General features: G+C 48.5%; 4 protein-coding genes across 12 annotated transcripts in view; 3 read left to right on the forward strand and 1 right to left on the reverse strand.

Moving 5' to 3' along the window:
• The window catches only part of Plcd3 (phospholipase C delta 3), a 23747-nt gene extending 13219 nt beyond the window's left edge, over positions 1–10528 (reverse strand). The window contains exon 1 of the mRNA XM_042671175.1: positions 10341–10528. Within this exon, the coding sequence (XP_042527109.1) occupies positions 10341–10491 (151 nt within the window). The 5' untranslated portion in view covers positions 10492–10528. The remainder of the gene's footprint in view (positions 1–10340) is intronic.
• A 1536-nt stretch (positions 10529–12064) lies between these two features.
• On the forward strand, positions 12065–23907 carry Acbd4 (acyl-CoA binding domain containing 4). 5 transcript variants are annotated; one of them, XM_042671236.1, is made up of 11 exons: positions 12065–12159; positions 12256–12331; positions 12438–12568; positions 12784–12904; positions 12983–13067; positions 13338–13458; positions 13642–13716; positions 13994–14064; positions 14183–14273; positions 15146–15285; positions 23526–23907. In XM_042671236.1, the coding sequence occupies exons 3-11, from the start codon at positions 12487–12489 to the stop codon at positions 23529–23531; spliced, it is 792 nt and encodes a 263-aa protein (XP_042527170.1). In that variant the 5' UTR covers positions 12065–12159; positions 12256–12331; positions 12438–12486; the 3' UTR covers positions 23532–23907. The 5 variants fall into 5 exon arrangements, with proteins under 5 accessions (XP_042527170.1, XP_042527135.1, XP_042527160.1 ...); XM_042671201.1 differs by lacking the exon at positions 23526–23907 and adding an exon at positions 19712–20455; XM_042671226.1 differs by lacking the exon at positions 23526–23907 and adding an exon at positions 19715–20455.
• Positions 23908–25401: 1494 nt separating this feature from the next.
• Positions 25402–27574, forward strand: Hexim1 (HEXIM P-TEFb complex subunit 1). The gene is made up of 2 exons (XM_042671188.1): positions 25402–25466; positions 26102–27574. The coding sequence occupies exon 2, from the start codon at positions 26136–26138 to the stop codon at positions 27201–27203; it is 1068 nt and encodes a 355-aa protein (XP_042527122.1). The 5' UTR covers positions 25402–25466; positions 26102–26135; the 3' UTR covers positions 27204–27574.
• An 8578-nt stretch (positions 27575–36152) lies between these two features.
• On the forward strand, positions 36153–46668 carry Hexim2 (HEXIM P-TEFb complex subunit 2). 5 transcript variants are annotated; one of them, XM_042673800.1, is made up of 3 exons: positions 36153–37587; positions 38951–39046; positions 45585–46668. In XM_042673800.1, the coding sequence occupies exons 2-3, from the start codon at positions 38984–38986 to the stop codon at positions 46377–46379; spliced, it is 858 nt and encodes a 285-aa protein (XP_042529734.1). In that variant the 5' UTR covers positions 36153–37587; positions 38951–38983; the 3' UTR covers positions 46380–46668. The 5 variants fall into 5 exon arrangements, with proteins under 5 accessions (XP_042529734.1, XP_042529732.1, XP_042529731.1 ...); XM_042673798.1 differs by lacking the exon at positions 36153–37587 and adding an exon at positions 38240–38358 and having other exon boundaries at positions 38922–39046; XM_042673797.1 differs by lacking the exon at positions 36153–37587 and adding an exon at positions 38240–38358.
• The last annotated feature ends 22424 nt before the right edge of the window (positions 46669–69092 follow it).

The raw sequence follows: 69092 nt of genomic DNA on the forward strand, positions 1-69092 counted from the left end.
CCCAGTTATATGGCGCTGGTGACACTACAAGACTGCTCTGAGCCATGTGCTGTCCATCCATAACATAGAGACCTCTGCAGTAAAATCCACAATTAAATAGCAATCCTAAACAATCTGCAGAAGTTTGGTGGGTTTTGGAACCAACCCCTGGTTAAAGCCTAATCTGAACACCTCACAGGAGTCTACACCAAAATGCCCCGAGCTGAGATATTAGGAATGGTGGGAACTAGGTACACTGCACCAGAGCCCACACCCTTCCCGAGAGGCCAGCCAGGAGTGGACGAGAGGCCAGCCAGGGGTGGACGGGGCCTGGAGTTTCCATGAGACAGGAATCTGGATCGGATATGAAGCCTCTACATTTTTTAATGTTGGCAACTAAGTCAAATTACAAAAACAAAAACCCAAAACCACTGGGGCCAAATGAAACTTAATAATGTCTCGCAGGGCTGGGAAGGTGGCTCAGTGGTAGAGTGCTTGCCTTGCATGCTAGAGGCCCTGGGTTCGATTCCTCAGCACCACATAAGCAAAAAGAAAAAAGCCGGAAGTGGCGCTATGGCTCAAGTGGTAGAGCGCTAGCCTTGAGCTGAAGAGCTGAGGGGCAGCGCCCAGGCCCAGAGTTCAGGCCCCACGACTAGACCCCCTCCAAAAAAACAAAAAACACCAATGTCTCTCTTCCTTTTGTGTGTGTGTGTGTATGCCCATACGTGCGTGTGCATGCGCACACCTATAGTAGGGCTTGAACTCAAGGGCCTCTTAGTCTCTTTTGACTTTTTTTGTTGTTGTTGGTCGTAGGGCTTGAAAGCTGGGTTTAGATGTTGTCCCTCAGCTCTTCAGCTCAAGGCTAGCACTCTACCACTTGAGCCACAGCGCCACTTCCGGTTTTCTAGTGGTTAATTGGAGATAAGAGTCTCACAGACGTTCCTGCCCAGCTGGCTTTGAACCGAGATCCTCAGATCTCAGCCTCCTGAGTAGCTAGGATTACAGGCGTGAGCCACCGGCAACCAGCCCCCCTTCTGTTTCTAGTAGCTGAGTTCCAAGCAGAGTTCCACCTCTTCTAAGAAAGCCTTCCTTGATTTCTTCTCAAATGGGAGTTCTCCCTCACTGATCACCAACTGTACTTTTTCTTTCAATAATAATAATTTTAAAAAAGCCAGGTATTAGTGGCTCACGTTTATATTCCTAGCTACTCAGGTGGATGAGATCTGGAGGATCATGGTTCAAAGTCAGTCCAGGAAGAAAAAGTCTGTGCGACTATCTCCAGAATAGCCAGCAAAAAGCTGGGCTGGAGGCATGGCTGCAAAATGTAAGCAAACCAGCCAAACAAGTGAACAGCCCTAAGTTCAAACCCAGTATGGCAACAAAGACCAAGTCAGGTATGACGGTACCCATTTGTAGTCTTAGCACTTAGGAGGCTGAGGCAGGAGGATCTGAGTTTAAGGTCAGTTTGGACTACATAGAAAGACCCTTCTCAAACAAACAACCCCGCAAAGCCAAACCAAAATACCACCATCATCAGACCAAAATATCACAAATGTGTGTGTGTGTATGTGTGTGAGAGAGAGAGAGAGAGAGAGACAGAGAAAGAGACAGAGAAAGAGAGAGAGTGTACTGAGGCTTGAACTCAGAGCCTAGATGCTGTCCCTTAGTGCTGGCACTTTACCACTTGAGCCACAGCTCCATTTCTGGCTTTTTACTGGCTAATTGCAGATAAGATACTCCCAGACTTTCCTGCCATGGCCAGTTTTGAACTACAATCCTCAAATCTCAGCCTCCTGATGAACTAGGATTACGTCCTAGTGCCTACCTCTCTCAGACTTTAATAAGCCGGAGGGCAGACAGGAGTGCTCCTGTCTGCTTGGCTTCAGTGTTTTTATGGAAGGACAGGCAGGCAGACAGACAGACAGACCAGGCTAAGTGAATCTGCCCAGGCTGGCCCTGCCTCATCTTTTCTGGGTAAGGTCTTTTAGGGTCAGGGTTTCTCAGCTCTGGCTGGCATTGGAATGATGAGATGTTCAGCCAGCAGGTGTGGGGTGGAGCCTGCTTATTCATATTTTAATTCTTTACCTTATGGTTTGATGGAGAATCAGGGTCTCAGGAGGAAAGGAGATCTGCCTTCTTTAGGTGGCTATGGTTTCCTGTGGACCCTAACAGCTCTAAAGGGGCTTCCAGAGTCTAGGCTGTGGCATTCTGTTTTACAGTGCTCCCAGCCAGAAAGGGGAGGTAAAACCCTCTTTCCAGACAAAAAGCCAGGTCAGGGGACTTGCCAGACTTCCCTTAGTCCCCTGTCACCTTCCGGCCACAGCCAGACAGTCTCTGAATTCTCTCCTGAGAAACAACACGGCAGTGTGGGGGCAGGACAGTGGGGGAAGTGGCAGTGCTACCATACCAGGCCCCACCCCTTCATCCCACTCTGCCGCTGAGGTCACCCTCCACCAACCCAGCAGTCCTCTGATGCTGAGCCTCTGGGGGTGTGGAGAGAGCTGGCCAATGACTAAGGCAGGAAATGGAGGTGAGTCACAGTGGGCCTGCTTTGTCCACTGATTCTGCAAACAGACAACCATGAGACAAGCAGTCCCCAGGGCTTCCTCATTGGAGGGGTCCCTGCTCCTGGGCTCCTATCATCCTCCCCACAATGCTAAAGTCTATTAGGGGAGGGGTGACATTTCAAGATGCCCACCCAAGTGGCACTGACCCTTGAATGAATGCAGAACCAGGCCAGGCCAGGGGCTACGGCCTGGGAGAGTGCTTCTAAACCATGGCCAGAGCCAGACTCATGCCAGTACTAGTGGCTGTGTCTGTACTACTAGTACTACTACTGGGTACTTGGGAGGCTGAGATCTGAGGATCAAGGTTTAAAGGTTTGGAGACTCTTATCTTCAATTAACCAGGAAAAAGCTGCAATGGAGTTGTGGCTCAAGAGGGAGCGCACTACTAGCCTTGAGCAAAAATGCTAAGGGACTGTGCCCTGGCCCTAGCTCTCAAACACACACATATATACAAAACTATATAAGTAAACAAACAAACCACGGCTGGAGAAAGGCCCAGGATCAGACAGGAAAGGCTCGGAGGGCCAACAGAGATGAAAGGCCAGGTCAGAAGAAGGCTCAGACCCAGAGCAGGGATTCTGGGAGGGCCCTGGCTCTCCACCCAGCCCCTTAGGACACAAGTCCACACCCCCAGATGTGGCCTCTAGCTCATTCCTACAGGCTCTGAACAGGTGCACAGGCCTCTCACATCTGTTTTCCTATCTCAGCCAGGGCCAGTCTCTACTGAGTGGGTGGGGGAATAACCATGAAGTGACAGAAGGAAAAAAGGGGGTAGAGCCAGAAGATGGGAAGAACCTTAGTCTCCATCACAGGTGAATCGTTAAGGAAAATGTGACACCTAGATCTTTCAAAGGAAATGAAACCTGACACATGTCACAACATAGGCAAACCCTGAAAAGCTGATGCTAAGTGAAAGAATCCAGATCCAAGGTACTGTCTGAGTCTACTAATTTGAGTCCCCCAGAACAGGCTCATTCAGAGACAGAAAGATTAGAGGTTACCAGGATCTGGCAGAGGGAGGAATGGGGAGTTACTGCTTAGTAATTACAGAGTTGCTTTTTACTTTTTTCTTTCGTTCTTTTTTTGTTTTTGGGGGTACTGGGGTTTAAACTTAAGGCCCTTGTGCTCATTCAGCTTGTTTAATTAGCTGATCTCTTGAGCCATACCTCCAGCCTTACTGATGGTTATTTTGGAAATGGAGTCCAGCAAAATTTTTGCCCACACTGGCCTCAAACTGCAATCCTACAGATCTCAGTCTCTTAAGTAGCTAGGATTGCTGGCATAAGCCCCTGGTGCCCAACTCAGTGGTTATGCAATTTCTGTTTGGGACTTGGATAAAGCTTTGGAAGTAGGTAACGGTGATGGTAGCACAAGAGTGTGAATATAACTAGTGTCAGTGTGTTAGCCACTTAGAAATAGGTTGGTGGATCTTTCCTTCTCTCTTTTTCCTTCTCAGTGCTAGGGATTGAACTCAGGGCTTCGTGTATCCTAGGCAGCATGCTACCACTGAGCCATATCTCCAGCCTTAGAATGGCCAAGTTTATATATACTTCACCTCAATTTCTCTTTTTCTTTTTTTGGTGGAGAGTGGTCCTCGGGCTTGAACTCAGGGCCTGGGACTATCCCTGAACTTGTTTTGCTGAAGGCTAGTGCTCTACCACTTGAACCACAGGGCCACTTCCAGCTTTCTCTGTGTAGTTTATGAGAGATAAGAGTCTCATGGACTTTCCTGCTGGGGCTAGCTTCTAATCTTGATCCTCAGATCTCAGCCTCCTGACCAGCTAAGATTACAGGCATGAGCTACCAGTGCCCAGCTCACTTATACTTTAAGTGGATAAATTATATAGCATGTGGAATTATCATCTCAATAAACATAAGAGGTATGGAGCTACCTCTGTCACCAGGTGGGTCAATGGTGGATGAAGCTTTCTGAGTCTAAGCTCAAAGGGCAAAGAGTAAAGCATGCAGCACTGAATCCTGGGTCTGGCCTGTCATGGGTACTCAAAATGACAGAAGAGCAGAGGCAGGGCTCTGCCCCGGCATTTCAGCACTTCTGCAGTTTTCTGCTCTGTCCTCCCTGCCAAGCCTGAGGCACCTCTGCCCTATTTAGCACTGTCATCTGGGGCTCACATACCTCTGTTGAGCTCACTGCCTATCTTGGGCCTAGAGTTTTTGAATGCCCACACCAGGGCAGTTTGGGGGTGTTCAATCTGGACTTGCGCATGGGTGGCCACAGCCAAAGGCAGGAGCCTGCCCCATGCCTGAGCTGGCAGGGGTCCCTGAATCCCACCCTGGCATAGATGTGCCATTGAAGCTGGGTTGGAGTAAGCTATGCATGCTGTAAACACCACCAGTGGCCTCCTGCAAGGCTGGATACAGGGTCATGTGGGGGGCAGAGGCCAGCAGGTTATGGGGAGGGGTTCATGTTGTCAGGCTTGGGTGTGTTACCAGCGAGTGGTATGCACAGGGCAGGATGTGTAAGGAGGGGTGGGACTCTAGCCAGGGTGTCTTGCAGAGCAGGGTGTGTGTGGGGCAGGGTGTGTACAGGGCAGGTGTGTGCAGGGCAGTGTGTGTGTGTGCTTGTGGGGTGTGGGGATGGGCAGGAGGAAGGCCTGCAGCTTGCAAAAGCAAACAGGCAGTGTGAGCCCAGTGCCGCTCAGGAAGGGCATGCAGGCTGGTGCAGGAATGTGAGACATGCAGCTCACAGCGTTTCCTGGTGGCTGGCAGAGAACACCTAATGGCTGAGGTCCCCAGCACCTTCCAACCCAAATCCCTTGGCCCGCAGCAGCCCCAGTGGGAAGGCACTGAGCATGGTTCCCCCATCCCAGCAGCCTGCCACACCAAGGCTGGAGGTGGGCATTCCTCAAAAAATCAACAAAGGCAGGAAGGGCAGGCAGGGCGGTCCCAGGAGGTCTGTGAACCAGGAAGGCAAGGGTGCAGCACCTTCCCTATTTGGCTAGGACAGGCACAAAAGGTCTGGCCGGGACAGGGATGGGTGGAGAGGTAAGGCTAGAGGGGAGTACAGGGCGTGGCAGGGCCGGCCTTGGCCATACCCTGAGCGGCCCTGCACAGCCCTCCCCACTGCTCCAGCCAGGCCCCTGCTAGAGTGAGATCCTCTGAAGATACCCCCCTCCACACTGCCAGCCTCACTCACCCTTCAGGAGCTGTCCCTTGCCAGCCATCAGGAGAGACCCGTTGTCCACAGGGCATTTGGTGGTATGTGCAGACCAGAAGGGAGAGGGGTGGGGACAAGATTATGATTACTCAGCCCTCTGCCTATTGGGGGGATTAGGGGTCTGGGCGGAGCATCAGGGCACAGAGCTGGGGAGATGGGATGGCTGGATGAAACCCAGGGTGCTAGTTACCTGTGAATTTCAGACAAATAGCAAACACTTTTGGGTTCTGTTGCATTGGGCTGGGGGTGTGGCTCAGTGGCAGAGTACTAGTCTAGCCCTAGGCTGCTCCGGATCACTACAAAAATGGGAGGAGGAGAGCTGGGCATCAGTGGCTCACATCTATAATCCTAGAAACTTGGGAGGCTGAGGTCTAAGGCTCAAAGGTTCAAAGCAAAGCCAAACAAGGAAGTTTGTGAGACGCTTATCTCCAATTAACCACCAAAAAGCCAAAAGTAGAGGTGTGGCTCAAGTGGTGGAGTACTAGTCTTGAGCAAAAAAGCTCAAGGACAGACTCTGAGTTCAAAACCAGCACATACAGGTACACACACACACACACACACACACACACACACACACACACACACACAGAAAGATATAGACAGAAAGACAGAGAAAAATATGTTCCAAACTATCTGTTTTTCATCTGAGAGTCAGATGTAGCTGGCATCTTCTACGTTAGACAAGGGATACATACCCTTGAATGCTGGCTGTGCTACCATAGGGTGGCAGAGAAGAGCAGCATGCCCTTCCTACACAAGTCTTTCCTTTCTTGTATTAGGAGTCTGGACTTGGGTTTACACTGCCAAGGATCAAATCTCTGTCTCTGAGCCTTGGGCAAGTTATCCAGCATCCTCAGCCTCAGTTTCCTCATTTATAAAAAGATACTCATGGTAAAGCCTACCACTAGAGGTTGGGAACTTTCCAGGAGATAATACACAAAGAGTACTTAGGACAGTACTATACTGGTGTTAATTAGAACTCGTTAAATCTTGCAACAAACAGCACCGTTGATCTGGGTGTGGTGGTGAACACCTGTAATCTCAGCACTTGGGAGGCTGAAGCAGGAGACCAGCCTGGGCAAGACTTAGTCTAAAAATCAAGAAAAGCTGGAAACTGTTGGCTCATGCCTGTAATCCTAGCTACTCAGGAGGCTGAGATTTGAGGATTGAAGTTCAAAACCAGCCCAGGCAGGAAAATTTATGAAGCTCTTATTTCCAATTAACCACCAAAAGGCTGGAAGTGGAGGTGTGTCCTTCAAGTACTAGCTTTCAGTGGAAAAGGCCTGAGTTTAAGCCCAATACTGCTACGACAAAACTACCATAAAACCAAAAGGCGACGGAAAAGAAGAGTGGAGAAAGAGAGGTTAGGGAAGAGAGGGAGGGAGGGAGGAAAGGAAGGAAAAAAGTGCACAATAAAATCAGGGCTGAGGCAAGGCGCTGGTGGCTCAGGCCTGTAATCCTAGCTACTCAGGAAGCTGAGATCTGAGGATCATGGTCCAAAGCTAGCCTAGGCAGGAAAGTCCATGGGACTCTTAATCTCCAATTAACCACCAGAAAAATGGAAATGGTGCTGTGGCTCAAAGTGGTAGAGTGCTAGCCTTAAGCAAAAGAGCTCAGTGACAGTGCCTAGGCCCAGTTTGGTTTGAACGCAAAGCCTCACACTTGCTAGGCAGGTACTCTACCACCAAGCCACATCTCCAGTCCCCAAATGCTTCCTCAATCCTTCCATCATATGCCAAGCCTGGGTGCAGGTTTCACCCCTCTGTGTCCAGTTTCTCTAGTCACTGGGGATACACGTTTCCCCTTGGGGTACCTGAAGTCTAAGCAGGATGAGGACTAAGTCAAGATAGGGACAACATTGTTCCTGATACCCTCTAATGTTTCTTGCCACGTCAGTGGTCTGGCCTAGGACTGCACGGTTGGCTCTCATTCAGTGAGGTCTCCCCAATATCCCTCCTTGGCCTGCTTCCCTTATGTGGCACTAAAGGCCTAGTTCTTCCCTAGGGTCCTTCTGAGCCTCTCCTTGCCCCAGTTCCTTGACCTGATCTGAAATAAGATTTGTTCTCTCTTTGCCCAAGAGGTGTGGTGCTGGCAGAGGCGGGGTTTGGAGATGAGGAGTCTCTGGGGAGGAGCAGAGGCTCTGCAGGGAGCTGACACTACGTGGGTGGGAACCCCAGGAGCCCCGGGTTTTGTCCCCACCCTGACCCTGGCTCAGCATAACTTGGGAGAGGGGCATTGTCCACAGACTCATGCCTCTCTCAGTGGTCACTCAGCAGTCACTCAGCAGGACAGGCTAGTGACAGATAACATTCCAATACCCACATAGTTCCCGATAGTGTCACCCTGGCGAGGTGCCCTGCGCTCCTGGGCAGTCTTATTCAGTGGAAGGGTGCTTGCTGAGTCGGGTGCTGCAGTAATTACGTGTCTGGAAGTCTCAGCCTACTATGTGGGGTGCCTGAGGGCAAGACTGGAATTCTTGTCTGTGGCCTCCGAGGATGGGGCTCAGCAAGAAGGCATGGGAGAGACAGCCTCGTGCCTGAGCCTCGGGTCCCAGCCTCAGCTCAGTCTTCAGCAGCATCCTTCACCCAGTAGGGGCTGAGTCCCAGATCTACTTCTGCTCCACAGAGCCACAGCCTGCTCAGCGCGGGTCACCTGTCCATGTGCCCCCCTCCCCAAACCACACTGTGTCTAAGCCCAGAGAAAGACCCCCATTACAGAGCCAGTTCAGTTTATCTCCTAGAGGCTTCTGGAACTTACCTCCCTTATACCAGCCCAAATGTGAGCCCCCACCACCCCTTATCCTAACTCCTGTGGATGCCCATAACTCACAACCACAGTCACATTATTGTTGCCACAGATCTTTCTGGGGGCCCTGCTGTCCTCCAAATGAAGTCTATAATTCCATGGGGGAGGAGGGCTGAGGATCTAGCCCTCACCTGCTCATTTTTGGTCCACTCCAGGATCCCTCCAGTTCTGGGGTGCAGCAGGGCCCCCAGCATTTCACTTAACCCCCTCCCAGGTCTTGTTCCATGGATCCATTGTCTGACTTACACACACACACACGCATGCACGCACGCACGCACGCACACACAGCACACAGGCATTCACACAGGGCAGCCACAGGCTTGATTGAATGGAGGTCAAACCAGAGATCTCATCTTAGGTTTCTGTAAACAGCACAGGGCTCAGAACAGTCAGTGTGAAGCAAACTCAAGGGGAACACATAACAGGAAGGGGCAGCGGGTCGGGGAAGGCAAGGCTAGCAATGGGAACACTGAATTCTGGCTCAAAATGTGCAGTTCTGCTGGACACCCATAGCTCACACCTGTAATCCTAAATTACCCTGGAGGCTGAGCTCTGAGGATCATGGTTTAAAGGCAAACTGGTCAGGAAAGTCCCTGAGACTCATTAACCACCAAAAAGTTGGAAATGGGGCTTTGGCTCAGGTAGTAGAGCACTTGCTTTGAGCAGAAAAGCTCAGGGAAAGAGACCCAGTCCTGAGTTCAACACATAGATTGCTTCAGGTGTACAGCTCTTTACAACCTTTTTGGTCTTTTGTGGGGCTTGAACTCTGGGCCTGGGCTCTGGTCCCTCAGCTCTTCAGCTCAAAGCAGGCGCTCTACCACCTGAGCCACAGTGCCACTTCTGGTTTTCTGGTGGTTAACTGGAGATAAGAGTCTTACAGACTTTCATTCCCCAGGGTGGCTTTGAACGGTCATCCTCAGATCTCAGCCTCCTAAGTAGCTAGGATTACAGGTGTGAGCCACCAGTGCCTGGCTAGCTCTTTACATCTTGAGTCCCACTTTGCCCAGACTCTGAGAGTCCAGTGGAGCCCAGCCCGAGCATCCTTTGTTCACTGTGTGGTCATAGACAAATTCCTGGACTCTCTGAGTTGGTTTCATCATCTGTCAAATGGGGATTATGTCACTCACTTCCCAGAGAGGTGAGGAGGATGACATGCCCTCACTTGTCAGGTACAGCCCCCCGATGCTCAGAGACTTCTGGTTAATGTCCAATATCCAGTACATTCCTTCACTTTCCAGTACATTCCAGAATATTCCTTACTCTACTCCTGAGCTGGGGACCTAGAGTTTCTGACAGTGTTCCCTCTAGTTAGGCCAGGCCCACCAGCGCCTTGTTGTGGCAGCTGCGGGGGACCCCCAAGGTTGAAGGGCTCCCTAGAGAGGCCAGCCTCCTCCATGGAGGCCAGCCGCAAACAGCTCATCCCTCCCGTGAGCCGCTGGGAACCCAGGTGCCCTGGAGTACCCACACACCCTCCTAGACGCTGCTGGGAGGGGGGTGAGGGATACCCCAAAACTTTCCTGCTTTTCTCTGCCTGACCCCCTCCCCTCCGGCGACCCCAAACATACCCCCCCCCCCGGCCCAAATCCCAGCTCCAGCACGCCGCATGGGCGCCTCCTAGTGGGGAGCAATGGACACTGGGCACCTCGGGTGACCCCAGGTAGGACTTCCACTGGGGGTAGTGCTGGCATTCCCAACACAGTGCCCCAACCCGAGGAGCTGGGAAGCCGACGGTTGGCCGGAACGCCGAGCCCCTCCCGGGCCGGGCCCCTGGGGCCAGCCGGCGCCCACCCCGGACCGCCCCGCGCCTCACTGACCCATCTTCTTCAGGGCCCGCGGGCCGGGCCTCCTGGTGCCGCCGTCCGGGGACGCGGGCGAGGGCTGGCGCAGGGGGGATGCGGCGAACGGGGCCGGCACCGGGGGCTCCTCGGGCGGGCAGCGGCACCTCCTCCAGCCGCCGCACAGCATGGCTCGGCGGGGGCCGGGACCGGACCCTGGGTCCGCGCGCGGGCACGCGGGGACGGGGCGGCGGGGACTCGGCTCGCGCCCGGCCCCGGCTGGGTGCGCGGTCCGGAGCCGAGAAACTTAGCGGCGCCGGGCGAGTCGGGAGAAGGAGGCGTCGGGAGGAGGGAGAGGGCGGGCCAGGGTGGAAGGAGGGGCGGGGCGAGGGCGGGGCGAGGCGAGCGGGCGGGGCGGGGGACCCCAGGCCTGGAGCTGTGAGGACCCCCTCCCCGAGTCTCCGCGTTCGCCCCCGATCGTGAGTTCGCCCTCCACTTTCCCGAGCAATCTTCCGATCCCCGCCCCATCGGTGGTCAGAGACCCCGGCGGGGGGGGGGGGGGCGGGCGGCGACTCCCAAAGGGGCGTACACCCTCCACGTACACACTCCCTTTTTCTGAGACCCTCCGTGTGGACGCAGACCCCCACTCCACCTTCCTCTGTTCGGCACCATCAAGAGCTAGACAGGGGTCGGGTCTGGGTGGCGCGTCTTGGGCTAAAGGTCTTCGGGCCCGGAGAACCCACAAAAACCAAAAGCGAGGGGGAGGGGGGCACGGAGGCTTTGGCAGTGACGTCACTGGATTGACCTCCCCGATCCAGGCGAGTTCCCGCCCCTTAGTGGTGGAAGCCCCTTAGCTGACTGTTCTGGAGAATGAGGTGACACTAAATCTGGAGTCCCAGAAATCAGTTTTGGGGTTCTAAGCGTGGATTGGTTGGTACCCCCAGTTTCACGGTCCCGGGACGGCCACCGCGCTCTGTGTAGGGTGTCCGTGACGTCAGCCTGTGCTGGCGGCTGGGTCCAACGTGCCCCTGGGGGCCGAAGGGCGGATGTCCAGGTGGCCGCGAGCTTTCGCAGCAGGTACCCTTGGGTCCGGATGGAGAGCCTGGCACACCCTGCCCCTCGGCGGCTGCCAGTCGCGGCGGTTCCCGCACGGAAAGCGGATTCTCCTGGTCTAGGATTGTGGACGACTTGCCCTGATCTACCCTATCCTCAGCTATCCCCACCCACAGACTCTGCCTGGGTCCCCACCCACTCTGAGATCCTGATTTTTTTCCCCTGGGTAAAAGCCAGCCTCCTCTATGATTTTGATTCTTCAATTCCATCCTCCAAGAATAACCTTTCCTCTCTATTCTCCTGCCTCATATGCTTTCCCAAACTCGACTTCGATGTCCTGCCTTCAGAATTCCAGGTCCCTGATCCTGACTTTTAATTTTCTGTTCCTATCGCGCCCAAGAATCCGAAGAGCTGAGTTGGCGGGAGGGCGGGGGGGGGGCTCAGAACCGCCGCCAAGGATCGGCTGATCGGCTCTGGTGAGTATCCACCAGGGGGCGCGAGAACTCCGCGGACACTCACTATGTCCACTCGAGGGCGCTGCCACCTTCCTCTGACGCTGGGGGGAGGGAGGGGAATACGATTAGCATCTCCTGATTGGGTGAGGTACCGCGAGTCTATTTGCATAATCTTGAAAGGGACACTCTGAGTGGTGAGGATATAGAAACCGAATGTGAAACGGTACCTCTGATTGGCTCAAAATTTCCCTTTAGTGCGGCTTTCCCTTCCCTGCCACACTGGACCCTGAGGTCAATCGGAAGCCACCGACCAATAAGTGGTGAGCGAGGACCCAGATGGGTGCAGCGGGGTAAGTGTCCGGGCGAGTGCCGGGGTGCTGGGGGGCACGCTGGGAAGCCGCCGGCCCCGCCCTGACTCCGCCTCGCTTGTATGTTCTCCTGTCCAGGAGCTGAGACGGGGTCTGGCGCTGCGACCCTCACTACCTGCCCCTTGACACCCTGGCCCCACTCACCTGTCTTAAGGTAGGAAAAGGAGTCCCCATGGCTGCAGCTTCTGGCCACCTCGGGGCCAGATCTCACAGTTTAGTTTTGCACCTCTGGGTGACATACCGCCGGGTATAACCCTCAGGTCTGTTTTTGGAGTCGCTCCGAAGTAGGGCTCCAAGGCCCAGAGCAGCATGGGGACTGAGGATGAAGAGCCCGACTGCCACAAGCAGTTCCGCGCTGCTGTCAGCGTCATTCAGAACCTGCCTAAGAATGGTGAGACTGCATTTGGGGGTTCAGGATGCCGGGGGGGGGTCACACTTTGAGGAGCAAGTGGCCCTTTCATCATGGCAGTGCTTGCTGACAAGTCCCTGCCAGGGTTGTGGGACTTCCCCATCTGTGCTCTCTTCAAGAATGGTTCCCCCTCACCTCCATCTTCTTGGGGCTGGGTGGGCCATGCTGTGTGCTCCACTTCTCAATCCTCTGCCCAGGCTCTTACCGCCCCTCCTATGAAGAGATGCTGAGATTCTACAGCTACTACAAGCAAGCGACCACGGGGCCCTGCCTAGTGCCCCGGCCTGGTTTCTGGGACCCCATTGGACGATACAAGTGGTGAGCATCCTATCTGTTGAGCAAACTACTTCAGCTCTCACCGAGCCTGCTCACAACCCTCTGCCCTCCATCCCCCAGGGATGCCTGGAACAGCCTGGGCAAGATGAGCAGGGAGGAGGCCATGTCTGCCTACATCACTGAGATGAAGCTGGTGGCACAGAAGGTAGAGAGAGGGCTGCCATTCTCGGTCTCTAAGTTTCCAACCAGGTGGCCTGCCCCTCCGACTTCCAGTGCTGACCTCCATTTTTCCTATTCATTGGTAGTCCTCTGGGAATCACCACCATCCCATTGTCTTCCACCCTTGCTTGCCTGATCCTGACTGGGTACAAGGTGGATATGTGTGATGGGGCAGAAGCCCAGCCCAAGAAGGTGGGGTTGGGGTGATGGGAGAGTCTGATTCCACCCTATAAGAAAATTAACTCCTCCCACACAGGTGATTGACACTGTGCCCCTAAGTGAGGTGGGTGAGGATGCATTTGCTTACTTTGAGCCCCTGTACCAGGTGATCCCTGACATGCCAAAGCCCCCAGAAACCTTCCTGAGAAGAGAAACAGGTAAGATCCCAGTGAACTAGGTTGGGAGGACTGTTATGTTGGGGGTGCCGGAGATAGGAGGCATCAGATAATCCCCCTGGACATTATCAGGCCTTGTCCATGGTGAATGGAGATGAGGGATTTTATCTCACTGAAGATGCCAAACACTTCCCTGCCCCACCTCTGAATGATGTGTCTTGACAGGCTGGAAAGACCAGGTACAGAATAGAGAAGATGGGCCTCGATGCCACTCCAGGGACCCAGCATTCTCCCATGGAGGTTTGTGCTTGAGCAGGAAGGAGAGACTCAGCCTGGTGGGGGGCATCTCCAGGAGGGGAAGGGAGGAGTCTGGGTGCCCTTCAGGCCTCATCCCCAGGGAAGCTGAGAGTTCCTGTGCTCCCAAGGCCAAGTAGGCCCGGAGTCTGTTGCAGAGCCTCACTCTTGCCCTGGCAGGAGTTCTAGCATCTCCTGAACAGGTGTTGCCACCCACCTGTATACTCTTCCCCTCTCTCCAATAGCTCTCTCTTGGCAGTAACCCTTCCTCTCCTCTTCCCAGAGGCCCAGCCACCCAGAGACCTGGACTTGGAGGTTTTCTGTGATTCCCTGGAGCAGCTGGAGTCTGAGCTAGTGAGACCCACCCCCACCACCTTCCCTTCCTTTCCCTTCTCTTCCCTTCCCTTCCCTACCCTACCCTATCCTGCCTTACTCACTCCAGCCCCACCCTGGGACCTGGGACTCATCTCAGCAGGTTTGGGCTGAGCATAGGGGAGCAGCTGGAGGAGAGCCTGAAACCAGAACCAGTCCCGAGTCCCCCAGTGAATCCCCCAGTGAGAAAGGTGAGCTCCTGTTGATCTTTCCCTTCACCCTCCCTGTGGTCCTAGCACCCCCTGGACTTTCCTTGGTTGTCCTCCTAGGCAAAGGTAAAAGTCCATCTCAGGCACTAGAGAGTGGCCTCTATCTGGCTAGACACCTGACTGAATGGGCGAAGTCCCTGCCCTTAGCTCTTCTCCTGTTTCCTAATTGTGGTGTGTGTGTGTGTGTGTGTGTGTGTGTGTGTGTGTGTGTGTGTGTGTGTGTGTGTGTGTGTGTGTGTGTGTGTGTGTGTGTGTGTGTGCGCGCGCGCCACTCCTGAGGCTTGAACTCAGAGCCTGAGTACTGTCCCTGAGCATTTCAAGGCTACTACTCTACTTGAGCCACGGTGCCACTTCTGGCTTTTTTTTTTTTTTGTCGGTCGTGGGGCTTGAACTCTGGGCCTGGGCGCTGTCCCTTAGCTCTTCAGCTCAAGGCGAGCGCTCTACCACTTGAGCTACAGCGCCACTTCCGGTTTTCTGGTGGTTTATTGGAGATAGGAGTCTCACAGTCTTTCCTGCCCGGACTGGCTTTGAACTGTGATTCTCAGATCTCAGCCTCCTGAGTAGCTAGGATTACAGGCGTGAGCCACCAGCACCCGGCTTGGCTTTTTTTTGTTTTTTTGGGGTTTTTTGTTTTTTTGTGGTTACTTGGAGGCAAGAGTCTCATGGACTTTCCTGCTGGGGATGGTTTTAAACTGTGCTCCTCAGATATCAGCTTTCTGAGTAGCTAGAATGACATGAGTAAGCCACTCCATCCAAGGATGGAGCTGTGTGCTAGACTACCTTACTTGTGTCCCTCTGGCCAGTAACTGAACTGCTTCCTGAGTGCTTTTCCTTGTGTCTCTAATGCTCCACAGAGATGTTGAGGGGCAGTCTGCTAGGGCCCCAGGAGTTGGACAAATGGCTGATGGGGACAGTTCGGGCATTGCAGGAGAGCATGCAGGATGTCCAGGGGAGACTTCAGAGTCTAGAGAGCAAGCCCCGGCCCCCTAAGCAGGTGAGATCTCCCCCACCCCACCCCACATAACCATCACTTGAAACTTGAGGCCAGATTATGGGCAAAACTTTGGGTCATTACTCTGGACTCCTGGTCCAGCCATGTTTGTCCTTGTCCCATACCTTTACCTACCTTCCCATAGCTGTGTAGAGAGAATGGTGTGGCCTTTGCTGCAGGTTAGGAGGTCTTTCTTCTAGGAGAGTAAGAAAAGTCTGCCAAGAAAGGAGACCCTTCCCTGCTGGCTCTTCTTTGTCCAAGAGAAGCCCCAGTAAGAGGCCAATCCCACGAGGCAGAAAGGCCATGAAGTGTGTCTGCCCTTTGCAATGGGCTGGGGTCCCTGTTGCCCCTCAACCAGAACTCCCATCCCTTGATTTAGCATTGACCCCTCTCCCCTCAAACAGTTACCCCTTCATCTCTCATCTTGTTTCACCCCAGCTCCTACAGAATAATTAACAGTTGTCAGGCTGGGAATGTGGCTTAGTGGTAGAGTGCTTAGTCGAGTGCTCACCTAGCATGCATGAAGCCCTGAGTTCGATTCCTCAGTACCACATAAACAGAAAAAGCTGGAAGTGGCACTGTGGCTTAAGTGGTAGAGTGCTAGCCTTGAGCAAAAGAAGCTCAGGGACAGTGCCCAGGCCCTGAGCTCAAGCCCCAAGACTGGCCAAAAAAAAAAAAAGAAAAATCAGTTGTCATTGTTAGGCCTCAGCTGTATACCAAACATTTACTTGCATATTCTTATTGGTTCTGCACAGTGACCCTATGACAGGTTTTCTTTTTCTTTCCTCTCCCCTTGGCAGATGGGGAAACGGAGGTTCTGAAAGGCTGCCTGAGGGCACACAGATTGGGGAAGGTCACTGGGCTGCCATGGCCTAAGACAATGCTAGGTGCTTTAATAGTGCCCAGTATACAGAAAGGCCTCCTTGAATGGGGTCCATTAGTATTATTAGGATTAATAACATAAGTGATAGAGCTGAGTGAGGCCTACCTCCTATACTGGTTCTCACAATTCTGGCATATTTCGCTCTCTCTCTCTCCTCTCTCTCTCTCCTACCTTCTTTCCTTCCTTCCTTCCTTCCTTCCTTCCTTTTTTTTTAAATGTACTGATGTTTGAGCTCAGATCATTGTGCATACCAGGCAAGCCTGTACTCCCTGAATCACACCTGCAGCCCTGGAGTGATCTGTTTGTGAGAAGCCTGGGTGGCTGGAACAGAAGAGGGCTCTCTGTGGGGGATCCTGGGGGTGAACCCTAACCCACTGAGCACCATGGCTAAAAGCCACAGAGGTTTCAACACTGCCGCCCTTCCCCCCACAGGATATTCTTTTCTTTTTCAGTGTTGTTTTTCTCCTACCAATTTGAAGTGCTGAGGCTTTTCAAGTAATTATAATCCTTATAATATTCCACCCTGAAACACTTAGGTTTACGTCTCTCAAAATACAAATGTTCTATTACCTAGCTCAAGTCTACACTGTTTTATCCCACACAGTCTATTCCTTAATAGCACCAAAATTGAGTCCAACTTTAGATTTTCCCAGCTGTCCTGGACAGCATTTTCCAGCTGCTGGTGGTCCAGTGGGGGAACCACACCTTGCAACTGCTTCTTCTGTCTTTATGTGTCATTATTATTTTTTTGGTCGGTCATGGGGCTTGAACACGGCCTGGACGTTAACCCTGAGCTCTTCAGCTTAAGGCAAGCGCTCTACCACTTGAGCCACAGCACCACTTCCGGTTTTCTGGTGGCTAATTGGACGTAAGAGTCTCATGGACTTTCCTCTTGGGCTGGCCTTGAACCATGATCTTCAGATCTCAGCCTCCTGAGTAGCTAGGATTACAGGCATGAGCCACTAGTACCTGGCTGCTGCTTATGATTATTATTATCATATTTTTGTAGTGCTATGGATAGAGCCCAGTTTCTCAAGCATACCAGGCAAGTGCTTTACCATTAAGCTAACACCCCAACCTAAGTCAAGTTTTTTAATCTAGACCAGTCTTTTCCTTTGCTACTGATCTGCTGACCAAGCTGAGCAGAGGTCCTCTTAGAATGTTCCACCTCTGTCTGATCACCTCTGATTCCTGCATACACTGTATTTCCTGTGAACTAGATGTGAGATAGAGTGGATTAGGATCTGTTTCAACATTTTGGGCCTGATTCCAGCAGAATTCTGCTTGTTACATACAAGGGGCATATATTATCTGGATCCCCACCACTAGTGGTCCTAATGTAGACTGCTGGCATGAATATAGGGGTAACTGTCTCATATCACCTATGTAAAGTCAAGTTCTCTGAGCCAAGGGATCAGGTCCAAATCAACTTCATCTGATTCTCAGTATTTGACAATTGATCACTTTTGAATAATGATTTAGCAGTTGCAAACAAATGATTTTTTTTGGCGGGGGGGTGTCCGGTCGTGGGGCCTAAACTCTGGGCCTGTGCGCTATCCCTCAGCTCTTCAGCTCAAGGCTAGCGCTCTACCACTTGAGTCACAGCGCCACTTCCGGTTTTTTTTTCTTTTTGCTTATGTGGTGCTGAGGAATTGAACCCAGGGCCTCATGCATGAAAGGCAAGCACTCTACCACTGAGCCACCTTTCCAGCCCACAAATGATTTTTTTAATTCCATTGTTTCTCTGACATTTATTAGCTAACATTTCCCCATAGAGTTTCAAATACAGTTTCTAATGGATAGGTAGGATACGGTGGGGGTTTTTGTTGTTGTTGGTTTTTGCCAGTCCTGAGGCTTGAACTTAGGGCCTGAGCACTGTCTCTGAGCTTCTTTTACTCAAGGCTATCACTCTACACTTGAGCCACAGTACCACTTCTGGATTTTTCTGTTTATGTGGTACTGAGGAATTGAACCCAGGGCTTCATGCATGCTAGGCAAGCACTCTACCACTAAGCCACATTCCCAGCCTCATTTTGTGTTGTTTTATGTGGTCTTGGGAATTGAACCCAGGGCCTCTCACATACAAGGCAAGTGCTTTAGCCGAGCCCTTCATTATCTATTTTTAGAGTAAGGAATTGACTTGAAAACTTTCTTAATGATGACAAGTTTTATGCTTTTGTTTGTTTTTCTTTTGTGTGTATACAGATGCCAAGTTTTGAATTCAGGGCCCTTTGCTCTCAGCTTTCTTGCTCAGGGCTGGTGCTCTACCACTTGAAACATGCCTCCAGTTTGGCCTTTTGTTGGTTTAATTGGAGATGAAGTCTCAAAGACTTTTCTGCCTAGGCTGGCTTTGAACTGAGGTCCTCCAGCTCTCAGCTCTTGAGTAGTTAGGATGACAGGTATGAGCCACTGGTGCCCAGCTCTAGTTATCTTGAGTATTAATCTGAACTCCTGAATTTATATTCAGTATTAAGATCACTGGTAATGGTTGATTTTATTTTTTATTTTTGAGTCCAGTCATGGGGCCTGAACTCTGGGCCTGGGCGCTGTCCCTCAGCTCTTCAGCTCAAGGCTAGCACTCTACCACTTGAGCCACAGCACCACTTCTGGCTTTTTTCTTTTTTGCTTATGTGGTGCTGAGGAATCAAACCCAGGGACTCATGCATGCAAGGCAAGTGCTCTACCACTGAGCCACCTTCCCAGCCCTGGTTGATTTTATTTTTGTGCTCAGGTTAAACTTGGGGTCTTGAACTTAGTCCCTCTCTCCAGGCACTCTACCACTTGAGCCACATCCTCTTTGTTTTTTTTAGATAGGGTCTCCAATTTTTGCCTGTGCCAGCCTGGACCACAGTTCTATTCATACCATCTGGGATGACATGCGTGTGTCACCACAGCCAGCTTATTGGTTGAGATGGGAGAGAGGTCTCACTAATTGTTTGCTGTGTCTAACCTTGAGCTGCAATCCTACTGATCTCTACCTTCCTAGAAGCTGGGATTACAGGCCACATTTGGCCAAATATTCTTTTCAGTGCCCAGATTGTCACAACTTCGGCCAATGGAGATTCTTTTAAGCCAAGGTCCTTATGGCCTTAGAATGCAACTTTATTCGTTCGTATAAATGACTCTGCTTTTCTAGTATAAGAAGTCCCATATTTTCACCCTACTTTTCCTGCCCACCCCTGGAATCAACTGCTTCTAGAGGAAAAGCCTATTTAGAAAGGAATGTCTGAGTACCTAGGGTCCTCCTTTGAAATAGGGGGCACATACTTTATAATACAGGTCTCAGGTCCTGCAACAACAGAATGGTTGCACTGTGGCCCACAGGAGCCAGTCTCTCTCTCCAGCTTCTCCTAGAACCTTGGTTTGGACCATGATGGAGGGAGCTGGAGTCCAACATGTCAAATGACATACAACAGGCTAATGCTATACATGTGAGACTCATTTTCCCAACCTTCAGAGACATGAGCCTTATGAGTTCCAGAAACAGGTTTCTAGAGAAGGCTGGGCTGTGCCTAGGCTGGCCCCTGACTCCCTCCCTCTTGGCAGCAGATACCCCCAGCCCGGGCTCGGCCTTGGCCCCTCAGGCTCTCAGCTCCCACGTTGTTCTTCTTGCTCCTGTGGCCCTTCGTTGTCCAGTGGCTCTTCCGACAGTTTCGGACCCAGAAGAGGTGACTGTGGAAGACCAGGTCTCCAGCAATGGAGGAGGCTAGGAGCCCCTGTCCTGCTCTGCCTGAGCCTTACTAGGGTTTAGAACAGCATTAGAAATCGCCCCTCCCATCCACCTTTGCCTTAGCACCCCTTTCCTTACTAGGGACCCCATAAGACCCCACTCTCCCCTGCAGTTCACAGGGCTGCTCCCCCTGCTCCAGGCCTAGGCTGCCCTGGAAGACTACAATCAATCATGGTGCACAGACTCTCATTTCTGGGTTGGCAATAAGCGGGGTGGTGCTGCCCATCTCACCCTTCTCTGGGTCACTCAACTCTCCTCCCACCCCCGCTGGCTGCTCCCGGAGGAGGCTCGGCTCTAGGGCAAGTTGGGACTTGAGCCTGGCTGCAAGACTGATTGGCTGGAAGGGTGGAGGGTGGCAGGAAGGTTGAGCAGAGCAGGAAAGGGAGCAAAGACCTGGGGACTGGGAGGAGGGAACACTGGGGTATCTTGTGTCTGGGAGACACAGAGACACACAGACAGACACACACACACAAACACACAGCAAGCAAGCTCAGGTCATCCTCACTGAAGATTCACTTGCAAATGAATGTTTCACCAAATAAAATAAAATTTCAATCTTCTGTTTTCTGTGCCCCACACAGAGGAGAGGGAAGTGGAAGTAGGGGGTGTGGGCATGGGGCAAGAGAACCTGCCCTGCTGGCTTCCCCAGGGCGATGTGGTACCCCCCAGAGGCTGCTTGTGTTTCCCTGTGAGAAATACTTCCTGTCTCTAGGGAAACCAGCCTCGAGTGGGTTTGGGAGGGAGTCAGGGTGCAGGGTGGGCCTCCTGGCTGGTCCTGGTCCTGGCTGGAAGTCTACAGGTGGGAGTAGAAGGGATAACACTGGAGAGGGAGGGGGGTATTGGTTGGGGTTCCAGTCTGAATGGAAGGACAGCTGCTTCCTGCTCTGATCTCTGGATATAAGACAGGGGGACCAAGCCCCTGATCCTAGAAGTGCTTGCTGAACCCTCAGCTGATGCTGTCTTCCTATGACCTCTGGCCCTCCCAGAGAACTTTCTGGAAGGGCAGGGCCGTGCATCATCCAGAGCCCCAGTTGGTGTGGTTATGGCCTATAAAGACCTCATGAACTGCTTAGCCTTCAGACTTTGGCTAACCACCCTGGCCTCTCCCATGATCTCCTGTCGTCCTACTGGAGCTTCCTTGCTCCAGCCACAAGCCTGTATTTGGCATCAAATTGGCCATTCCTGGTAACCCATGACTCTTGGACCCCTGGCCAGGGTCTCAAGCCTTGAAGGGCTGCTGAAGCATTGACTACCCTAAAGCTGCTACCTGGGCCCCAGGACCTTTGTGCCCCTGGGTGAGGAAGGAATAATCCTGAAGGCCACAGGTGGGAGACACTCAGACTGAAGGTTCCTCTGTCAGCCTCTGACCTTCATGTTTGCCCCAGCCTTGACCATTATTTCCTTCGCTGGAAGTCTAGGCCATTCTTTTTTTTTTTTTTTGGTCTGTCCTGGGGCTTGAACTCTGGGCCTGGGCGCTGTCCCTCAGCTCTTCAGCTCAAGGCGAGCGCTCTACCACTTGAGCTACAGCGCCACTTCCGGTTTTCTGGTGGTTTCATTGGAGATAGGAGTCTCACGGTCTCTCCTGCCCGGGCTGGCTTTGAACCGCGATCCTCAGATCTCAGCCTCCTGAGTAGCTAGGATTACAGGCGTGAGCCACCAGCGCCCGGCGTCTAGGCCATTCTTAACCTTTAATTTTGTCAAAGCAGAGAGGGTAGCTCTTACATAGGCATTTGTAGCTCCACAGGGCACAGCTCAGGGTCACGAGCAGAGAGGCTGAATAAACCCAATAGTGATGGTCAGTGGTAGGGCAGCAGGAGCAATGTAACTGGTGCCAGGATGCAGGGAGAGACTGAAGCCTGCTCTTCCTTTTGCTGGCTGTAGTAGGCCCAGGCTCTGAGGCAAGATTGCCTTGTTTGTGAAATAGGAATGATTCCCCTCCATCATGATGAGGTCTGGGGATTTTACAAGGAGAGAGTAAACATGAAGTGCTTGGCAAAGGGTTGCAAACACATCCAATATTGAGGTACCTAGATCTTGTTTGAGAGAATTCTGGAAATCCACAATCTATCACTCCAATCACCCCTTTCCTAATAGTATAAATGAAAGCCTACAATTTAGCCTAATAAACTGAGGCTAGGTTCAGAGATGTACCTTCCAAATCTCCTGGGAGGGGGAGGGAGTGAGGGACCCCAGTCCTCTAAAGCCTGAAAATACGGTAGCAGTTTGGAGGGCTTTGACTTTTCCAGTTAAGTTCTCTACAGAGATCTTTTCCTCTGGTTCTTGCTCTCCTGGACACTCCCAAGAGATGGAAAAGAAACAGAGAAGAGCAGATTTCTCATTCAGATAAATAGACATACATTTCTTCTCCCCCCCCCCCCCACCACACACTTCTCTTGCCAGTCCTGGGGCTTGAATTCAAGACCTGGGCACTGTTCCTGAGCTTCTTTTGCTCAAGGCTATCACTCTACCACTTGAACCACAGCACCACTTCCAGCTTTTTCTATGTCTGTGGTACTGAGGAATTGAACCCAGGGCTTCATGTATGCTAGGCAAGCAATCTCCCACTAAGCCACATTCCCAGCCTCTTTTTCTTTTTCTGGCCTGTTCTAGGACTTGAACTCTGGGCCTGAGTGCTGTCCTGAGCTTCTCTGTGCTCAAAGCTAGAGCTCTACCACTTCAGCCACAGCCTCAACCACTTCTGGCTTTTTTGTTTTCTTTTTTGTAATTTATTAGAGATAAGAGTCGTGTGGACTTTTCTGCCTGGGATGGCTTTGAACTGCAATCCTCAGATCTCAGCCTCCTGAGTAACTAGGATTACAGGCAAAAGCCACCAGTACCTGGCTAGACCTAAGTTTCTAGAAGTGTAGGGAAACCAGCTGTGATAGTCATTTCCAAAAACCCAAATGCCCTGGGGCCATTCTTGCTTGCTTTCCCCCTTGCCAGTCACCTCTGCCCCATAGACTACTCCTAAATTCCTAGGCAATCCCTCACTTCCCACATGAGGGATGTCTGCCTTTCATAAAACGCTACTCTTGGGCTGGGAAGGTGGCTCAGTGGTAGAGTGCTTGCCTTGCATGCATGAGGCCCTGGGTTTGATTCCTCAGTACCACATAAGCAGAAAAAGTTGGAAGTGGGGCTGAGGCTCAAGTGGTAGAGTGCTCACCTTGAGCTGAAGAGCTGAGGGACAGCGCCCAGGCCCAGAGTTCAGGCCCCACAACCGACAAAAAAAAAAATGCTCCTCTTTGCCTGTGAGGTGGCAGGTCTGTAGTCCACCTACAGGACCAAGCAGGAGAATCACTTAAGTCCAGGAGTTTAAGGCCAGCTTAGGCAACATAATGACTCCCCAAATACAAATACTGGGGATGGAGGCATGGCTCAAGTGATAAGTGCCTGCCTAGCAAGCACAAGGCTCTGGATCCAAACTTAGTATGCAAAACAAAAATACCAAATCAAATATAAATTACTGCTAGAAGTGATTGTTCATACTTTTAATCCCAACATTTTTTGAGGCTGAGGTAGTAGTAACAAGTTTGAGGCTAGTTTGTGTAATATAGGAGCTTAAAAATAAAGACAGAAAGGTAAAATACCCTTCTTTGGTGCTACTTTGCTCCCATATTCTTTATCATTCAGAGCTGACCAAGAAGTCACTCCCTCCACACCACCTGTCGGTAATCTCCTAACCTGACCTGCCAGCGGCTTGGCTCACAAGCTCCTGTAGAGGTTTTCATCACTTGTCATTTTGGCTCGTCGAGGTTAGGCTTCTCCACATAGACCAAGAACAACAGGAGGTGAGGATGACATTTTATTCATCTTTGTGCCCTCTTAACAAATGACTGTCAAATACGTCTGCAAGGGGTTGGTTCTACATTAGATGGAAACCGTTGGATTGAAAAAAGAACTCAATCTGGAGTTGTTGAGGGGGGAAAAAAAGAGCATTTTTGTGTTTATGACAAAGACAAATGGCACAGGAGTCACAAAGCCCTGCACTCCAGTCAGAACCACCACTTGTCATGTGACCTTGGACAAGTCACTTGTTTCCTTTCCTAGTCTTTAACTCTTTAAGAGATTTAAGTCTTCACTGGTTGCCCATTTCTAAAATGGAGACGGTATAATTCCTACCCTGCCTGCCTTGGTGGCCGTGGTGAGGTCAAATGGTTTTGGGCGTGGAATATCATGCAGCACACCAGGGTTGGAACAATAACAACAACAACAACAATAATAATAATATGTGTGATACAAGGAGTGCAACAGAAGAGCAGCAGCAATCCTAAAGCCCAGGTCTTGGGAGGGGTCTTCGGGTCCCAGGGCTGGAAGATGCTTCTGGGGAGAACGGGGGTCCCCACCTTGGGTTAGCACCCTGAGAGGCATTCTGGGGCCAGGCCTCCACCTCGGGGCAGCCTTGGGCCCTGCATCCTCCCAGGCGCCCAAGGAGGGAGGGCTCCTGGGGGACGACCCTCCTTCTCCCATATTAAACTCATTCATTTTGAACCCCTCCCCAATAAAGACGCTCGTCGGCGGGCACGCACTCTGCCTAGACTCGGAAGTGAAGAGACCAAACCGGCCTCGGGAGGCCATTTTCTTTGACCGAAGCCGAGGCCGGGGTCGACTCCTTCAACCCCACCTGGATGGAGCTTTCCATCTGGCCCAGGAGAGGTTTGGTCGTAGACCGTTCTGTACTGGCCTCAGGGACCGGGAAGAAATCGCCAAGCCCTGGCGGGGGGCCGGGATCCAGCCACTTTCACCCGAGGGTCCCCAGGGTAGGCGGGGGCCGACGTCACCGGGACTCGAACCCGCCCTCTCGTCCCTCGAGGCCTAGTCTGTGGCGGCTTCACGAAACGAACTGTCACGCTGTCCCTTTAAGGCGGCACTTTTTATTCATCATTTGTTTACTTCGTCTTGCGCTCTTCGTTTTTTGAGAATTATATGCACAATATCCCTCCGCAAATGTCCGTTCAGGAGACAAGCTACCTGCCTTGAAGCTATTACTGTAAATCTTGCGAATCCGGACTTTGCTGCCGTGTTCAACCTCTCTTTATGTGATTTTAATCCTTTTACACTTTAGGGACTACTTTTTGGGAATAAACCATTTTTAAGTTTTGTTAACAAATATTTGTGACCGCCAAAACCTCCCTCCGAGGGCATGGTACGATAATAGTCTTTAAAATACACCTTTTCTTAAAGACATTCTGCGTGGGCTCCCGTCGGTCACGGAATGTTCTCATATTCCTGAATCCGAATGGTATGGTCCAGAGCCCGCCCCATCTTCTCTTCGATTGGTCTTGTTTCTTTGGAGGGACGAGTAAGTCTTAGCCAATGGGGACCCACGCTTCTCTAGCAAGGAACAAGCTAAGGCAAGCGGCAGCCTGGGGGACGCCCCCTTCGGGCCCAGGGATTGGCTACGTCGCACGGCGCACGAGGAGGGCGGGCTTGAAAGCCGAGGACTACGCTTCCCGGCTCCCCGCCTAGGGAACTCTATTACGCGTGCGCATGGGCGGGGCGAACAGGCTTCTCTATAAAAGGGGTGCAGAGGACTGGGAGGCAGCAGTTGGAAGTTGGCAGGTGGAAAAGCAGGTTGGGAGGGGAAGTCGGGGGAGGAGGCGGAAGAGGAGCTGTCGGAAGGGGGAGGAGGGAGGGAGGGAGGGAGGGAGGGAGGGAGGAAAAGAGGAGGAGGCGGAGGAGAACTGAGCTGAGCAGAGCATCGAGCCAAAGGGGAGATGAGTTTGTCTGTCCTCGGCTAAGGCTCTGGCCCGGCCTAGGGAACTAAGAGCTCGGGTTGGAGCGACACCCGTGGAAGTGGGAGGAGGTGGCTCTGGGACTTTAACCCCTTGTGGGCTCTGCGGCAGGGGATTTAACCCTTTGTGGATTCGGCCCCTCGGAGGCAGCGTCATCGGGTAGTTTTAACCCCTTCGGGGTGAGTTTAACCCGTTGGACTTAAACCGCATCTCCTTGCCACCAACTCGTAGACCGTGGGGGCACTCGGCGGGGAGGCTTGAAGCCCACCTTCTCCTCACACTACTGTTGGTGCCGCTGCACCCTTGGACCTGCTCGCTGACCGCGCAGCAGGCGCTTAACCCTTTGCTGACTTGATTTTAAGTTGCAAGTGGGAGTTTGCTGACAGGAAGACGCAAAGTCGTCACTGGAGGAATTACAGGTTAAAGAGGACTTCTGAGCATTTTTCTAAAACATAAACCTCTTTTCTCCACAAGGACTGCAAACTTCAAGAGGAGGACTTAACTAGCCATGGCCGAGCCACTCTTGTCAGAATATCAACACCAGCCTCAAACTAGCAACTGTACAGGTGCTGCTGCTGTCCGTGAGGAGCAGAACCCTGACCGCCCCCCGGGCGCGGAGGAGCGGGTGCCCAAGGAGGACGGTAGGTGGCAATCGAGAGCGTCCCCCCTGTCGGGCGGCTGTCCGGGGCTGGAGGGAGAAGGGAGCCTGGAGCCCCAGCCGCCTCCCATGCAGACCCAGGCCTGTCCGGAATCTAGCTGCCTGGACGCGGGCGAAAAAGGCCAGAATGGGGACGACCTGTCCGCCGGCGGCGCCTCCCCGCCGCCGGGAGGGGAGCCGACGTCCGAGCCGCTCTCCCAGCCGGTTCCTGACCCCGAGACCAAGTTGGGGGCTCCCGCCGCTGAAGGCGAGGACGCGTGGGGACAGCAGCTGAGGCAGCTGGGCAAGAAAAAACATAGGAGACGCCCCTCCAAGAAGAAGCGGCATTGGAAACCATATTACAAGCTGACCTGGGAGGAGAAGAAAAAGTTTGACGAGAAGCAGAGCCTACGAGCTTCGAGGATTCGAGCTGAGATGTTCGCCAAGGGCCAACCGGTTGCGCCCTACAACACCACGCAGTTCCTCATGGATGATCACGACCAAGAGGAGCCGGATCTCAAAACCGGCCTCTATCCCAAGCGGGCTGCGGCCAAGTCCGACGACACCAGCGATGAGGACTTTATGGAGGAGGCGGGCGAGGAGGACGGGGGCAGCGATGGTATGGGAGGTGACGGCAGCGAGTTTCTGCAGCGGGACTTCTCGGAGACTTACGAGCGGTACCACGCGGAAAGCCTGCAGAACATGAGCAAGCAAGAGCTCATCAAGGAGTACCTGGAGCTGGAGAAGTGCCTCTCACGCATGGAGGACGAGAACAACCGGCTGCGGCTGGAAAGCAAGCGGCTGGGTGGCGATGACGCGCGCGTGCGGGAGCTGGAGCTGGAGCTGGCCCGGCTGCGCGCCGAGAACCTCCAGCTGCAGACGGAGAACGAACTCCATCGGCAGCAGGAGCGGGCGCCGCTTTCCAAGTTTGGAGACTAGACTGTAAACTTTTGGGGGGAGGGGGAAAGGGGGACTTTTTACAGTGCTGGAATGTAACATTATACACAAGTGTATATAAGACAGTGGACCTTTTTATGACATAATCAGAAGAGAAAATCCCCTCCGGCTTTGGTTGGTTTGGTAAATTTAGCTATGATGTAGCTTTGCGTGCTTTCTTCTGTTCTTTAATTATGTGAAACTGAAGGGTTGCTTTTCTTGTTTTCCTTTTTAAAGTTTTTTTAATGTGTAATTTGACCAAATTATAATGCATTTTTCTGTTAAGAGAAATCCCCTCAAACCGAGCTATAAGGTGGCCAAATCTGAGAACCAATAAATTCTAGTTATAATAAATTTAATATTTGTAAATGTAATAGTTCCAGTGTGATTTCTAGACCTAATTCAAAATACTGATTTATGTGACAGAACTTCTGAAGGGTTAACACAAAATTCTTAAGTTTGTCTTTTAAGAAATTCAAAATTGGGGCTGGGAATGTGGCTTAGTAGTAGAATGCTTGCCCAGCATGCATGAAGCTCTGGGTTTGATTCCTCAGTACCACATAAACAGAAAAAGCCAGAAGTGGTGCTGTGGCCCAAGTGGTAGAGCGCTAGCCTTGAGCACAGAGTACAGTGCCAAGACAGTGCCCAGGCTCTGAGTTCAAGCTCCAGGACCTGCAAAAAGGAAAAGAAAAAAAGAAAAGAATTCTAAATTTCCTGTGAAAAATGAGAAAATGTTTGCCATCTGTTTTTCTTCTGGGTTTCAGAATGCTACAATATACAGTCAGGTAAAATACTGAATTATCTGCAACATTTAACTGTGTTTGCTTTGTAGTTCATTGGTTTTCTTTTTCTTTTTTTGTTGGTCATGGGTCTTGAACTTGGCCTGGGCACTTTCCCTGAGCTCTTTCTTCAGCTCAAGGCTAGCTCTCTACCACTTAAGCCACAGTGCCGCTTTCAGTTTTCTGGTGGTTAATTGGAGATAAAAGTCTCAGGACTTTCCTGCCCAGGCTGACTTTGAACTATGATCCTCAGATCTCAGCCTCTTGACTAGCTAGGATTACAGGCACGAGCCAATAGTACCAGTCCTGAGACTTTGAACTCAGGGCCTGGACACTGTCCCTGAGTTTTCTTTACTCAAGGCTAGAGCCTCTACCGCGTTGAGATACAGCTCCACTTCCAGTTTTCTAGTGGTTATCTGGAGATAAGAGTCTCAAGGACTTTCTTGCTTGAGCTGGCTTGGAACTATGATCCTTAGATCTCAGCCTTCTGAGTAGCTAGGATTACAAGCATGAGCCACCAGCACCTGGCTGGCTTTGTTGATTCTGGAAAAATAAACCAATAATGGGTGTTTTGGGGAGTGGAAAGTGGCTAAAATCAGAAGCCTAAATCCTGCTGCTTGTTGGGCAAAGCTACTAATAAGCTGAGCACAAAGCCCTGAGTTAGATCCCAACATTAAAAAAAAAAAGTTTAGTACCAAACAAAGTTTAATTTGTTAGGATGTCTATCCTGATGGACTCATTTTCTTTCTACAAGTTAGTTTTCAGTAATCCTCCATTCTCTCCATAAAAAGGCTAGGAGTTATTGCATGAGGCTCTTGGTAAATGTTTTGCTTTCTTAGTGCAGTGACTAGTTAGAAACTTATGGGGAAGTTCTTTATATTAAATGTTTAAAGGTGGAGAATATTGGATTTATAAAGGAAATGGCTGTGGTATCCAAGGATTTGGCCTAATTGCCTAACAAAGTGATCTCTTAAAAAAAAAAAAAAAAAGTGGCACTGTGGCTCAAGTGGTAGAGTGCTGGCCTTGAGCTGAAGAGCCAAGGGGCAGCGCCCAGGCCCAGAGTTCAGGCTCCATGACTGACAAATAAATAAAATAAAAGTAAACATTTTGGGTTGAGAAGGTGGCTCAGTGGTAGAGTGCTTGCCTCACATGTATGAGGCCCTGGATTTGATTCCTCAGCACCACATACACAGAAAAAGCCAGAAGTGGTGCTGTGGCTCAAGTGGTAGAGCGCTAGCCTTGAGCTGAAGAGTGCAGGGGCAGTGCCCAGGCCCAGAGTTCAAGCCCATGACCAAAAAAAAAAAAAAAAAAAAGGAGCTGTCCACCTCTCCATAAGGTCAAATTGAGATAAGAAAATGCCTCTCATTGCAAATAAAATTATACAGCTCTGGTAAGGAGCTAGATGAGGTCCTCAGGGGCTGAATCTTATATATTCTCCACAGTCAATATTCTCAGTCTCCTAACTTGTACTGTTGGCTGTTTATTTGTTTGTTTTTTTTGTCGGTCATGGGGCTTGAACTCTGGGCCTGGCCACTGTCCCTCAGCTCTTCAGCTCAAGGCAAGCGCTCTACCACTTGAGCTACAGCGCCACTTCTGGTTTTCTGGTGGTTTATTGGAGATACGAGTCTCACGGTCTCTCCTGCCCGGGCTGGCTTTGAACCTCGATCCTCAGATCTCAGCCTCCTGAGTAGCTAGGATTACAGGCGTGAGCCACCAGCGCCTGGCTATACACCTGCTCTTTATCAGTGTTTCCCTACAACAATATGTGGAGCTGTGGCTCAAGTGGTGGAGTGCTAGCCTTGAATGGAATAAGCTAAGGACCAAAGGACAGTGCTCAGGCCCTGAGTTCAAGCCTAGGTACTGGTGTCCACATGTGCACACGTGCACACACACAAAACCTCCTTAGCTGAGAAGGGAAACCCTGATTGAGAAGCTGTTTTGCAACTAAATGGCAACAGTGGTGGTGGAAAGTTCGAGTGAAATGCCCTTGCAAGGATGCAAGTGCTTTACCAGAAGCTGAGACCTAAAGGATCAAGGTTGGAGGCCAGCCTTGTGAGATTCCATCTCGAAAATAACCAGCAAAAAGCTGGACCTGTGGTGTAGCTCAAGTGGTAGAGTAGCAGCCTAGGAAGCACAAGCCACTGAGTTCAAACCTAGTACCACCAAGAACTGAAATGTACTTTATGATGCGCAAGCATATACTAATCAATAAATTAAGGGAAACTATGGCAGTAGGATGGAATTGGCCTTCATCCTGGACTGTGCTGGTCTTATTCTACCAAGTGATAACACTTGAGACCCTCTTTTATTTTTTTGGAGGGGGGGAGCAGACTTGTCTTCACACACTCTCATTTGGCTTTTTCACTCAAGACTGATGTTCTACCTCTTGAATCACACCTCTACTTCCTGTTAATTTTTTGTACTGGGGAAATACTGTGTGATCAGTTTTTATCTTTGACCTAAAATTACATTAAATGTTTATTTGAAATAGTTTTCTTCATGTTTTTCTTTTTTTCTGCTATGACGTCATGCAGCAGCCCTAGAAAAAAATGGCTGGTGAAAAGGCAGCAGTTAAGAGTGCCCTCTGGCTTTACAGTGTAGAGCCTTACTTCCTTTTGAAGGATGCAGCAGTGATAACCTCTCATTTTAGATACTATCCCTAAGCAAGACAACTATTAGAAGCATGAAATTTCCAAATGAATCTTGAAAAGCCCATAAATACATTATCAGCAGAAAAAAAAGTGTATGTTCTTTTAGGAGATACTCAGTTCAGTTTTGTTTTTTAAATATACAAATATTTCATTTTTTGTTTTGTGGTCCTGGGCTTGAACTGAGGGTCTGGATATACTGTTTCTGAGTTGCTTTTGCTCAAGGCTAGCACTATATCACTTGCCACAGATCCATTTTCAGCTTTTTTGGTAGTTCATTGGAGATAAGAGTCTCACAGACTTTCCTGCCTGGGCTGTCTATGAACAAGTATTCTTAGATTATAGCCTCTTGAGTAGCTAGGATTACAGATGTGAACTACTGGTGCTAGGCTACAAACAGTTTTGTTTCCTTGTTTTTGTTGGTTATAAGTTTTGAACTCTGGGCCTGGGCACTTGTCCCTGAGCGATTCTGCTGGAGGCTACTTAATGCTCTATCACAGTACCACTTCCAGTTTGCTGGTGGTTAACTGGAGATAAGAGTTTCATGGAGCCCAGCACTGGTAGCTCACGTCTGTAATCCTAGCTACTCAAGAGGCTAAGATCTGAAGATCACGGTTCAAAGCCAGCCTGGGCAGCAAAGCCCATGAGACTCTTATCTCCAATAAACCAGAAGTTTCTTTTCTCTTTTGTCGGTCATGGGGCTTGAACTCTGGGCCTGGGCACTGTCCCTCAGCTCTTAAGCTCAAGGCAAGTGCTCTACCATTTGAGCCACAACACCACTTCCAGCTTTTTCTGTTTCTATGGTGCTGAGGAATCCAACACAGGACCTCATGCATGTGAGGCAAGCACTCTACAACTGAGCCACTTTCCCAGCCAACCAGAAGTTTCTCATCTCCAGAAAAACAGAAGTGGCACTATGACTCAAGTAGGTAGAGTGCTAGCCTTGAGCTGAATAGCTGAGGGACAGCGCCCAGGCCGAGTTCAAGCCCAATGACCGACCAAAAAAAAAAAAAAAAAGTTTTGTGGACTTTCCTGCCTGGGCTGGCTTCAGATAATTTTTGTTGTTTTTTTTTTTGCTGCTCCTGGGGCTTGAACTCAGGGCCTGGGCACTGTCCCTGAGCCTCTCTGTGCTCAAGGCTAGCACTCTACCACTTGAACCACAGCACCACTTATGGATTTTTCTGTGTATGTGGTGCTGAGGAGTCAAACACAGGGCTTCATGCTGGGCAAGCACTCTACCACTGAGCCACATTCCCAGCCCTGGCTTCATATAGTTTTAAGTAATTCTCATGTTACTATGTGACTTTGAATTATGACTCTGCCTGGAAATAAGACATTGACTCTTATTTTCTTAGAATGATGAATTTATGCAAAAATCTCAAGTTTTCTACCAAAATTTCCTTTTTTTTGTGTGCCAATCCTGGTACTTGAACTCATGGCCTAAGCGCTGTCTCTGAGTTTATTTTGTTCAAAGCTATCACTCTACCACTTGAGCCAGCTGTACTTCTGGCTTTTTTGGTAGTTCAGTAGAGATAAGAGTCTCACAGACTCTTTGCTGTTCTGGCTGACTTGGAACCTTAATCCTCAGAGGATTATAGGTATGAACCACTGGTGCCCTGCTTCCCTGAGGTTTTTTGTTCAAAACTAGTGCTCTACTACTTGAGCCATAGCTTCACTTCAGGCTTTTTGTTTCTCTGGTTAGAGATGAGTCTAATGGAGTTTTCTGCCTGGACTGGCTTTGAACTGTGATCCTCAGATCTCAACTTCCTGAGCAGCCAGGATTATAGGCATAAGACACCAGCATCTTGCTTTGACTTTATTCATACAGAAATTGTAAATGGCTATCTCTGGGCCTGGGCACTGTCCCTGAGCACTTCAGCTCAAGGCGAGTACTCTACCACTTGGCCTACAACACCACTTCCGGTTTTCTGCTATTAACTAGAGGTAAGAGTCTCAGGGACTTTACTTTTTTTTTTTTTGCAAGTCATGGTGCCTGAACTCTGGGCCTGGACGCTGCCCTTTAGCTCTTCAGCTCAAGGCTAGTGTTCTACCACTTGAGCCACAGCACCACTTCCAGCTTTTTTTTTTTTTTGCTTATGTGGTGCTGAGGAATCGAACCCAGGGCCTCATGCATGCAAGGCAAGCACTCTACCACTGAGTCACTTTCCCAGCCCCCTCAGGGACTTTCCTTCCAGGGCTGGCTTTGAACTGCGATCCTTAGATCTGAGCCTCCTTAGTAGTTAAGAGCCACCGGCACTCAGCAGGTTTTTTTGTTTTTATGTGTTCTTTCTTTACTTTTTTAGAGATAGGGCCTTTCTCTGTATCTTAGCGTCATCTGAAACTTACTATGTAGCTCAGGCTGGCTTGAACCCTTTTACACACCAACAAAATTCAAATAGTTGAGCTGCTACAGTAAACGATCAGTAAGTCTTGAAATAGGAAGTGTGATGTTTCTTTCAATATGTCACCAAAAGCAGATGAGCTAGGTTTATTTTTTTTTCTTTCAAGAAAATAAATTCAGAAGGGAATTGTAAATTCTCATCTGAAGCCATATTTTTTTTTTGAGGGGGGGGTCTGGTCGTGGGACCTGAACTCTGGGCCTGGGCGCTGTCCCTCAGCTCTTCAGCTCAAGGGTAGCGCTCTACCACTTTGAGCCACAGCACCACTTCTGGCTTTTTTTTTTTGCTTATGTGGTACTGGGGAATTGAACCCAGGGCCTCATGCATGCAAGGCAAGCACTCTACTCCTGAGCTACCTTCCCAGCCCCAAAGCCATATTCTTTTAGAAGTATCTAACTGGCTTTGTGTGTGTGTGAAATGTTTAAAAGCCCTGGTCTTCATTGAGAAAAAGTACATTCTTGAAGGAAAATGTGGGAATTTAGTGCTTCATTCAACATAATTGGGGACCTCTTTTGTAAGCTACTCAATAAGAATTTGTCCTAGCATCCAGAGAGCTGCAGGAAGCTCAAGTGTTGACAGTGCCAGCCTTGAGTGAAAAAGTCAAGCAAGAACTCAAAAGCCCTGAGTTCAAGCACCAGTAGCAAGTGTGTGCGTGCACGCACGCGCGCGCGCGCGCGCACACACACACACACACACACACACACACAGTTCTAAATGTCATGTTTCAACTTGTAATTCTGCATACCTGGCTAATCCTTGTGCAACTTTTGGGCAAAGGCAAAAGACCAAACTTGGGGCTAGAATGAATATAATTAGGTTAGTTCTTTCTCTCTAGTTATTATAACAGGGCACTTAACAAACCCTATACTTGAACAGTTAAAAAGACAATAGAGGATACTGGGACCTAAACACAGGAGAGGAAGAAATTAACTACAAAAACCAAAGAGTTCAAAACAAGCATCTTCAGCCTGAAGAGGAATACTGTAAACAATTAACTGCTACCCCAGAATCCCACTTACAAGGGCCTCCTCCCAAGGAGTCAGCCACGAGTATGTGAAATGTTGACTTCACATTAACAACTAAGCAACCTGAGAGTTGATCTTCATTCAGCCTATGTGGCAGCCTTAAAAATTTGGAATGTCCAACAACCAAGGCCATACTTTGGTAAGGCAGGCCTCCCAACTGTCCTAGTAACTTTTAGAGAGATGTTTACATAACTACTGAAGAGTAGTTACTCTTAATGTGTTTATGACAAAGACAGAATTGATAACATTTTCATATGAAGAATCGAATGCTACAGGGTTGAAAATTGTGCAAAAACACAAATCAACTCATCTGCAAGGGACATGCTGAGGAGGAAGTTGATGTTCTGGCAGAATATCAGATGAACAACAGACTCAACAAATGTCCAGTTTGGCCTCATTGTCAGGATTTGGCTTCTAGCCAAGCCAACCAAGTAAGTAGCAGCACACACAGAAATAGAACTTGGAGTTCCAAACTTCCAGTCCGCTGTTTTCGCTCAGTACATGACCAGAGGACCATTAACAAACTGGCTTTATCCCCCACTTTTTAAAGTCAAAGAATGGAAAAGTTTATGGGTCACCCTTAAGATCTTTCATTTATAAATGAGTAACAAATTTCTGCACCTGGTACAGTCACCACTAAGTAGCATCCAAAGGTTTAACTAGATTACTTCACAATGGAGGATGAATCACAAGCCTAGGATTCTCTTCCAATAGATTCTTAATTAAAAAACAAAAAAACAAAACACCCATTATCTCTAAAATCCTTTGCAGTTTCTATCACTATTTAACTGGACTCCTACCAAGTGTGTCAGTGCTGGGGACTTGCACATGCTAGGCAAGCACTGTTAGACTGGGTTATATCCTTAGTATTTTCTGCCTTTTTTTTTTTTTTTTGCCAGTCCTGGGGCTTGAATGCAGAGCCTGGCACTGTCCCTGGGCTTCTTTTGCCCCAGGCTGGCACTCTACCACTTGAGCCATAGTGCCACTTCTGGCTCTTTCTGTTAATGTGGTACTGAGGAATTGAAAATCCAAGGCTTCATGCATTAGGCAAGCACTCTACCACTAAACCATATTTCCAGCCCCTGGTTTTTTTTTGTTTTTGTTTTTAATATAGGGTCTGCTATATGTGTAGGCAGCTTCAAACTCAAGATATTCCTGTCTAGCCTAATTTCTGGGATTATAGAAATATACCACGCCAGGTGGTACATTTGACTAGGGTAAAATGAACATATCAAAGATCAAATTACAGACCAAGTGCATCATACACTTCGGAGTGTTTGAATTTTGTTATGCTGGTTCTGGGGCTTGAAACTCAAGGCCTGGGAACTGTCCCTCATCTTTTTTGCTTAAGGTGAGCACTCTACCACTTGGGCTCCACTTCTGTTTTTTCTTTTCAGTGTTTAATTGAGAGATAAATCTCATGACTTTCCTGCACAGCTTGGTTTTGAATCATGATTCTCAGATCTCAGCCTCCTGAGTGGCAGGGATTGCAGATATGAGCCACCAGTGCCTTTTTTTTTTTTTGGTGCCAGTACTGGGCCCTGTCCCCCAGTTTATTTGCTCCAGACTCCTTGGTCTACTATTTTGAGCCACAGCTCCACTTCCAGGTTTTTGGTTTGGGGAGGAGGTAAGAGTATCTCCTGGACTTTCCTACCTGGGCTTGCTTTGAACTGAGATCCTTAGATCTCAGCCTTCTGAGTAGCTAGGATTAAAGGTGTGAGCCACTGGTGCCCAGCTTAAATTTTAGATGAACTATACTTAAGGATGAGTGTGAGGCTGTGAATATGGCCTAGAACTGGGGGGGAAGAAGAGTATGGTAGTACATGCCTACAATCTCACAACTTGAGAGGCTGAGGCAGGAAGATTGAGAGTTTGAGGCTAGCCTGAACTACACAGTGAAATCGTATCTTTTTTAGCTTAACCTTCCCCCAATTCCACCCCTAGAAGCACTTGGGTTTGAACTCAGGGCTTCTTGCTAGGAAGCGAAAGAAAGAAAGAGAGAAAGAAAGAAAGAAAAAGAGAGAGAGAAAGAAAGAGAAAGAGAGGAAAAATGTATCCAAGTCAACAGTGACCCTATTTTTGCAATTTAGTTGTAACATTTTCTCCTGAGAAAGTCAGAGGGATGGAGAACAAAATTTTAAAGATAGAGAATTATCACTCATAAAAGTTAAAACTATTACTATTAGGGGAAGTACTTCTGTTTCTCAAGAAATTTTTACAGGTCTTGCTAGTAAAGTTCAGGAATTTGACCTTCCGTAGTTGGTAATAAGATTCACTTCAAAGTATCCAGAAAGATAAAAGTTTACTGTCCAGTTACCTTCCTACTTCAGAGCCTACCTACTCATAATTTTAACTGACATTTTAGCCAAACTATAATTTGAAGATCTCCCTGAGCCACACATCTCTCTGGATTTAGATTTCAAGCAGTAGGAAACAAGCTGCAATTCAATGACTTCACATCAAACTTCAAGTTTTAAGAAGTTGGTACAACTATACTTTCAGGTTGAGTTTATTCTTTTAAAGCAGGTCTCTCCCCACACCCTATATGATTTTTTTTTTTTAAATCTGTTATCTACTTTAGTAGCTTCAAGATCTACAGAAGAGATTCCCTTAGCAACAATACATCAGTGGCACACAAAATAATCTTGTCTAGTTTGTGGGACAAAAATTCTTGAAATTGGAAAGATTGTGGAGTCTTACAAAGAATACACTGGAATTAGTTCCTTTTACACCTCTAGAAAGGCAGCCATTTCTTCCCAAAAGTTTTTAGTAAAATTATGGCTCGGATTTCAAAATGCAAACAGATGTTTCTGAAGCATCCAAAATTGAGCCACTCTGAATGGCGATTCTGAATCATTTTATGTCTCAACCCTACAAAAGGCAGAAACACTCCCACCCACCCCACCCGCCGTCCCTTTGGTGTAAACTTTCAAGAGAAGTGTAAGGACACACTTTAGTAGGAGTTTCCAAAGTGGGCTGAGCGATGTACGGAGGTCGGGTCGTTCTGGGGATCAGGACTGGACGGGATAGATTTTGAGGGCAAGAGCGCTCAGAGATCTCCAAACGGGAGGAGCTAGAGGCTCCCACGTGCCCCCATCGCCATCCACTTGGTCCCACAGGAACTCAGGGTTGCTACATTTAGTTCGAAGATTTGTTACTTTTCGCAGCCAGAGTGGCAGGATGGCTTTGGTGTTGGGGGTGGGGGTGACTATGCATCGGATCTCCGCCCCCGGAGCCTCCAGCGAACCACCACGCCTGGGGGGGGGGGGGGAACCGAGAGAACCAGGGCTGCGACCTCTGCCCTTCCCAGCGGTGCCAGCCACTGGAACCCGGCGTCGCGCCCACCTCGTCTGTCAAGAGTGGGGGGCCCGCTACGCCTGGCCTGCCGGGCCGCCACATTCCCAGGACGAATGGGGGCGGGGGGAGAGGCCTTGGCGGAGTCCGGCCTCGGATCCTCGCCTCTGTGCAAGTGCAGCAGAGGAGAGCCCCATCTCGGTGGTCTCTCCCCTCCTGGGAGGGCTCTCGGGAAACACACGGTAATTACCATAGAACCCCGCTCTCCGGGAGAAGCGAGGCTGTGGGGCTGCCGGGACGCTTTGAGGACCGGGCTCCGCCGGGGAGATCCAACCTTCACCCTCCCCGGTATCCCTCCCCGACGTCTCCCGGCGAAGCCACTTCAGGCAGCCCACTCGGCCCGGCCTCTCCCCGCGCCCGGACCACCCCCCATGGGGTGCTCTCACTGCGCAGCGAGTCCCTCCGCTGCCTCCTCCCAGCCCAAAATGGCGGCGGTGGCGGCCACCGATCTTCTCATCGCCTTCCTCTAGGGCTGGGTATCCCTCCGCAGCTAAGCCCAGCCCCTTTATGCCGGATCTACTTCATTCCTCCCGTAAAGATGAACAGTATCAATGAACTCTTTAATTGAGATGGAGAGGGAGGTATTTTTCTGCTTCCGCACAGCTAATCGTTAACGACATTGAAAATATTGGCAGAAGGCTGGACCAATCAGGAAAAGGAGCGGTGTGCGCGGGACTCCCGCGCAAGGGCAGATGGGTTTTGAAGTTCTAGGGTGTGGTTGTTGACTTGCCGGACCTTTGGCTGCTGTCCCACGATGGAAGAACTACAATCCCCAGCAGACACTGCGCTGCCAGGCTGTTTCCCCTCCCCCACAACCTTAGTGCTTGAGCGGCTGCCTCGGACAGAGCTGCTGCTACTGCAGTAAGGGACTAGGGCTGAGGCTTTGGGAACCGATCGCACAGAAAGACACACAAGAGGTAGTGAGTGGTGTGCATAACCCTGACAGCAAGTAGGTCAATTCCACCTTTGCAAAACCCTTCCATGATTTATTTCCCCTTCCCCAATAAACCCGTCCTTATCCTAGTTGGATTTCCTTCCCAGCTGCATGTAATGCAGTCCTCAACCTTTTTCCTCTGTTTCCCTTCCCCAGAGGAAGGAGAGAGACTGACAAGGCTCAAGACAAAATGGCCTCAGCTCTAGGCTCCACCCAGATCTTAGCCAAACTTCCAGAGCTTTTGCCTAGACTGGGGAGGAGGGAGGTTGAGGTGGGGCTGAGGTGGCCAAGAGCTCCCAGTCTCCATTTCCCGTTGGTTATTGGGGCATCAAAACTTAGGCCTCAGTGACTTCTCAGAGGAGAAAGTATAGGTGAAGTCCTAGTTTGAAGCCTGAAGTTCAGGACTGGGAAGATGGCCCCTCAATTCCATTTGGTCCCTTGCTGGCTGGAGGTGTGAAAAATCAGGCTGTGGAAGTGGCCTTCGAGCTCTCCACTGTGCAGTTTTGGGGCTACAAAATGGCTGCCACTGCCTGGGCAAACAATTCCTGAGCAGCCAGGTTCTTCCTAAGAATTGTCCTTCAGGATTTAGGTTTCTCTGTTGTTCAAAACAGGTGTCAGGAGTTAAAGGCATCTGGTAAAAGAAGATGGCCACTGTGAATCAGACCAACTGTAATACAGAGTCACCAACAGCTGTAGAGGAGGTGAAGGTAAGTCTTGCCCTCCAAGTCACCTGAGTACCCTGAACATGGGAGCTGCCAGCTGTCATTTCAACTTTTCTGTCTCAGATATGCTGGCAGATTTGGAAAACCAGTATTTAAATTGAGTCTCCATTATGCTCTGGGTAATAAGCCAGATAAATCAGCACTAAATCATGAGTTCCTAGTAGCCCTTCATTTCCAGTTCACAGAAGTTAAGGTTCTAGCTGAAATGCCTTTTCTAGACTTCTTGTCACGTAACAAGCATCAGGTTTAAACTTAGTGCCTTCTGGGGCTGAGCTTGTGGTTAAGTGGTAGAGTGCCTACCTAGCAAGTACAAGGCCTGGGTTCAAACTCCAGTACTGCCAAGATTAAAAAAAAAAAAAAGGCTAGGAATGTGGCCTAGTGGTATAGAGTGCGTACCTAGCTTGCATGAAGCCCTGGGTTCAATTCCTCAGTACCACATACACAGAAAAAGCCATAAGTGGCACTGTGGCTCAAATGGTAGAGTGCTAGCCTTGAGCAAAAGCAGCTCGGGTACAGTGGTAAGGCCCTGAGTTAAAGCAAAAATAAATAATAAAAATAAAAATAGATTAAAAAAAAAACAGGGTTGGGCTGAAAATATGCCTTGCATACATGAAGCCCTGGGTTCGATTCCTCAGTACCACATACACAGAAAAGGCTAGAATTGGTGCTGTGACTCAAGTAGTAGAGTACTAGCCTTGAGCACAGACTCCGGGACAGTGCCCAGGCCCTGAGCTCAAGCCCCATGTCTGGCAAAAAAAAGAAGAAAGGTAGGGTTTTCTGACAACAGAACATTGTCTTAAGCTTGGGGACAAATAACTTGGTTCAATATTTCCATTTTGTTCAGGCTAAGAACCAAGTGTGAAGAAAGAAAAACAGTTTAGGATAAAAATTTGAGGGCTGGGAATGTGGCTTACTGGTAAAGTGCTTGCCCAGCATGCATGAAGCCCTGGGTTCGATTCCTCAGTACCACATAAATAGAAAAAGCCAGAAGTGGCACTGTGGCTCAAGTAGTAGTGCTAGCCTTGAGCAAAAGAAGCTCAAGGACAGTGCACAGGCCCTGAGTTTAAGCCCCAGGACTGGCTAAATAAATAGAGATGTAAGTAGAGAGTAGGAGATAACCCAGAAGAGAGGACAGAAAAGAGATACTATGCCCTTTGAGAATGCCACCTTCTAGGCTGACAATAAGAATCCAAACCCTGCCAGGTGCCAGTGGCTCATTCTTGTAATCCTAGCTACTCTGGAGGTTGAGATCTGAGAATCACAGTTCAAAGCCAACCCAGGCAGGAAAGTCTGTGAGACTCTTATCTCCAATTAACTGGAAGTGGTACTGTGGCTCAAGTGGTAGAGTGCTAGCATTGAGCACAAAGAGGCTCAGGAAAAGCGCCCAGGCCCTCAGTTCAAGCTCCACAACTGACAAAAAAACTCTTCTAGCTCATTACATCACTCTGCCTTACCTTACCTATTCTCCTCTCCTCACAACTTTCCATAGATGAGGGTTTTGAGGGAAGTAAAGCTTTTATTACTATTATTATTTAATTTATTTTTTAATTTTTTTTAATGCTAGGGATCAAACTTCAAGTCTTCTGCATGTTAGGCAAGCATTTTACCACCAAGCTACATCCCAAGCCCTTGCTTTTTTTGTTTTTAAACAGTTTCAGTATGTAGGTCAGGCTGCTTTTGAATTGATCCTCTTGCTTCTACCTTCCAAGGGCTGGGATTATAGCATGTGCCACTACACCTGGTTCGGAGAAGCTTTGACCTACCCTACCTAGCCAGTTTCAGTGTTAAATGAATTAATCTTACTTGGGATTCATGACATGTTGAGGCAAGAAGGTTCGGAGAGGGCAAATGACTCACCCAGGTGACACAGCTTATCTTCAAAAATGATAATGGTGGTTAAGGGGTAAGACTTCAGAAGGGAAATGGAATGTAAGACTAGGGGAAGGATCACTAGGGGACATATACTAAGGGCAGAGAACTAGTCAATGATCATGAACACACAAATAAGCCATCCTGCCTTAGTTCTAAGAGGCTTTGTCTCTTATGGGAGGGACAACAGCTCTGTCTTAGCCCAAATTGATGGAAATGGCCTGTTGTTCATGATTGATGAACTCCCTGCAAGTAACACAACACACACACACACACACACACACACACACACACACACACACACACACACACACACACACTCCCTTACTCTCATTCTGTAACTGTAACATACTTCTTTTCCCCTGAAGTTCCCCCTCAGAATCTATAAAACACGCATAATATGCTCCAGGCTCTTATAGGGCCTTAAAGACCGCATTGTTGAAACTGGGTCATATTTCTAGTGATAGCATACCTGCCTAGCAAGGATGAAGTCCTGAGTTCAAACACAGTATCCAAGAAAAAAACCAAAACTGACACATTGCCCAAATACTCTTCATTTGTATGAACGCATGCACGGATGCCATGTTGTATTTTATAAAACAACAGGCTGATGGTTTGGGTATTATTAGAAATCCTCCCAACCACAAACTTAGAGCAATTCACTGCCCATCCCCCACACCCAGTACTCCTACCCGTACCACAACAGAGATAAACAGACACACTCTCTGGACAGATCCCTTTCTATCTCTTGTGAGTTCTGGAGCTTGCATTACAGAATAGAATTGACACTTTTATGTTAAGGACCTCTTTGATACTCATAAAGTACTTGGTATAAACACATTCTAGGGCTGGGAAGGTGGCTCAGTGGTAGAGTGCTTGCCTTGCATGCATGAGGCCCTGGGTTCCATTCCTCAGCACAACATAAGCAGAAAAAGCTGGAAGTGGCACTGTGGCTCAAGTGGTAGAGCACTAGCCTTGAGCTGAAGAGCTGAGGGACAGTGCCCAGGCCCAGAGTTCAGGCACCATGACTGGCAAAACAACAACAACAACAACACCTTCTATCTTCCATACCTTAGAAGGATAAAAAGGAGAGTAGTCTTCTATTTGTCCAGCATTTTGGGGGTTCTTTTTTTTTTTTTTTTTTTTTCTTTTTGGTAGTACTGAGGTTTGAACTCAGGAACTAGTACTTGAGCTCCATTTCTGGCTCTTTTTTTGTTTTCATTATTTTTCAGGTTAGGGTCTGACGTTATTTCCCAAGGCACCCTTGGACCTTGACCTTCTTGCCTGCTTATGCCTCCTGAGTAGCTGGGATGACAGGCATGTGCCACCATACCAGCTTGTTGTTTGTTTGCTTAAGTTTTTGCCCATCCAGGGGCTTGAAACTCACAGCCAAGTCCTCTCACTTGGCTTTTTTGCTCAAGGCTGTTCTACCACTTGTGCCACACCTCCACTTGCTATTTACCTTGTTGAGATGAGGAACTCATTTGAGTATTTTGCCTGGGCTGGCCTCAAACTGAAATCCTCCTCATCTCTACCTCCAGAGTAAAGATTGTAGCCACCCTATATCCTCTTATCTTACAAAGTTTTGGTCACTTAACAAATATTTATTGAGCACTTACTGTATGCTGTGCATAGTAGAGTGGGAAACTGAACAGACGAGACATTCTGACATTCTCAGGAGAGGAAGGAAGATGGTAAAGTGGCAATATGCTAAAGATTGTGTGGTGTATTACCTGTGTGCTATGATAGAAGAGTCACTGGGGAGGGGAGGTAGGGCTACTTTAAGAAGGATAGTCACGAGAGCCTCCTTGAACTGGTGACACTGGAACTGAGCTCTAAAGGATAAGAAAGAGCCAGCCATTCATACAGCTGGAGGCAGGATCTACTGTACAATTATGGGGCCCCTTGTTCATAAATTACTGAGTTTAGGGTAGAGTGCCTGCCTTCGTAGGCACAAGAACCTGAGTTCAAACCCCAGTATCAACAACAAAAAATTATTTTTTGAGTTCAAAGCTGGGCATAGTGGCAGGTGCCTGTGAGCCTCAGCTTTTTATTTTTTTTCTCTCCAGTGCCAGTACGGGGGCTTGAACTCAGGAACCAGGGTTTTCTCCCTTAGGTTTTTGTTCAAAGCTAGCATTCTACTATGTGATCCATACCTCCATTTCTGCCTTTTTTTTTTTTTTTGCTGGTTAATTATAGATAAGTGTTTCGCAGGTTTTTCTGCTCAGGCTGGCTAGGATTATAGGTGTGAACCACTGGCACCTGACAAGCGTATTTACTTGGGAGGCTGAGGCAGCAGGATCATAAGTTTTGAATATACCCTGAGATACACAGCAAAACTCTCATGTCAAAAAAAAAATCTGGGCTCACTCCTATAATCCTAGTTACTAGGAGGCTGAAATCTGAGGATACTCGTTCAAAGCCAGCCCAGGCAGGAAAGCCCACGAGACTCATCTTCAGTTAACTAACAAAAAAGCCAAAAATGGAACTATGGCTCAAGTGGTAGAGCTTTAGCAAAAAAAATAAGCTCAGGGACAGTGCCCAGGCCCTGAGTTCAAGCCTCAGGACCAACACACACACACACACACACACACAGAGGCAGGCAGGGACAGCAGAGTAAGCATGGGGCATTTGTGCAAGTGTACAGGTTGCTTATCAAGGAGAGCCACTCTGTCTAAAAGACACACATTCTAGCAAGAGTAAAAAGTAGGTACATCAGGACCTGCCTTCCATTACTGATTGCTTTCCTCGTCCATGTTCACAATATTTATTTGTTTATTTGTTCATTTGTGTGCTAGTACTTGGGCTTGAACTCATGGCCTATGGTGCTATCTCTTAGCTTTTTCTCTCAAGGATAGTGCTCTTCTCCTTGAGCCACAGCTCTACTTCTAGTAGGTCTTACAGACCTTCCTGCTGGCTCTAGCTTCAAATCTCAGATCATCTGAGAATCCTTCAATTCTCAGATCTCAGCCTCTTGAGTAGCTAGGATTACAGGCATGAGCCATAAGAATCCAGCTTTTTTTGCTTATATATGCTAATCCTGAGGTTGAACTCAGGGCCTAGGTGCTATCTTTGAGCTTCTTTGCTCAAGGCTAGTGCTCAAGAGCCACAGCTTCACTTCTGGCTTTTTTGGTGCTTACTTGGGGATAAGAGTCTCACAGACTTTCCTACTTGGCCTGGCTTTGAACCGAAATCCTCAGATCTCAGCTTCCTACCTAGGATTACAGGTATGAGCCACCAGCACTTGGCTAAGCACTGGCTTTTTTCCCATGGTATTTATAAAACCCCTACTCTTGGTGGGCACCAGAGGCTTGCGCCTGCAATCCTAGCAACTCAGAAGGCTGAGATCTTAGGCTCTAGGTTTGAAGCCAAGAAAGTCGTTGAGATTCTTATCTCCAATAAACTACCAGAAAGAAAGAAAGAAAGAAAGGAAGGAAGAAAGGAGGAAGGAAAGGAAGGAAGAAAGAAGGAAAGGAAGGAAGAAAGAAGGAAAGAAAGAAAGACCGGAAGTAGAGCTATGGCTCAAGTGATAGAGCACTAGCCTTGAGCAATGAAACTCAGGGACAACACCCAGGCCCTGAGTTCAAGCTCCATGACTGGCAGAACACAAAACAAAACAAAACAAAAAAATGTTACAAGCAGGGCATTGTTGGCTCATGCCTGTAATCCTAGCTACTCAGGAGACAGAGATCTGAAAGGATCGTGGTTCAAAGCCAGGCAGGAAAGTCCATCAAACTCCTATCTCCAAGTAACCACCAGAAAACCGAAGGTGGCATTGTGGCTCAAGTGGTAGAGCCTTCTCCTTGAGCTGAAGAGCTCAGGGACAGTGCCCAGGCCCAGATTTCAAGCCCCATGGCCAAAAAAAAAAAAAAACAAACCCACCAAAAACAAAAACCCATAAAACAATGACCAAAAAAGAAAAAGAAAAGAAAAAACACCTACTCTGTAGCCCATATTGTTTTAGGCATTAAAATGACCAGTAGTGAAAGACACAGGGAAAATACTGCTCTTACCTGAGTTTACCAGGAGAGCTGGAGTCAGATAATAACTAGGTAAACAGTTACAAAAGTGAGAGGGGGGCTGGGAAGGTGGCTCAGTGGTAGAGCGCTTGCCTTGCATGCCTGAGGCCCTGGGTTCGATTCCTCAGCACCACATAAGCAAAAGAAAAAAGCCGGAAGTGGCGCTGTGGCTCAAGTGGTAGAGCACTAGCCTTGAGCTGAAGAGCTGAGGGACAGCGCCCAGGCCCAGAGTTCAGGCCCCACTACCGGACCAAAAAAAAAAAAAAAAAGTGAGAGGGTAGGGACTGGGAAGGTGGCTTAGTGGTAGAGTGCTTGCCTTGCATGCATGAGGCCCTGGGTTTGATTCCTCAGTACCACAAAAGCAGAAAAAGCCGGAAGTGGCACTGTGGCTCAAGTGGTAGAGTGCTAGCCTTGAGCTGAAGAGCTGAAGGACAGCACCCAGGCCTACAGTTCAGGCCCCACAAGCGGACCTCCCCCCCCCCCCCCCCCCCCCCCCCGAAAAAAAAAGTGAGAGGGTAGAGGGGGAGTAGGTGAGCTGGTATGGGAAGGTTGACTCCATGCTTGGTGGGCAGGGATGGATTCTGTCCCGCTTAGGGACAAGCTGTCCTAATCCATCCTTTCTCCTCTTTCTTTAGACCTCTGGCACTCCAGGGGGTCCCCAGGTACTCCCTGAGCCACTAGCCCATGGTAGTACCCTGTTTCTGACAGCCCAAAAGGAAAGCATCTCAGAAGATGACGATCTTGCTGGGGCTGGCAGTGGTCCAGGCTGCAGCAAAGGGGGTCCCAGGACCCAGGGTGCGGGGGCCTGTGCCTCTGGGGCTGTGCTGGGCAGGAAGAAGCATCGGAGGCGGTCATCAAAGCGCAAGCGGCACTGGCGGCCCTACTTAGAGCTGAGCTGGGCTGAGAAGCAGCAGCGGGATGAAAGGCAGAGCCAGAGGGCCTCCCGAGTCCGGGAGGAGATGTTCGCCAAAGGCCAGGCCGTGGCACCCTACAACACCACCCAGTTCCTGATGAATGACCGCGACCCAGAGGAGCCCAACCTGGATGTGTCTCATGGGGTGTCCTACCCAGCCTCCAGTGGGGAAAGTGAGGCAGAAGACAGTGGTGGGAAGGACCTAGCCAATGGTGAGTTCCAGCAGAGGGACTTTTCTGAGACTTACGAGCGTTACCATACTGAGAGTCTGCAGGGCCGCAGCAAGCAGGAGCTGGTTCAAGACTACCTGGATCTGGAGAAGCGGCTGTCACAAGCAGAGGAGGAAACGCGGAGGCTGCAGCAGAGGCAGGGAGGCACCAGCCAGCAGCCCTGTCACCAGGTGGAGGAGCTAGCTGCTGAGGTAAAGAGGCTCAAGACAGAGAACCAAAGGCTTCGGCAGGAGAATGAGGTGCGATTCCGAGAGGACAGCCACCACAGTGGGGAGCCTGGTACCTAGAAACCCTCCCAGTCAGGTGGACCCAAGGACAAGGCCCCATTTTAAACCCAGGCTAGCTGTGTCTCAAGGAGCTAGTGGCAAATGAAAATCACACTCAGTACTCCTGGGCCCCCTGAGAACAGCTAAGACAAGTTCCAGCTTCTGCAGTGGACTTTTTGACATCATCTTACCTCCCCCTCTTCCTCCTCCTCCTCCTCTCTTTTTCTCTCTCTTTCTTTTTTTTTTTTTTTTGTTGTTGTTGTTATTCACTTTACTTTTTACAGAGAAATTAAATGATGTTGATAAAACCGAGCGGGAGTGACTAGAATTGCTTTCACTAGGCTCTTCTGAGAATCAAAACTCTGATTCTAAAGAGATCTCAGTTCCCCTCTCTCTCCTTGCTCAGAGCTAGAGAGGTCAGTAGACCTCTAGATGGGGCCCTGAAAAGGTGTCCAGATGCCTAAGTTCTGCTCTGTGTTCTGCAGCAAGTGGCCTGTGCTCAGGGGTTTACAAGTTAGGACAGCTCTCAGTCAAGAACACACAAGTGTAGCCAGAACTCGATGCCCATGTCAGATGGCAGCTGGGAGTGGTGGTACATACCTGTAATAGTGTAAGGGAGGCTAAGGCAGGAGGACTAAGAGTTCCAAGCTGGCATCTTTTGAGACCCTAACTGCAGAAAATAGGTAGGTAGGTAGGTAATAGGCCAAAAGATAGATAGATAGATAGAACGATAGAACAAAAGGTCCAGCACCAGCAGCTTACACCACTAGTAATGCTAACTACCTGCGAAGCTGAGATCTGAGGATCAAAGTCTGAAGCCAGCCAGGGCAGGACAATCTGTGAGACTCACATCTAATCAGAAAAAAGCTGGAAGAGGAGCTGTGATTCAAGTGGTAGAGTGCCAGCCTTGAGTGAAAATGCTTAGGGAAAGCGTCCAGGCCCAGAGTTCAAGCGCCCAGAGTTCAAGCTCTGGTACCAGCATGAAAAAAAAAAAAAAAAAAGAGGTGGCAGGAGCTAGCAGCCTCCCCTACAGAAGGAGAAGTAGTTTGGGTGGGGGGGTGGGGGGTGAGAAGAAGGGAAGATTTTTGGAAAAAGCTGAAGTGTGGAGTTCCTGGGGTTTTTTCAGTACTTGCTCTCAGGTTTCCTGTTTTCTCCTCACAGATGAGGGCTGGGCCTCATTGTCCCCCACAGTCCCTCTTCTCCACCCATCACAGCACTGGGCTAGCTGTAAGATAAGTCCTTACAGTCTGTCCTCTTCTCTACTAAAAGGGCATTTATTTACTTATTTATTTTTGTGCTGGTCCTGGGGCTTTTACTAGGGCTTGTTTCCTGCCCCCTGAGTTTTTTTGTTATTTTGGGGGTGGGGGGCTTGAACTTTGGGCCTGGGCGCAGTCACTCAGCTCTTCAGCTCAAGGCTAGTGCTCTACCACTTGAGCCACAGCACCACTTCCGGTTTTCTGGTGGTTTATTGGAGATAAGAGTCTCAGGGAGTTTCTTGCCTGAGCTGGCTTTGAACCATGATTCTCTCAGATCTCAGCCTCCTGAGTAGCTAGGATTAGAGTTGCTGGTGCCTACCCAGCTCCCCTGAGTTTTTTTTTTTTTTTTTTTTTTTTTTGCCCAAGGCTAGCACATTGCCACTTGAGTCACAGTTCCATTTCCAGTTTTTTTTTGTGGTTAATTGGAGATAGGAATCCCAGTAGCTTTCCTACCAGGTCGACCTTGAACCTAACCCTCAGATCTCAGCCTCCTGAGTAGCTAGGTTTCCCTTTTTTTTTGGGTCCGGTCATGGGGCCTGAACTCGGCCTGGGCACTGTCCCTCAGCTCTTCAGCTCAAGGCCAGGGCTCTACCACTTGAGCCACAGCGCCACTTCCGGCTTTTTTCTTTTTGCTTATCTGGTGCTGAGGAATGGAACCCAGGGCCTCATGCATGCAAGGCAAGCGCTCTACCACTGAGCCACCTTCCCAGCCCTGAGTAGCTAGGTTTCCAGGCATGAGCCACCAATACCTGCTAAAAAGACATTTAGAAGTAAGCACTCAAGGAAGAGTTCTCCAGGTGGAAAATGTAGTTGAGAGGGAGGAGTAGCAGTGCATGAATCCTTAGGGGAGCTGCCCATCTAGTGTGTTGTCCCTTTCCTCTGAAGTGAGGGTCCCCGCCCTCCCCCCACCTGCCTGTGCTTCACAGAGGTTATGTCAGATGTGAAAATCCTTTGCTTGTCAGCATTGGGCTCTAAAATGAGCTCCCACCCACTCTGTGCCCCTGTGCTGCAACAAGGATCATTTTAGCAGGTGGCAGAGGAAGGTAGCTAACCAGAGAGCCCTTGCCTCTCTATGCCTCAGGGCACAGGAGGAGTAGAGACCTGGCCAGCCCAACCTGGCTTCTCTTCTGGGCACTCATTGGGACACCACATTGGGTAAGAAAAGAAAAGATCTCTGGCCCAGGAACTGCTGGGGATGGAAATGTTGATGAAGCCTGTGTATTGCCAGGACAACTTTTATTTCTGTGCTGCCACACCCAGGCCTGGCCAGCACCTTCTACAGCAAAGCAAGCTGAGAACAGATTCTAGGAAGGGATAGGTTTCAAGGGGGAGCAAAGAGCTTTGCTGGGCCAGGGCATGGGGTGGTGTCCATCCCTACAGCCCTGGCCTAGGGCTTTCCCCTCTTTAGCCTCTGATCCCCATACAACTGTCAGGAATGGTGATCCCCATTTTGCAGTTGGGAAACCCAAGGCTCAGAAAGGAAGTAGCTTTCACATTGCAGGAATGCAGGCCAGAGGCCTGCCTTTCCCTGTGGTGTGCTAGCCTGGGACCCAAGGCCAGCAGCTTCTCAGCTGTTGCATTCCTCACATGGAGCCTGGTGCTGAGGGAGGAGGAGGGCCAGGAACGGTTGTTTACTCAGAGGCCAGGCACTGTGTGCCTCTCTGTGTGTGTGTGTGTGTGTGTGTGTGTGTGTGTGTGTGTGTGTAGTGTGTGTGTGTGTGTGTGTGTGTGTGTACTTAGGGAAGAGAAGATTCCAGAGGGCTGCTGGAGTGTGGGGGAGGGTGTTGGAGGGGTGTATGAGTCCCTGAGTGAATACCAGCTGCTAAGGGGTTAGGAGAAGAGGGGAAGGGGGAGGAGTTTGGCCCTTCTTAACCCAGGAGCTGAAGAGTCTGGGGAGGGAAAGCTGCCAGCTCCCTCCCCCATTGCAAACACACATCAAATGGCTAAAAGGCCCTTGTCCAGAGCAGCACAGAGGTAAATTAATTTCCCCAAGGCTGGTGGGGGTTGGGATTGGGGGGCAAAGGAGAGCGTGTGAACTGGGGCAGTGTCACTCAAGGCTAGAGGGGAGGGGTCGGTGAAGAGAGGCTGTCAGCTAGGTTCCAGCTGCTTCCCTCCACACCTCTGGGCTCCCCCTCCAGGGTGAGGGGGTATGGAGGAAGGAAATCATCTTGGATGCTCAGTGTTGAGGAGCGGTGGGGGCCCACCATTTGTGCTCCTCTATTATCTGCCCCCCCCCCATTCTGTTGTTCCCTCAACTGGAACTGCCAGGCCCTGAAGCCAGGGCTTCTATTCTACTGTGTCTGCAATGACTGCCAGTCAAGTTCACAGACACCTCCACCCACACTCCCTCAGTTAAGGACCTGGGAAGTTAGGTTTGGACAAACCCCACCCCATCCCTCAGACTTCCCAGGCCTTTCAGAGCTTATTTCTCTCAGCTCTTTCTAGGAGTTGGGCGTGGTGGTTTACACCTGTAATCCTAGCTACTCCAGAGGCTGAGATTTGAGGATCTTGGTTTGTAGCCAGCCAGCCCAGGGCAGAAAAGTCTGTGAGACTTCTTAGCACCAATTAACCACCAAAAAGCCAGAAGTGGAGCTGTGCTTCAAGCCACAGTATGAGGGAAAAAAAAACAAAAAACCAAAAACCCTTTCATTACTTTCTGTTTACCTGGAACAGGACAGGAGGCAACTCCTTCATAACTGAGTGTCAAAACTTCCCAGACAGCTTTGGGAAGCTGGCCTGGGATCCCCCCTTTTTTCCTACTGGGGACCTCCTGACCCTGTGCCCAGGAGTAGACCTGCCTGCAGTGAGGGTAGGGGTTAAAGGTGGTGATAGAGTGGCTCCAGGTAGTGGGTGGATCAGGAGGAAGCTGCCGGCAAGTGGGGAAGTAGCTCAATATTGGGGAAAGTACAGCTAGGTCCCTTTACCCCTGTTGAGAGCAGAATGCTGGCACTGGCCCTTTAAGTGGGGGTGCCAGGCAATGCCCTCCCCCAGCCAACCCAATTCATGGGCACACTGAGCATGTGCAGGAGCTGTGCAAGAGAGGAGGGGTGGGGGTGGGGAATAGATTCCAGAGGGGCTCCCCCCCCTCCTTGCTTCCTGTAGCTGCCTTCACTCTCCTTTCTGGGGCTGACAAAGGAGCCCATCATGCTCTTCCAGCCCCTTCTTCCACCCCAGATGCAGAGGGGGCTGTCCTCCTGAGTGCTGAGCTGCCAAGGGTGCTGGGCAGGCCCCCCTGGCCCTAGGAAGTCTTCCCAGCTACCTGAAGGTGGCACCTACTCAGCCAAGTGCCAGCCTTCCTTCCCTTGGTGTGGGCGGTGGCCAATCTTCCAGCTGCTTAACGTGTTCGATTTCATTCCATTGGTGCCAGAGTTTTTAAGAGAACCCTGTGATGTTGCTCTGAAAAGGAAACAGTGGAAAGGGTGAGGTCCCCGCCCCCACCAGCCAGGAGCTTCCAGTAGGAGAGGAAGCTGAGACTTCAAGCTGGATGAGGCTGCCAGCACTTCCCCAGCTTCCCTCTTGATCCTTTCCTCCCTTCTCTCTCTAGAGCCCGGTTACCTGGTCCAGGGGATCAAAGCAGGCTTCCTCAACCTGTAGCATCCTTTGCTGCAGCTAGGGGCATTTCCTCTTCCCCCAGAACCTCTCCACTTGTAACTTAACTTGCTTCTGCCGTGTTCTCAGCCCCTCAGGGAGATTTCCTACCCCCCTCAGCCCTTGTCCCTCTCTTCCTTCCTCTCATCACTGAGCCTCAAATACCCATTATCTTCTTTAAATGGATGGGAAATACATGTAAAGTGAAATGTACCCTTCAAAAGAGCAATTCAGTAGCATTTGGTATATTCACAAAGTGTGCCCCTCCCCATTTAGTGGCAAACTCTTGTCAGTTGGGAAGGAAGCTCCAAACCCATTAAGCAATTATTATTTCCCACCTACTCCCGCCCCCCCCTGCCCCTTTCTCCAGCCCTGACACCCACTGATCAGCTTTCTGTGCCTCTGGGTTTACTCAGCCTGGATCTATTCTTCATCTATGGTCATCCATGAAGGAGGGACCACTGAGCTAAGAATGCTGTGACCCCTATTTTTGTTCTTGCTTGGGGGCCTCCTTTCTTCATTTGGCCAAAAGAGGGGTCAGAGGTTTTTACTTAGATATCCTGGGCCTTCTAGATAAGGCTATCCTGCCTTGGTCTGAAAAAAAAATCTAGCTTCTACCTTTACCCTCTTGGTTTTCCTCTGTGGAGGTCCAGGCCATGATGATGGCCCCTGGGGACAATGTGATTCATACTGTGTGGTCTGGGGTCAGACACTGGAGATGAAGAAACTTTAGCTCAGAGAGGTTGAGAAACTTGCCCAAGGCCACACAACTCTTGCTGCCTTGGGGTTGCTGGGGTTTCAACAGGTTCTGTCTGATTGTAATCTCAGCCCTTGACCACTGGCTGTACTCTCTCATCTTCAAAGAGGTAAGTAAGTCAAGGGCTTCACTTAAGTGCCAGCTTTGTGGGAGGTACTCTTGGATGGAGGCAGCCATAAATTTTACTACTTTCTGGGCATTGCATAATCATGAATAGGTCCATTACAAGGTGGTTCTTGGGAGTTTGCACTGGCTCCTCCCCTTAGCTTTTAGAGAAAATACCTTCTTTGCTGACTTTGCTGACCTGGGTAGGATGACAGCCTTTATGAGATGGGAAAGGGCTGCCTGAACCAGAGGTCTTCAGACAGATAGCACCCTTCCCCTCCTCCAAAGCAGGAGGAGGTGGTATTATGTCCTTTACTTATTTTTCCATGGTTGAACACCCTTGCCCCACAAACAGAAAGTCCTTTGTGGACCTAGAGAAGAGAGGATTGCACAGGCATTGCCTGGCAAGGTGACAGACTGAGCAGCTGCCCCCCAGTTGGCCAATGTGTCCCAGCTGCCTGTGGGTATGGATGTTCCAGAGTCCAAATGTCCCAGAGGTCTTCTCTGGACTGCATCCAAGATGGACATCCTAGCTCAGCCTACTGAGCATGCTCAGTCTTCTACCAGACTAGCACATATCTCTTGCTTCCTTCCTTATCCTAGTGGCTCCAGGAGGAAGTCTCTAGAGACTGAGTTGTAAAGAAGCGATAACAAGGTTCCCTAGCCATAGCCCTTCAAAGCTTGCCCAGTTCTACAGAAGGAAGAAGGAAGGGAACAGGCACTAGTGGCGCACACCTGTAATCTTAGCTACTTTCCATATTAACATTGAATGTTAATAGTCTTAACTCTCCTTAGACATATAATGGCACCTTGGATTGAAAGCCAAGGCCCTCACCTATAAGAAACACATCTCATAGTTAATAAAATAAATAAAATAGGGCTGGGAAGGTGGCTCAATGGTAGAGTGCTTGCCTTGCATGCCTGAGGCCCTGGGTTCCATTCCTCAGCACCACATAAGCAGAAAAAGCTGGAAGTGGCACTGTGGCTCAAGTGGTAGAGTGCTAGCCTTGAGCTGAAGAGCTGAAGGACATCACACAGGCCCAGAGTTCAAACTTCACGACCAATAAACAAACAAACAAATAAATAAAAACCCAAGCTGGGCACTGTTGGCTTTAATACCTGTAATCCTAGCTACTCGGAAGGCTGAGATCTGAGGATTGTGATTCAAAGCTAGCTCAAGTGGGAAAGTCTGTGAGACTCTTTTCTCCACTAAACTACACTAAATTAAAGAAACAAAAACAAACAGAAGTGGAGCTATAGCTCAACAAAAGAAACTCAGGAACAGTACCCAGGCCCTGAGTTCAAGAATCAGCATCAAAAAAGATGGAAAACACATCTCATTAATCCAAGACAAATATAAGCTTAGGTGAAAGGATGGGAAAAGATCTTTCAGGTAAACGGACCTCCGAAGCAGGCAGGAGCATCTATATTTATGTTTGATAAAATAAATAGAGTTAAACTAAAGCCCATCAGAAGAGACAGGTATTCCATATTAATAAAGAGAACAATTTGTCAATAGAAAATTAGATGTGTTCAGATTATATGCACTAAATAGCGGTATACTGAAATTCATTGAACAAACACTTCTGGACTTATAAGCACTGATAGACCCCAGCATAATAATAGTGGGAGATTCCAGTGAAAACTGTAAGACTTTAAAGAAAGAAATTGAAGAAGACACTAGAAGACAGAAAAGACTTCTCATGCTCATTAATTGGCAGAAGTAATACTGTAAAAATAGTCATCCTGCCAATATAATTGAATCTACAGATTCAATGCAATATCTATCAAAATCCCCATAGAAAAATCAATTAAAAAATTAACGACAAAAGAACAAATGAGCCAGGTGCCAGTTGGCTCACTCCTAGCTACTCAGTTCAAAGCCAGCCTGGACAAGAAAGTCTGTGAGACTCTTTATCTCCAATTAACCACCAAAAAGTCAGAAGTGGAGCTGTAGCTCCAGTGATAGAGCACCAGCTTTGACTGATAAAGCTAAGGGATACTGCCCAGGCCTTGAGTTCAAGCCCTAGTACCTGCAAACAATAAAATGAACAAATAATTTAATTACTATATGGGCCTTTCTTTATGTATCTATTAGCTTTTTGCATCTAGTCTGAGAACTGTCCAATTCTCTTGAGCATTTATTAATTTCTTCCAGAGTACCCTTAAAATTAGCTTGTTCAGTTCTCCCTATTTATAGATCTCTATATAATGATACAGATAGGTAGACAGACATGTAATTGTAGATACAGACACAGATATCTCAGAGGGAGACATGCAAGATATTCCTAGATGTTAACTAATTTTATACCCTATCTTTAGGCTGGGTTAAATACCTTTCTAAATATATTTTATTTTATATACATATATGTTAGAACACGTATATAATATAAAATATACCTTTTTCACTGCTTTTGAAAAAATTTGTCTGAAACAGGGTCTCATAGCCCAGGCTAGCCTAGAATTTACAATCCTTGTGCCTTTGCCTCCCAAGTGCTTGTATTATAGGTAAGCAGCAGCACATCTTTCTTCATTTTACTCATTTTTGTGCATATAGGACTAGGATTTGAACTCAGGGCCTTGTGCTTGCTCAATAGCCACTCTACTTCTTTTTTTTTTTTTTTTTTTGTCGGCCGTGGGGCTTGAACTCTGGGCCTGGGTGCTGTCCCTCAGCTCTTCAGCTCAAGGCGAGCGCTCTACCACTTGAGCTACAGCACCACTTCCGGTTTTCTGGTGGTTTATTGGAGATAGGAGTCTCACGGTCTCTCCTGCCCGGGCTGGCTTTGAACTGTGATCCTCAGATCTCAGCCTCCTGAGTAGCTAGGATTACAGGCGTGAGCCACCAGCGCCCGGCTAGCACTCTACTTCTTGAGCCGCACCTCCAGCCCAAAGTGAGTTTGAGCCACAACACTACTTCTGGTTTTCTGGGAATTAATTGGAGACAAGAGTCTCAGGGACTTTCCTGCCAGGCTGGCTTCAAACAACCAAGTTCCTCAGATCTTAGCCTTCTGAGTAGCTAGAATTACAGGTGTGAGCCTCTAGTGCCAGGCCTACTTTATATTTTATTCCTGTATTTTTTAGTATCTTTAAGTAGCTACAAAGCAGTTGCCATTCAACAAAGCAGTTTATAAATACAATGCCATTTTATCGACTTCTTCCCGCCCTCCCCCCATCAGTCATGGGGCTTGAATTCTGGGCCTGGGCACTGTCCCTTAGCTCTTTAGTTCAAGGCTAGCACTCTACCACTTGAACTACAATGCCACTTCTGGTTTTCTGGTGGTTAATTGGAGATAAGAGTCTTAAGGACTTTCCTGTCTGGGCTGGCTTTGAATTGTGAGCCTCAAATCTCAGCCTCCTGAGTAGCTAGGATTATAGGTGTGAGTCATCGGCACCCAGCTGATGATTTCTTTAAATATTTAATCATTATTAAAGTGTTGTACTGAGGGATTACCATTTCATTTTAACGTTTTTTGTTGTTGTTATTGTTGGTTTTGGCACCCGGCTCATTTTAACCATTTTTAAATGTACAGTTCAGTGGCATTTAATACATGTGCATTATTGTGTAATTATTATCACCATCCATCTCCAGAACATTCCTTTCCATTTTCTCAAACTAAGACTGTATACTATAAAACAATGACTCCCCAATTATCCCACCCTGGCCTGTAGCAATCACCCCTTCCTTTTCTCTAGAAGTCTCTGTACATGACTGCTTCCCTGCTACTATCTTGCTTCCTCTTGCAGAACTTCTTTGTTCAAGGAATCATTGCTTTCCTACTGACTGTCCACTGGAACCACTTGGGAACATTTTAAAAGTTGCAGTGCTTGGGTGCCATCCCTCCAAAGGTTTTGACTTAATTTTTTTTTTTTGTTTTTTTGTTTTTTGTCGGTTGTGGGGCTTGAACTCTGAGCCTGGGCACTGTTGCTGAGCTCTTCAGCTCAAGGCTAACACTCTACCACTTGAGTCACAGTGCCACTTTTATTTTTCTGGTAGTTTATTGGAGATAAGAGTCTCAAGGCCTTTCCTGCCTGGCTGGCTTTGAACCATGATTCTCAGATCTCAGCCTCCTGAATAGCTCTGATTTAATTATTTTGTAGGACAGCCAGGTTTTGGGTTTTGTTTGTTTGTACATGTCCTGGGGCTTGAACTCAGGACCCTGTACTATCTCTAAGAATTTTTGCTCAAGGCTATAGTGCTCTACCTCTTTGAGCCACAGTGCCACTTCCATTTTTCTGATGGCTAATTGGAGATAAGATTCTCATGGATTTTCCTGCCTGGGCTGGTTTTGAACCAGGATCTTCAATCCTCAGATCTCAGCCTCCTGAGTACCTAGGGTTACAGTTATGAGTCATCAATTCCTGGCTGATATTGGAGTTTTCAAGGCTGTTGAGGGGATGCTCCAATGCAGCATGAGAACCACAGTTGGAAGAGCTCCAAGCCTTCTCTGCCCAGGTTGTCCTGACACACCATGATTGGAGCACTTCTCACCTGCTGGCATCCCTAGGAGCTCCCAGGATGAGATCCTCTGCCTTGTGTGTAGATGTCAGACAGGGGAGTCACAGTATGCTGGGGTCACCCAAGGAAAGAATGTGCAGAGTTCAGGTTCAAGTGGAGGAAGAGATTCCACCAATCAGCTCAAGGTCAAGAGGTCTCAGGAGACTCCTGGCTCCTATTGCAGAATGTACCAGCAGTCATGAACAAGGGCAGGAGCTAAGACCAAAAAAATGACATGCTGAAGACCAAAAGTATCTCAGTCAGGTGCTGGTGGCTCACACCTGTAATCTTAGTTACACAAATCAATGTTCAAAGCTAGCCTGGGTAGAAAAGTCCATGAAATCCGGGGGGGGGGGGGGGGGGGGGGAGGGGGGCGGATTGGGTGTGTGTGGGGAGGCTGGGAAGGGATGGGAAGGGTAAACAAAGGAGGAGGCTACAATGCTTGATAAGAAATGTACTCACTATCTTGCCCGTGTAATTGTAACCCCTCTGTACAGTATTTTCACAATAAAAAATTAAAAAATAAAAAATAAAAAAAAGATATTAAAAAAAAAAGAAAAGTCCATGAAATCCATCTCTAATTAACCAGCAAAAAGCCTGAAGTGGAGGTATAGCTCAAGTGGTAAAGCACTGGCCTTGAGAAAAAAAAAAAAAAACCAAGCAAGAGTACAAGGCCTTGAGTTCAAACCCCAATTACTGACCCCCCAAAAAAACTCTTCAGGGATCAGATATCACAGGTTATTTTCAGAAAAGTCACATTTTTTTTTTTGCTCATATTTTGTTCTTAAAATAAGAAGCAGCCAGCTAGGTACTGGTAGCTCACTCCTGTTAGCTTCATTACTCAGGTCACTAAAATCTGAGGATTGTGGTTGAAAGCTTCTTTTGCTCAAGGCTAGCACTCTACCACTTGAGCCACAGTGCCACTCCCAGCTTTTTCTGTATATTTGGTGCTGAGGAATTGAACCCAGGGCTTCATGCATGCTAGGCAAGCATTCTACCACTAAGCCACATTCCCAGTCTCATGAGACTCTTATCTCTCAAAAAAAGCCAGAAATGGAGCTGTGGCTCAAGTGGTAGAGTGTTCGCCCTGAGCAAAGAAAGCCCAGAGAGGGGCTGGGAAGGTGGCTCAGGGGTAGAGCACTTGCCTTGCATGCCTGAGGCCCTGGTTCGATTCCTCAGCACCACATAAGCAAAAAAAAAAAAAAAGCCGGAAGTGGTGCTGTGGCTCAAGTGGTAGAGTGCTAGCCTTGAGCTGAAGAGCTGAGGGACAGCGCCCAGGCCCAGAGTTCAGGCCCCAGGACTGGACCCCCCCAAAAAAAAAGAAAAAGAAAGAGAAAGCTCAGGGACAGCACCCAGGCCCTGAGTTCAAGCCCAGGACACCAGCATAGAAGAAGAAAGAGGGGAGGAAGAAGAGGACAAGGAGGAGGGGAGGAAGAGGAAGAAGGAGAAGAGACGAGGAAGAGGAGGAAGTCAACAACAAATAATCTAATGATAGGTCATATGTATGACTACCATTTGCTGGATTGAACTAAGTATTGAGAAATTTGGGTCTTTAAAGGATAGAAGAATAAATGTCTTGAGGGAGCAAAACTTGTATTTGTTGTTGATGATTTCTATGTGACAAGAAGACCTTAAAGACTGAAAAAAATAGGATTTTTTTTTGGCTCTGCAGTATCTCATACCCACTTGAACAGTGAAATAGGTTTGTTTGGGGGACAATGAGTATTAGTCACAAGGCATTGGGTAAATGGGTATGAATATGGTCAAGGTATTTTATATGCATATATGAAAATAGAACAATGAAATCTGTTGTAATTGTTTTTTGGTCTGACATGGGGCTTGAACTCAGGGCCTGGTCACTATTCCTGAGCTTTTCCACTCAAGGCTAGTGCTCTACCACTTTGAGCCACAGTGCCACTTCCAGTTTTTTGGTAATTATTTAGAGATAAGCATCTCACAGACTTTCCTTCCCTGGGCTGGCTTTGAGCGGTGATCCTCAGATCTCAGCCTCCTGAGTTGCTAGGTGTGAGCCACAGTTGCTAGGTATGAATGCATAGTTCTCCAATTGTTTTCAGAAAGGGAAGGAGGGAAGAAGGAGAGTGACAGAGAGGGTAAGGTTGATGGAGTTCGTTGTATGACGTAAGAAAATGTCACAGTGAAACTCCCCTTTTACATGCTAATAAAAATACATGCTAATATAAAATCTTTTATAAAAATGTAATAGGGGCCGGGTGCTGGTGGCTCACACCTGTAATCCTAGCTACTCAGGAGGCTGAGATCTGAGGATCGCGGTTCAAAGCCAGCCCGGGCAGGAGAGACCATAAGACTCCTATCTCCAATAAACCACCAGAAAACCGGAAGTGGCGCTGTAGCTCAAGTGGTAGAGCACTCGCTCTGAGCTGAAGAGCTAAAGGACAGCGCCCAGGCCCAGAGTTCAAGCCCCACGACCGACAAAAAAAAAAAAAAAATGTAATAGGGTCAAGCACCAGTGGTTCATGCCTGTATTCCTAGCTACTCAGGAGACTGAGATCTGAAGATCACAGTTCAAAGCCAGCCTGGGCAGGAAAGTCCATGAGACTCCAAGTTCATTGTCCCATACTGCAAAGTAAATAAATAAATTTACCTGTGCTAAAAAAAAAAAAATGACCTGCATGGATTAGAGTAGGTTCTGAACTTCATTGCACTAAATGGGAAGGTTTACTTTTTTTTTTTTTTTTGGTGGGTCATGGGGCTTAAAATTTGGGCCTGAGCACTGTCCCTCAGCTCTTCAGCTCAAGACTAGTGCTCTACCACTTGAGTCAAATCACCACTTCCAGTTTTTTGGTGGTTTATTGGAGATAAGAGTTTCACAGCCTTTCCTGCCAGGGCAGGCTTTGAACTATGATCCTCAGATCTCAGTCTCCTGAGTAGCTAGGATTACAGGCTGTACTCTCCTGCGCTTGGCTAGGGTTTACTTTTTTTTTTTTTTTTTTTCTGCTTATGTGGTGCTGAGGAATCGAACCCAGGGCCTTATGCATGCAAGGCAAGCGCTCTACCACTGAGCCAACTTCCCAGCCCCTAGGGTTTACTTTTGAGTATCTAAATTGCTGTTTAAATCTGATTGCAGAGCTGGGAAGGTGGCTCAGTGGTAGAGTGCTTGCCTTGTATGCATGGGGCCCTGGGTTCCATTCCTCAGCACCACATAAGCAGAAAAAGCTGGAAGTGGTGCTGTGGCTCAAGTGGTAGAGTGCTAGCCTTGAGCTGAAGAGCTGAGGGACAGTGCCCAGGCCCAGAGTTCAGGCCCCATGACTGACAAAAAAAAAAAAAAAAAAAAAAAAAAAAATTTCCTTGCAAAGGATCACAGAGGAAATTGGAAGAAATAGGACTTTCATTGGATCTGGTTCTGAGGAAGACCCACCTACCATCAGATGACCCTACAGTTATTTTTGTAAAAATGCCAAAAGCTCTCAGCCAAGGGAAAAAAAATTTCTCTTATGAATACTTTTGGTACACTTTATGAGAGGATTCACATGAGGAAGAAGACTTCAGCAAACTAAAAACCAGGAAAATGAAGGAATTGAGGAATTGATTTTCAGAGAAGATAACTGAAAGCTAATGTTTCATGCCTGTAATCCTAGCTACTCAAAAGACAGATTTGAGGATGGCTGTACAGAGCAAACCTGGGAAGGAATGTCTGTGAGACTCTTATCTCCAGTTGACTACCAAAAGCCCAAAATGATGCTGTGGCTCAAAGAGGTAGAGTTCTATCCCTGCGCAACAACAAGCTTAGGGACAGGCCCAGAGTTCAAGCCCCAGGACCAGCATAAACAAACAAAACAGAAAACCTGGACAAGGAGGTCCAAGAGAATAATAAAAAAATGATAGAACTTTAAAAAGATGTTGAAGTTGCCCCACGTCATATAGCTAATAAGAAAGAGACCAAATCCATGCCTGACCCTAAGCATTATAGCTCCAATATTCAACTCTTCAATATACTATAGCTCATTATAGGTAGCTATAGTGTTTCCTTCCCCAGAAAATCAAACCTTTTGCTCAGAGTCTCTCCTTGCCTATGTCTTTTTTTTTTTTTTTTTGCTAGTCCTGGGGCTTGAACTCAGGGTCTGGGCACTGTCCTTGAGCTTCTTTTGCTCAAAGCTAGTGAGTGCTCTACCACTTGAGCCACAGCACCACTTCTGGCTTTTTCTGTGTATGTGGTACTGAGGAATCAAACCCAGGGCTTCGTGCATGCTTGGCAAGCACTCGACCACTGAGCACATTCCCAGCCTCCCTGCCTTTTTAAAATCGGTTGTGGGGTTTGAACTCAGGGCCTGGGCACTGTCTCTAAGCTCTTTTTTGTTCAAGGCTACCGTTCTACCACTTTGAGCCATAGTGTCACTTCCAGTTTTAGAGTGATTGACTGGAGATAAGAGTCTCATGGACTTTCTTGCCTGGGTTGGCTTTGAACCATGATCCTCAGATCTCAGCCTCCTGAGTAGTTAGATTAGACATGAGCCACCAGTGCCTGGTCCCAGTGTTGCTTTTCAAGTGTTTATTACACAACATTTTAGCCTTCAGACAAATATCTATGTACTCGCCATCTGGTTTAAGAAGCACGTTGCTGAGGTTGTGTAAGCTCCAGTACTACCCCACTCCCTCACTGCATCTGGGATTCTATGGCATGACTCATTTCAATGCATCCTTAAAAACACAAAGTTGCCTTTGACTGGCAGTAGGAGATTTTTGAGCTCAATTCTGGACAAGAAAAGCACAGCAAGAGGTGGGGTGGGATCAAGATGGAGCAGAAGGGTAGAGAATCAAGTTGAATCTCTCTTGAAAATAAGTTATAGGTGGGCTATTTCAGACAGAGCAAGGTATATAGAGAATAACAGAATGAACCATATTAAAAATAAACCCCGGGGGTTAGGAGCCTGTAATCTTAGCTACTCTAGAGATGGAGATTGGGATATGTTAGCCAGCCAAGACATAAATTTAAGATCCTATTTAAGGGGCTGGGAAGGTGGTTCAGTGGTAGAGTGCTTGCCTTGCATGCCTGAGGCCCTGGGTTTGATTCCTCAGCACCACATCAGCAAAAAGAAAAAAGCCGGAAGTGGCGCTGTGACTCAAGTGGTAGAGCGCTAGCCTTGAGCTGAAGAGCTGAGGGACAGCTGAGGGACAGCGCCCAGGCCCAGAATTCAGGCCCCATGACCGGACCAAAAACAAAAACAAAAACATCCTATTTAAAAAATAATAAAGCAGGGGCTGGGAAGGTGGCTCAGTGGTAGAGCGCTTGCCTTGCATGCCTGAGGCCCTGGGTTCGATTCCTCAGCACCACATAAGCAAAAAGAAAAAAGCCGGAAGTGGCACTGTGGCTCAAGTGGTAGAGCGCTAGCCTTGAGCTGAAGAGCTGAGGGACAGCGCCCAGGCCCAGAGTTCAGGCCCCATGACTGGACCCAAAAAAAAATAAAAAAGCAAAAAAGGGTGGTTGGGAGCATGGCTCAAGTGGTCAAGCACCTGCTTAGCAAGTGCAAGTCCCTAAGTTCAAACTCTAGTATTGGCAAAAATAAACACTCCTCAGGAATTTTATTCCTGATCATACCATCCCATGTGAACCAACGCCTGAATTAAAGAAGGGGAGAGACGGGGAGTGTGGTCAAGTGGGTATCATTCACAGAGAACAGAGCTGAGCAAAGTACCAGAGCAGTGATGTTGGAAGCTGGGTGTTGGACATGGCTGTCAAACTGGGTCTTATGGGGGAGAAGCATGGGCAGGTATGGGGAATTCTGTGGTTTAAATGTGTCTCTCCAAGTTCATGTGTTGGGAACTTGATCCTCAGTGCAGCTATGTTGGAAGGTAGGAGCTCAAAACAGGTGTTTAGATCACAAGCACCCTGAAGGAATATACTAATCCATTATTGATCTGATGAGGTTATAGATTTTATTTATTTTATTTATTTTATTTTTATATCTATTTATTTATTTTTTTGGGTCCGGTCGTGGGGCTTGAACTCTGGGCCTGGGCGCTGTCCCTCAGCTCTTCAGCTCAAGGCTAGCGCTCTACCACTTGAGCCACAGTGCCACTTCCGGCTTTTTTCTTTTTGCTTATGTGGTGCTGAGGAATTGAACCCAGGGCCTCAGGCATGCAAGGCAAGTGCTCTACCACTGAGCCACTTTCCCAGCCCTAGATTTTTTTTTTAAAGGATGATTTCTGCCTTCTCCTCTGAGGGTACTGGGGCTTAAATTCAAGGGCTCTAGCTCTTGCTTAGCTTTTTTACACAAGACTGGTACTCTACCATTTGAGCCATATCTCCACTTCTAGATTTTTGCTGGTTAACTGGAGATGATTAGAGTCTCCAAGGCTTTTCTACTCAGACTGACTTCTTCCTTTTTTTTTGGTCAGTTGTGGGGCCTGAACTCTGGGCCTGGGCACTGTCCCTCAGCTTTTCAGCTCAAGCTAGCACTCTACCACTTGAGCCACAGCGCCACTTCTGGCTTTTTCTGCTTATGTGGTGCTGAGGAATGGAACCCAGGGCCTCATGCATGCAAGGCAAGCACTCACCACCAGCCTCAGACTGGCTTCTAACCATGACCATCAGATTTTAGCCTCCTAAGGAGCTAGAATTATCAGTGTGAGCCACCAGCGTACAGTCCCTCTGACAATCTCTTGAGCATTGATTGTTTCCCTTATTCCTTCTGCCTTCCACCATGCATGACTTAGCATGCAGTTGTGACCCTTTGATCACCCTTTGGACTTTTTAGCCTTAATAACTATAAGAAATACATTTCGGGGGCTGGGAAGGTAGCTTAGTGGTAGAGTGCTTGCCTTGCATGCATGAGGCCCTGGGTTGGATTCCTCAGCACCACATAAGCAGAAAAAGCCAGAAGTGGTACTGTGGCTTAAGTGGTAGAGCACTAGCCTTGAGCTGAAGTGCTGAGGGACTAGCGCCCAGGCCCAGAGTTCAGGCCCCAAGAGTGACCAAAAAAAAAAGAAAAAGAAATACATTTCTTTCTTTCTGGAAATTGTGATGAAGCCAATTTTGTTTTCCTTCTGAATATATTATCTTCAAAAACCTTTGTGTGTGTGTGGGGGGGGGGGGGTAGTACAGGGGTTTGGTCCTAGGGCCTTGCAAGAGAGGCTCTCTACCACTTGAGCCCCAGCCCTAGCCTAAATCTCTTTCCATAATAAATTTTCCAGTCTGCCATATTGGGTTACAGCCACGGCACCAAATGGATTAAGTTAAAGGAACAGATAAGCAGCCATCCTAACCTTCTCTGGGGCCTGGCCTGTATTTTCCATGAAATCACATGGAACCCTAATGATCTAGAGTTAGCTTTACTCTGAGATCCTGAGGATAGGGACCCTACTATTCACATCTACTGTCCTCCTCGAGTTTCACCCAATAGTTGTTACAAATAGGCAGTTATTAAATATTAGATCAGTGAGTGACTACCACTGATTTCAGCCTGCCTGGTAGGGAGGTAGCTAGTGACAAGAGGGCAGAGAACAAAGTTCTATACAAATCCTCATTTTTATCACCATCACAATAGCAAACCTCTGCCTTGCACAGATACTTGCCTTAGTGCCTGTCAGCAAGGGCGAGAAACCCTCTGTGCAGACAGGTGTGCAATGATGTGCTGACCAGATGGGCTTCCCAGGGCTTACACCACTAGTGGCATCATTCACAACCCTTCAAACTATTAGCTCTGATTGGAGTTACGCAAATAATCAGCCTCCCACTGAAGTAAGATGGATTTCTCTTCCTTTACAACAATCCTCACATCCCTATCCACCCCCCCATCCCCCCTGCCCAGAGCACCCACTGGGTGGTTAGCTCTGCTCACTGTCACACAGGCGGCTGTCATTTGCATTCCTAGAAGCTCCTTTCAGGGCTGGGTAAGCTTCGCTTCGGTAGGTTTTGAGTGGTGAAAAAAATGCTTTCCTCAGATAAAACGAATCTGTAATTAGTGGCGTCTCTGCTTGCAAAGACTTAATGTGCTGAGGATTGTTTGCTTCCTTTCTTGTAGCCCTCATCTGTGTGTGTGTGTGTGTGTGTGTGTGTGAGAGAGAGAGAGAGAGAGAGAGAGAGAGAGAGAGAGAGGGAGGGAGGGAGAGAGAGAGGGAGGGAGGGAGAGAGGGAGGGAGGGAGAGAGGGAGGGAGGGAGGGAGGGAGAGAGAGAGGGGGAGGGAGAGAGAGAGGGAGAGGGAGAGAGAGAGGAGAGAGAGAGCAAGCAAGAAAGCAAGAAAGCAAGTGCTGGTACTGAGGACTGTACTCAGGGCCTGGGTTTTGTCCTTTAACTTTTTCCACTCAAAGCTGATGCTCTACCACTTGAAAAATATCTCCACTTGTGGATTTTTGGTAGTTACTTAGAAATAAGAGTCATACAGACTTTCCTGTACAGGCTGGTTTTTAACTATGATCCTCAGATCTCAGCCTCCTGAATCGACAGTATTGATATTATTCATAGAAATTTGGGTCACTGGATTCTGAGTTTGAGAGCTGTAATTAATGAAGTCTTTCTCTCCGCCGGCCTCCACTCCCCCCGCCTTTATTTTTGGTCATTTGAACTGAGATTGAACTCAGTTCAGCATGCTTGCTAGGCTGGTGCTCTACCGTTTGAGTCATGCTTCCAGCCTTGCTTTTTGCTGATTATTTTGTAAATAGAGTCTCATGGACATTTATTTCTTCCTTGGGCTGGCTTCAAACCATCATCTTTCAAATCTCAGCCTCCTGAGTAGCTAGAATTACAGATGTGAGTCACTGGCATTCATCTCTTATTAATTTATAGACATGACCTCACTACCAAGCCCAAACTGGCCTCAAACTCACAATGCTGGAATTACAGGTGTACACCACATTGTTTATTGCTTTTCTTTGCTTAGTATAGAGAATACTAAACCATATTATGGGGCTCCACAATTGCCACCCTTCCTCAATTGCTCACTATTTGTTTTTTTGTTTTTTTTTTTGTCGGTCGTGGGGCTTGAACTCCGGGCCTGGGCGCTGTCCCTCAGCTCTTCAGCTCAAGGCGAGCACTCTACCATTTGAGCTACAGCGCCACTTCCGGTTTTCTGGTGGTTTATTGGAGATAGGAGTCTCACGGTCTTTCCTGCCCCGGCTGGCTTTGAACCGTGATCCTCAGATCTCAGCCTCCTGAGTAGCTAGGATTACAGGCGTGAGCCACCAGCGCCCGGCTAATTGCTCACTATTTGTATAGAGTAAAGAATACTCTGGATTTAGGATTTTTTTTTTTGTCGGTCGTGGGGCTTGAAGTCTGGGCCTGGGTGCTGTCCCTCAGCTCTTCAGCTCAAGGCGAGCATTCTACCACTTGAGCTACAGCGCCACTTCTGGTTTTCTGGTGGTTTATTGGAGATAGGAGTCTCACGGTCTCTCCTGCCCGGGCTGGCTTTGAACCACGATCCTCAGATCTCAGCCTCCTGAGTAGCTAGGATTACAGGCGTGAGCCACCAGCGCCCGGCCTGGATTTAGGATTTGACTGGAAGACCTGACATTAAACTCTGGTTCTGATGTTTTTCTGGCCCAGTTATTAGAGTAAGCTCTAATGGGAATTAGTGAAATATCAGCTTTCCACAAACATATAAATACCCTTCAGCCCATTTTGGTAGGCCAGGCACAGGGTAGGCACAAGGTAGGTGTTAGAAATACAAAGTAAAACACAAGTCCCTCCCCTCCAGGTTTTCTTTTTCTTTTTTACATTTATAATGTTATTTTATTTATTTATTTTTTGCCAGTCCTGGGGCTTGAACTCAGGGCCTGGGTGCTGTCCCTGAGCCTCTTTATGCTCAAGGCTAGAACTCTACCACTTGAGCCACAGCTCTACTTCTGGCAAATTTGAGTAGTTTATTAGAGATAAGAATCTCATGGGGGACTTTTCTGCCTGGGCTGGCTTTGAACTGTGATCTTCAGATCTCAGCCTCCTGAGTAGCTAGGATAACAGATGTGAGCCACTGGTGCCCAGTTTAAATTTTAACTGACAAATTTTTATTGTTGCTGTTGTTTTGTTCCAGGTTTGAAATCAGAGTCTTGAGCTCTTTCTAACCAGGCATTCTACCACTGAAACCACATCCCGGTGTCTTCTCTTCTCACTTTTTTACAACAAGGTCTTAAAATGTAAGCCAGACTAACTTTGAACTGTTTATCTACCTGCCTCCCAAGTAACTGAGATTACAGGTATGTGTCACCATGCTTGGTTGAAGAAGTTTTTTTTTAATTACAAAATCATGGGGCTGGGAAGGTGGCTCAGTGGTAGAGTGCTTGCCTTAAGCTGAAGAGCTGAGGGACAGCGCCCAGGCCCAGAGTTCAGGCCACACGACTGGACCCCCCCCCCCCAAAAAAAAAAATAAAATAAAATGACAAAATCATTTAAAATCAGACAAGTATTAGGTTTTTCAAGATCATAAACCCTTCCCACTGGGTGCTGGTGGCTCACACCCATAATGCTAGCTACTCAGGGGGCTGAGATCTGAGGATCACCGTTTAAAGCCAGCTCAGACAGGAAAGTCCATGAGACTCTTATCTCCAATTAGCCACCAGAAAACCAGAAGTGGTGTTGTGACTCACAGTAGTTAGCCTTGAGTGAGAAAGCTCAAGGGTAGCTCCCAGGCCCTGAGTTCAAGCCCCACGACAAACACCCCCTCCCCACAAAAAACCCATTCCCCTCTGTATATTACCCTTATAATAACAATAAAAATTTTAAAATAAAATAAGCCATACATGATAATCACTCAGTTTGAGAAATAAAAGCTAAAGAAATTAGAAATTCCAGGCTGGGAAGGTGGCTTAGTAGTAGAGCGCTTACCTTGCATGCCTGAGGCCCTGGGTTCGATTCCTCAGCACCACATAAGCAAAAAGAAAAAAACCTGGAAATGGCGCTGTGGCTCAAGTAGTAGAGCGCTAGCCTTGAGCTGAAGAGCTGAGGGACAGCGCCCAGAGTTTGGGCCCCATGACCGGACCCAAAAAAAAAAAAAAAAAGAAATTAGAAATTCCTTGTTTATATCTAAGTCTTTTTCTCTCATTGAGAAAAAGTCTGTTTTACACTTTGTGTTTACTTACTCCCCCCCACCCCACTTGCAATTCTCCCCCCTTTTTTTTTCTTTTTTGTTTTTGGTCTGTTGTGGGGCTTGAACTCTGGGCTTGGATGCTGTCCCTAGCTCTTCAGCTCAAGGCTACCACTTGAGCCACAGCGCCACTTCTGGTTTTCTGGTGGTTTATTGGAGTCTGACAAACTCTCCTGCCAGGGCTGGCTTTGAACTAGGATCCTCAGATCTCAGTCTCCTGAGTAGCTAGGATTATAGGAGTGATCCAGGCACCTCCCATTCCTCTTATAGAACTTCTATAACTCCTACTGACAAAATTGTGTGTGTGTGTGTGTGTGTGTGTGTGTGTGTATTAGTGTGTGTGTATGAACTCAGACCCTCATGCTCTTGCTCAGCTTCTTTGCTCATGACTAGTGCTCATCCACTTAAGCCACACTTCCAGCCCAGCATTTTTTCTGGCTAATTGGAGATGGAGGACTTTTCTGCCCAGGCTGGCTTCAAACCTCAATCCTTAGATCTCAAACTCCTGAGTAGCAGGGATTTAAGATGGGAGTCACCAGAACTCAGCCTATTGATAAAACCTTTTAATAGCTTCCTTGATTCCTATTCCTCCCCCATTTCCTCTTCCTCCTCCTCCTCCTCCTTCTTTTTTCTTCTTGTTTGTGCTGGTCCTGGGACTTAAACTCAAGGCCTGGATGCTAGCCTTGAGCTATTTAGCTCAAGGATAGCATTCTACCACTTGAGTCACAGCTCTACTTCTGGCTTTCTTTCTTCCTTTTTTTTTGTTGGTCCTGGGGGCTAAACTCTGGGCCTGGGCTCTGTCACTGAGCTCTTCAGCTCAAGACTAGTGCTTTACCACTTGAGCCACAGTGTCACTTCCAGATTTTTCTGCTTATGTGGGGCTAAGAAATGGAACGCAGGGCCTCATGCATGCAAGGCAAGTATTCTACCACTGAGGTACCTTCCCAGCCGCCCCCCCCCTTTTTTTTTTAAGTTAATAAGAGTCTCACAGACTTTCCCGCCTGGGTTGGCTTTGAACCATAAGCCTCACATCTCAACTACCTGAGTAGCTATAATTACAGGAATAATTACGGTGTATAGCTTCTTCAAACAATTTTGCCATAAGATTTATTTATTTACTTATAGTTAAAATCTTTTTTTTTTTTTTTTTTGGGTCCGGTCGTGGGGCCTGAACTCTGGGCCTGGGTGCTGTCCCTCAGCTCTTCAGCTCAAGGCTAGCACTCTACCACTTGAGCCACAGCGCCACTTCCTTTTTTCTTTTTGCTTATGTGGTGCTGAGGATTCAAACCCAGGGCCTCAGGCATGCAAGGCAAGCGCTCTACCACTGAGCCACCTTCCCAGCCCCTAGTTAAAATCTTTTGTCCTATTTTAATATTAGTGTTGTTTTTTTTAAAACGTGTGTTGAAGATCACACCCAGGGCTTTGTCAATGCTAGACATTTTTTGTTGTTGTTGCCATTTTGGTTTCCACCTGTGTTAGCT

The sequence above is a fragment of the Dipodomys spectabilis genome, unplaced genomic scaffold (genome assembly GCF_019054845.1).
Source record: "Dipodomys spectabilis isolate Male_0828 unplaced genomic scaffold, ASM1905484v1 ptg000018l, whole genome shotgun sequence".
Taxonomy (NCBI): domain Eukaryota; kingdom Metazoa; phylum Chordata; class Mammalia; order Rodentia; family Heteromyidae; genus Dipodomys; species Dipodomys spectabilis.

Coding starts and splice junctions, on each gene's coding strand:
- Acbd4 (XM_042671201.1), top strand. CDS start 12,487: ATGGGGACTGAGGATGAAGAGCCCGACTGCCACAAGCAGTTCCGCGCT. Junction 13,717..13,993: donor CCCAGCATTCTCCCATGGAG/GTTTGTGCTTGA, acceptor TCCTCTTCCCAG/AGGCCCAGCCACCCAGAGAC. Junction 14,274..15,145: donor TGAATCCCCCAGTGAGAAAG/GTGAGCTCCTGT, acceptor AATGCTCCACAG/AGATGTTGAGGGGCAGTCTG.
- Hexim1 (XM_042671188.1), top strand. CDS start 26,136: ATGGCCGAGCCACTCTTGTCAGAATATCAACACCAGCCTCAAACTAGC.
- Hexim2 (XM_042673800.1), top strand. CDS start 38,984: ATGGCCACTGTGAATCAGACCAACTGTAATACAGAGTCACCAACAGCT. Junction 39,047..45,584: donor CAGCTGTAGAGGAGGTGAAG/GTAAGTCTTGCC, acceptor CTCTTTCTTTAG/ACCTCTGGCACTCCAGGGGG.